The sequence below is a fragment of the Topomyia yanbarensis genome, chromosome 2 (assembly GCF_030247195.1).
Source record: "Topomyia yanbarensis strain Yona2022 chromosome 2, ASM3024719v1, whole genome shotgun sequence".
Classification (NCBI taxonomy): Eukaryota; Metazoa; Arthropoda; class Insecta; order Diptera; family Culicidae; genus Topomyia; species Topomyia yanbarensis.
This window is the reverse complement of record NC_080671.1, coordinates 305,420,445-305,492,023: the sequence shown is the minus strand read 5'-3', so window position 1 is coordinate 305,492,023 and position 71,579 is coordinate 305,420,445. Positions and strand designations below refer to the sequence as shown.

At 39.5% G+C, this 71,579-nt stretch overlaps 6 protein-coding genes across 7 annotated transcripts; 3 read left to right on the top strand and 3 right to left on the bottom strand.

Moving 5' to 3' along the window:
* Positions 1-2,281: 2,281 nt before the first annotated feature.
* Positions 2,282-5,145, top strand: LOC131683478 (maternal effect protein oskar-like). 2 transcript variants are annotated; one of them, XM_058965503.1, is made up of 4 exons: positions 2,282-2,551; positions 2,741-3,177; positions 3,264-3,360; positions 4,042-5,145. In XM_058965503.1, exons 1-4 carry the CDS (start codon positions 2,317-2,319, stop codon positions 4,518-4,520), a joined length of 1,248 nt encoding a protein of 415 aa, XP_058821486.1. In that variant the 5' UTR covers positions 2,282-2,316; the 3' UTR covers positions 4,521-5,145. The 2 variants fall into 2 exon arrangements, with proteins under 2 accessions (XP_058821486.1, XP_058821485.1); XM_058965502.1 differs by having other exon boundaries at positions 2,720-3,177.
* Positions 5,146-7,957: 2,812 nt separating this feature from the next.
* Positions 7,958-10,101, top strand: LOC131683480 (maternal effect protein oskar). Its single transcript, XM_058965504.1, has 3 exons — positions 7,958-8,133; positions 8,220-8,316; positions 8,998-10,101. Exons 1-3 carry the CDS (start codon positions 8,086-8,088, stop codon positions 9,474-9,476), a joined length of 624 nt encoding a protein of 207 aa, XP_058821487.1. The 5' UTR covers positions 7,958-8,085; the 3' UTR covers positions 9,477-10,101.
* Positions 10,102-13,598: 3,497 nt separating this feature from the next.
* On the bottom strand, positions 13,599-15,671 carry LOC131683474 (uncharacterized). The gene is made up of 5 exons (XM_058965487.1): positions 15,511-15,671; positions 15,104-15,446; positions 14,972-15,022; positions 13,834-14,917; positions 13,599-13,771 (listed from the first exon to the last, which is right to left on the bottom strand). Exons 1-5 carry the CDS (start codon positions 15,516-15,518, stop codon positions 13,692-13,694), a joined length of 1,566 nt encoding a protein of 521 aa, XP_058821470.1. The 5' UTR covers positions 15,519-15,671; the 3' UTR covers positions 13,599-13,691.
* A 1,686-nt stretch (positions 15,672-17,357) lies between these two features.
* On the top strand, positions 17,358-19,002 carry LOC131683475 (abasic site processing protein HMCES). Its single transcript, XM_058965488.1, has 2 exons — positions 17,358-17,505; positions 18,081-19,002. Exons 1-2 carry the CDS (start codon positions 17,486-17,488, stop codon positions 19,000-19,002), a joined length of 942 nt encoding a protein of 313 aa, XP_058821471.1. The 5' UTR covers positions 17,358-17,485.
* Positions 19,003-19,069: 67 nt separating this feature from the next.
* LOC131683476 (translation machinery-associated protein 16 homolog) lies at positions 19,070-19,947 on the bottom strand. Its single transcript, XM_058965489.1, has 4 exons — positions 19,815-19,947; positions 19,671-19,753; positions 19,413-19,553; positions 19,070-19,352 (listed from the first exon to the last, which is right to left on the bottom strand). The coding sequence occupies exons 1-4, from the start codon at positions 19,815-19,817 to the stop codon at positions 19,070-19,072; spliced, it is 510 nt and encodes a 169-aa protein (XP_058821472.1). The 5' UTR covers positions 19,818-19,947.
* Positions 19,948-42,804: 22,857 nt separating this feature from the next.
* On the bottom strand, positions 42,805-71,172 carry LOC131683473 (E3 ubiquitin-protein ligase KCMF1). The gene is made up of 5 exons (XM_058965486.1): positions 70,445-71,172; positions 54,454-54,878; positions 53,011-53,280; positions 44,254-44,600; positions 42,805-44,193 (listed from the first exon to the last, which is right to left on the bottom strand). The coding sequence occupies exons 1-5, from the start codon at positions 70,458-70,460 to the stop codon at positions 43,680-43,682; spliced, it is 1,572 nt and encodes a 523-aa protein (XP_058821469.1). The 5' UTR covers positions 70,461-71,172; the 3' UTR covers positions 42,805-43,679.
* Positions 71,173-71,579: the final 407 nt, after the last annotated feature.

Below are 71,579 nucleotides of genomic sequence, written 5' to 3'. Positions count from 1 at the left end.
TGATTGGCTTATTCTGCGTAGTATGAGATCGGTCCCTGACAAGGTGTGTTTACAGAAAGTGGAAGAAGCTAGAAGTTCTTGACCTCAAAAACACGATCCAGGCAGCTGACAAATAGGGTGAGAGCAATCCAATTTATTTTGTAATTGTCCAACAGCATGGTCTTGCATTGTACCTATAGTTTTGTGTTAGGTTCTTAACTGATACTGTCACCTCAGTTTGTCGCCAGTTAACTAGTACTGTTTGCATGGACTTGTAGAACGTTTGTGCACGACCCTTTTCGCTCTAAGAAGATCGCAAAGAAATCCAGGTCCTTGTAAACTGTACTAGCCGAACTATCAAAGGTAAACACTTGAGAATTGTTTTGATATACGTCTGTTTTGATTGGAAAACCGGAATCACCAGTCGTTATTCTAGTGTGAACGTCTTTTTATGGCATTCTGCGAACCTTTCTTTTAATTTTCGTTCCCCACAAAAGAATTTAGTTTACCTAATGTTTCAATTGTGGATTCTCGTTGTTTCGGAGCATGTGGTCGTATCGCTTAAATTATAGAATTGGCAACATTCGAGTGAAAGTGACGTCTAGTCCATTACATTCCTGGCAGCAACGCAAAAATGTGTTGCTAACATTAGTTTTTTGCTTTATTTTTCATTTCAGAGTTTGAGAGCGAATAAAGGCGCTTTATCCTAGGCTTATTAGCCAGGGCAAGGTGTAAATACCTCTGTCCCATCCCAAAGGACCAAAGGAGTGACATTAACCTTCTTAGCCAAGTCACTCCCAACGATTTATTATATCCTCTTTAAACTGAAACGGTCGGTACGGTTGTCCTCGTTTCTTCCTCCTTCAAGATTCAAAGCAATTCGTTAATTAAATTATTCATTGAATGAATAATTTAATTGCCGTCTAATTTTGAAACATCTTCAAACCCAACTCTGCACAGTAGGCCTGGCCGTTTCAATATTTGCGACATATGAAAATATGCTTCAAATATTAATGTTGACAAGAAAAACACTTCACAATAACTGCAGCGTTTTCCAGGATGCTTTTCAATACTGGCTGTGTAAGGGTTAAAATAGAATAGAATAGAGTAGTTTAAATTCTAGGCAGTTTCCTTTAGTTGATTAAATTATTGGAATATATATTTTGATCCTATTGACCACCAAAAACCCTTTCTGACTGAAGGTCAGATGTGCCATGCCAAGGACAGTCTTGAAAATAGTTTCATTTAAAAAGAATCTATAAAAATTGTGTTAGCATGATGCCAAAGAACTGGTAATATTTACAGGATGCCAGATCAAGAAAATAGAAGTTGAACCGTTTCTGCTCGTCTACAAATCGCTTGCTAAATGAAAAGATTTAGTGCAAATTTGAACATTTTTATGGATATTTCTCTACTCATTACGATTTAGCATTTTCTACCTTTTTATCGTGTAGTTTAGAAAATTTTACATTTTCCAGTACCGCCAAGGATTGTCATATTCGGTTAGCGCATAAATATTTTGAACTCTAGAACAAACTAATTCACATTGTTGTAACGAGAGTAAATTGTAACTTGTAAATAAATAATAAAAATCATATTCAACATCAATAATTCGTTGATGTACTGTAGCCTATGTTGTGACAAAGAACATGTTTTTAGTATTTTTAGTTTTCTGTTGTGTTAGATGTGGAATTGTTTTCATTAAACTTTTTAAAATTTAATTCACTTTCTTGTGACTATCTCAAGTAATCAGAATTAAAATATTAAGGCAATAATTTTTTAAAGCCGATGCAAAATCCTGGCTATGGGCCTGCCCCTCCTCATCCCCCTAATAGACTAGGTTGCGCGCGCCTGTATAACTAAACCTTTAATCGAAAATAACAAACACCGAAAGTTTTGATTATTAATAAATTATACTATTCCTAATTGTGAATGAATTAGGATTTATCGTGTTTTCAAAATTCATGTGCTCATTAGGTATAACACCATACACAAACCCTAATAAGCAAATCTAAATAAATATATTTAAAATACATGATGCATTTATCAATAAATAACTAAACAAAAATAAAGCTGAGAGAGACATGATCACCCCCTTAAGTTGATTAAAATATATATATTTTTACGTACCGATGGAATAATTATTTTACCCATGAGCGTGCGGTACGGTACTCACCCATAGATAAATAGAATAAGTGTACATCAAATCGAAGAACAGCATGTGGACAACTCTGATTGGTTATCAAAAATCAGTTATCGATTTTGAGCTACTCCGAACGTATAAAAGGATTGATCTCGCTATTGTTCTTTCTCACTTTCCGTTGCGAGTTTGTACTGATGATTGAACAACGCGTGCGTGTGCCTATCGAAATAGTAAAGTATCCGGTTTTCAGAATAATTTTATTGGTTCTGTGCCAATTTGCAAGTATGATCAGTGTCGGAAGTAACCAGGTCCACGATGTTAGCGCCGTTCGATCAGCAGACGTCAACATGGACGATGATGTTATTTCCGAACTAAGAAGCATAATTGTGAGTCGTAGCAAGGAAGGAGCTACGATCGAGGAAATCATAGGTAAACTATAAACTTGTGTGTTTTTCGATTGATTGCAATTATATTGTGAAGTTACCGTTATTTTCGCTTTCGGATAGTAAACTTAGTGAATACTGTAAAAGATTTGTATTTTCAAGCGTGCACTTAAAGACAGACTCAATCAGTCGAAACCCCTATTAATGTCGTCAGCTGGATTTATATTCGAAACAGATGATTACAAACATCACACCAACGAAAATCTATTGTCGATATATCGCGACCGTGAAGAGATTGCCAGATACCTGCGACAAATAAATGGCGTCTGGTCAACCTTCACTCCACCTGACGGGCCGTACCTATGGTATTGTAACACACAAAGGACACAACATCTTGCTGACATGATTAAGAAACAGAAAAATCCACGCATAAACAATAACACAAGATACGACATCCCGAGATATCAGCTTCCCAGCACACCCTACAGTACTAGCACAAAGGTCAGCGAGTCTGGACAGCGGGAGAAGTTCTTCGAGGACAATAGGCATTTCATACCTAAACGAAACGCTTGGAGCCGTGTTCAATCGCGCGCTGTTCCTTATTTGCAACCCCAAAGACGACAAATGCAGCAGGGAAAGTACACGACGCAGCGAAGATACTACTCCAATGCGGTAAGTATAGTCTTCAAACAATGGTAGACCACGTGTTGTGGTGAGCGTTTTTTTAATGAAGTTTCCTTGTAAATCATTCATTTTAGCCATACACGGGGCCCAACTTTTGCGGTTACCAAATGATCGGAGACGACTTTTTCCTTTCGCTTGCTAGATGGGAATTGGGATTTGCGTTTGACCCAGGTAAGTCAAACATCCCAAGTAGCAATTGAAGTTTTATAGCACGCTACAAGTGCAATCTAAGTTTTAAGAACGGCTTCAAGAGCACCTTAAAACTACAATTGTTACTAGGGATATTAGCCAACAAATTTAGAGTTCTAAATTGAGCATCCATGTTCAATCAGTTGGCTTTGGAGACCAAATTGTTTAAGAATGTTGATTGCATGTTTATAATCATTATAATATTAATAGTAACGAATACCCGTCCCAGCTCACAATTCAACAATTAATGTAAATATTGTTGTACAATTCACGGCGTATAACAATCTCACCTCTACTTCCCCATTTCTATCTGTTATCAATTTACCACGTTAATTTAGAATTTAAGAGACATTTTTTCAATATTTAAAATTGTTTTACAATAATATATAGAACTCGTATGTTCTTTGAGTTTTAGCCTAATAGTTTATTAGGAAATTTGATGTAATATATTTGCCCAAACCAAATTATTAAAGACTGGAGCATAGGATTTATTCCCTTTGGACTAAAAGTAAAATCTGAGATTCTAAATTCTTGACAAATTTTTGGATTTGCTGGATAAAACCACCATATTCGAATATTTAAGGGTCTCATTTTCTCATACATTCCTATGATTTTAATAATAGTGAGTTATAAATTAAAGTATGCAACTGTTTCTTCCGCCAGGACATGCCATCCAAAAAAGTGGCCTTTGCATATCCGGCTTGACGATCGCGGAAGCGGCGAACCGTGTGCTGAAGGCCACTAACATTAACGATCGGGTCATAGTTAACGTTGGCGCGGTGGATCTCTTGCACGGGTATGAATTCGTCGATATGAAAAATGATTTATTTCAATTGATGAAAAACTTGGCGCTCCGTGGTGCATCCGTGATACTGACCACGGTATCTCCGATAGCCAACTGCTCCCACATACGGGGCATAACGGATCGACTAGAACAATTCAATGACCTTATTCGCGAACAGCGGAATAGCATAGACCTGTGGCAGTGTTTTGTCAACGAGAAAAAGAACACCTTGTATGAGTGCTTCCAACCAGGACCAAGATATGTTAGTGGCAGTAATCAGCCGCACGTGCTCTGGAACAAACTCGGACGTCAACGGATTATTAAATTTCTGAAGCAACATCTCGCAGAATTTGTTTAGGATCCTAACATAATGTTCTAGCGTACTCACTTATTTTAATTTGTATTAGGTGTTGTAATTCGTAAATTGTAGTTTTTGTAATTGTGATGTTGTTTGTGTACTGTTAGACATCTTTTTCATGTAAATGTCTCAATCGTAGCTGGTATTGAGATCGACCTAGCTTAGATTTATTTCAAGGAAAATATTTTCGATACCCGGTGCATTGAAAATAGTTTCCTTGCATAAAACTCATTCGATTGATTTCTTTTTTACCGGATAAAGAAATCAACTGAATGCAGTTTTGATGAACCCATAACTGCCAACATCTTCACAAAGAATCGCAGGCGAATATCTAATTGACTTTGTTGGCTTCCAATTTACTCCACTGGGTGACCGGTTCCCACTGGATGCTAAGCAGGATGTTATGTTAAATCTATAGATTATGCTTGATCACAACACCACAACGACATCAGTAATCGTCAGAGCTCAAACAATTTATACTATTGTAGATCTACTATTTTTAAGCTGAAAAAGATTATATATTTACAAATTTGGAAATGCTCAGGATGATGCAAACGTGATATGAGTAAATGTTTTGTATTTGTTATATGTAATTTCAATAAAATTGTATGTTAAATGTCGTAAACATATTTATAATTAATTCCGAAGCAGACGTTATAATACTCTATACTGATTATATTATAATCTTCTAATCTTCTAATCCAATATTTTCTCGGTTCGCTGTGATTACGTGTGATTCATGCGATATACAATGCGATTCTCCAGATTGTTGAAATATTAACGCGATGGATTCGAACGCTTACTTTTACTGGCCTTATCGATCTTTGGTTGATTGAATACAAGAGTTGCCTACAGCAAAAAAATTCTAAAAAATTGTAACAAAAAATTCTATTGGGACGCTCCTCTAACTTGCTATACTATATCTGAGTTTTAATTGATCAATTGGAAATCTTTATCTTTTCCTCATGGAATCAATTTGCTGCGATTATTTCACCAAAACAAACGATACAAAAAGTATGCGACACACAGTTTATTCTGTCGCACAGCAACACAACCCTCTGAAGCATGAAATGTACACAAAAAGAGAATTTGATATGCGTTTTCGTTTTTACCTGGTGCTTAACTGCCGCTCTACGTATAATCGTCCCATGTGTATAGGGAATCCCATAGCACATGGGAATGGGACGTTTATACGTATAGCGACAGTACACCGGTGTAGTGCAAAAAAGAGACAGGCTGATTACACCCAATGACCCAAGTTTGAATGTGTAGCACCGACTACACCGGTGTAGTGCACTGTCAGAAACGAAAACGACATGAGATAAAGCAATGTAGCTTTATGTTTCATTTTGTGTGATTTTTGTATAGCAATGCACTTTAGGATTTTTAGAAGGGAGATAGTTGGAGCAATTAATTATTAACTAAGCGGAACATTTTACAAACATATAAAAACTACAAAAACTAGAGCGGGTGGTTCAATTTTATTATTAGAGGCGATTAATTAGGGATATTTTGAGTAGTGGTACTGCTGGGCATTTCTTAGCGAGAGAACTAGAAGATAGAGGGACACATAAGTTTTGGGAAGATATTCAAGGGGGAGGAGGGGAGGGTGAAGTCCTACATCTGCGTATCAGTGACAGGGGAGAGATGTGGACAAAGCTGATAGGGGGAGGAGAGATATTAACTTTCAGTTTCCAGTATCGGGAATCAACGGTGAGGATTACAGATTCGGACGGGTGCATCATGTATTGGGACGCTCGGCGGTCTTCCTCGAACCAGCAGTGGTTCCTTCAGATGATTTCGTAATACGGCTCAGATGCGGATCGGCAACACACCGCGTTGCGTGTGTGATGTTGTGCTGTAGGTCTCGAAATTTGTTGTGTCATTCGACAGAGATGTTTTGTGTCGTTTTGAAGTCGTATCAAACAATCGTTGGGCTATGGTAGGCGGAAGAGGGCACTTCTGAGAATAAGAAAAATAATAGGGGTAGTTAAATCTGCATAATGATGGTTTTGAGGAAGATGTTGACGAGAGACATATAGAGGAGATCGGGGCTCTCCAGTACATCTCGAACCGGGACATTGGGTTTAACTTCCTCGGGCCCGAAAGGAATCCAATAGTTAGATCTGGCAGAACAGTACTCGGCGCATGCTCAGACAATACGTTCAATATCGTGATAACCGTTACCACAGGCGCAGATACCGCGATCCCAATTCGTCGGAGATGAGCGTTCAGCGTGTAGTGGTTGGACACGAGCCGAGACATCACATGAATGAAATCCTGACCCACATCCATCCCCTTAAACCAAGGTTTCGTCGATACCTTAGGAATTATCGAATGTAGCTACCTTCCTAGTTGCCCATTGCTCCATGGAGTTTGCCAACTTTTGAGGGTTCTCTGATGAGTAATACTGAAAAATTCGTTGAAGCAAATTGGTGTTTCATATATGTCATCTTCTAAAGCGCCTGCCTTAGCTAAAGAGTTTGCTTCTTCATTATTCGTTCCCAGATTTTCACCAGAAAATATGGAATGTGCTTTCTAGATTTCATTGAACGGAGAGCTTCGATTGCGCTGAGGCTCTCCGAGACAATAAAGTAATGATCGGTGGGCAAGGTATCAGTGATCCCAAGGGTATACTGAATAGTAGCAAGTTCTGTGACGTACATTGAAGCAGGATCATTGAGTTTGAATGTGGTGATGAGGTTTTGATTGAACATACCGGAACCGTCGAGGCTTGACCCGCCTGATTTCGAGAAGTCGACTGCAACAAGATGTTTTAACATCTTGTTGCAGTCGACTTCTCGGAATTTTCTATGAAAGATGCTTGTGATCACTTGCAGATGTATGTGATCCGTGATTCCACGAATCTCGTCTTTCATGGATGTGTCGAAGAATACAGTTAAATCAGAAGCATGAGGGAGATTGACACGGTTAGGCTAATATGATAAAGAATTGATATTTTGTGTCATATAATAGAAGCACAAGGACATAAATCAGATTTGAGAATTGAGCTCGACAAGCCTCTCGAAATTTACAATTACTAACGGGTTCAAGATATCGCATCGGATGAGCAATCGATATGAGAGGTTCCAAAATCGATTTTTCAGCGGAAGGAAGCCCGCCAGCCCTTCTAAACTCATCGTATGTGTCGAGTGCATGCAACCCAAAGCAATACGCAAACAACAATATTGGATTCGCTCTAGTTTGATGAAAAGTATGTTCGAAGCGGAGCGGAAACAGAAACTCCCGTACTCCATCACCGATAATATCGTTGTTTAGTACAGCCTGGGTGGGCACCCCACCATGTTCCGGTTATTGTACGGAGAAAGTTGATCCGTTCTTGGCACTTCTGTTTCAGATACCTAATGTGACATCCCCAGGTTCCTTTAGAGTCGAGCCAGACACCGAGATATTTAAAAGCTGAAACCTGAGCAATAGTTTGACCCATTAATTGAAGCTGCGGGAGAAGTTCTTCGAGGACAATAGGCATTTCATACCTAAACGAAACGCTTGGAGCCGTGTTCAATCGCGCGCTGTTCCTTATTTGCAACCCCAAAGACGACAAATGCAGCAGGGAAAGTACACGACGCAGCGAAGATACTACTCCAATGCGGTAAGTATAGTCTTCAAACAATGGTAGACCACGTGTTGTGGTGAGCGTTTTTTTAATGAAGTTTCCTTGTAACTCATTCATTTTAGCCATACACGGGGCCCAACTTTTGCGGTTACCAAATGATCGGAGACGACTTTTTCCTTTCGCTTGCTAGATGGGAATTGGGATTTGCGTTTGACCCAGGTAAGTCAAACATCCCAAGTAGCAATTGAAGTTTTATAGCACGCTACAAGTGCAATCTAAGTTTTAAGAACGGCTTCAAGAGCACCTTAAAACTACAATTGTTACTAGGGATATTAGCCAACAAATTTAGAGTTCTAAATTGAGCATCCATGTTCAATCAGTTGGCTTTGGAGACCAAATTGTTTAAGAATGTTGATTGCATGTTTATAATCATTATAATATTAATAGTAACGAATACCCGTCCCAGCTCACAATTCAACAATTAATGTAAATATTGTTGTACAATTCACGGCGTATAACAATCTCACCTCTACTTCCCCATTTCTATCTGTTATCAATTTACCACGTTAATTTAGAATTTAAGAGACATTTTTTCAATATTTAAAATTGTTTTACAATAATATATAGAACTCGTATGTTCTTTGAGTTTTAGCCTAATAGTTTATTAGGAAATTTGATGTAATATATTTGCCCAAACCAAATTATTAAAGACTGGAGCATAGGATTTATTCCCTTTGGACTAAAAGTAAAATCTGAGATTCTAAATTCTTGACAAATTTTTGGATTTGCTGGATAAAACCACCATATTCGAATATTTAAGGGTCTCATTTTCTCATACATTCCTATGATTTTAATAATAGTGAGTTATAAATTAAAGTATGCAACTGTTTCTTCCGCCAGGACATGCCATCCAAAAAAGTGGCCTTTGCATATCCGGCTTGACGATCGCGGAAGCGGCGAACCGTGTGCTGAAGGCCACTAACATTAACGATCGGGTCATAGTTAACGTTGGCGCGGTGGATCTCTTGCACGGGTATGAATTCGTCGATATGAAAAATGATTTATTTCAATTGATGAAAAACTTGGCGCTCCGTGGTGCATCCGTGATACTGACCACGGTATCTCCGATAGCCAACTGCTCCCACATACGGGGCATAACGGATCGACTAGAACAATTCAATGACCTTATTCGCGAACAGCGGAATAGCATAGACCTGTGGCAGTGTTTTGTCAACGAGAAAAAGAACACCTTGTATGAGTGCTTCCAACCAGGACCAAGATATGTTAGTGGCAGTAATCAGCCGCACGTGCTCTGGAACAAACTCGGACGTCAACGGATTATTAAATTTCTGAAGCAACATCTCGCAGAATTTGTTTAGGATCCTAACATAATGTTCTAGCGTACTCACTTATTTTAATTTGTATTAGGTGTTGTAATTCGTAAATTGTAGTTTTTGTAATTGTGATGTTGTTTGTGTACTGTTAGACATCTTTTTCATGTAAATGTCTCAATCGTAGCTGGTATTGAGATCGACCTAGCTTAGATTTATTTCAAGGAAAATATTTTCGATACCCGGTGCATTGAAAATAGTTTCCTTGCATAAAACTCATTCGATTGATTTCTTTTTTACCGGATAAAGAAATCAACTGAATGCAGTTTTGATGAACCCATAACTGCCAACATCTTCACAAAGAATCGCAGGCGAATATCTAATTGACTTTGTTGGCTTCCAATTTACTCCACTGGGTGACCGGTTCCCACTGGATGCTAAGCAGGATGTTATGTTAAATCTATAGATTATGCTTGATCACAACACCACAACGACATCAGTAATCGTCAGAGCTCAAACAATTTATACTATTGTAGATCTACTATTTTTAAGCTGAAAAAGATTATATATTTACAAATTTGGAAATGCTCAGGATGATGCAAACGTGATATGAGTAAATGTTTTGTATTTGTTATATGTAATTTCAATAAAATTGTATGTTAAATGTCGTAAACATATTTATAATTAATTCCGAAGCAGACGTTATAATACTCTATACTGATTATATTATAATCTTCTAATCTTCTAATCCAATATTTTCTCGGTTCGCTGTGATTACGTGTGATTCATGCGATATACAATGCGATTCTCCAGATTGTTGAAATATTAACGCGATGGATTCGAACGCTTACTTTTACTGGCCTTATCGATCTTTGGTTGATTGAATACAAGAGTTGCCTACAGCAAAAAAATTCTAAAAAATTGTAACAAAAAATTCTATTGGGACGCTCCTCTAACTTGCTATACTATATCTGAGTTTTAATTGATCAATTGGAAATCTTTATCTTTTCCTCATGGAATCAATTTGCTGCGATTATTTCACCAAAACAAACGATACAAAAAGTATGCGACACACAGTTTATTCTGTCGCACAGCAACACAACCCTCTGAAGCATGAAATGTACACAAAAAGAGAATTTGATATGCGTTTTCGTTTTTACCTGGTGCTTAACTGCCGCTCTACGTATAATCGTCCCATGTGTATAGGGAATCCCATAGCACATGGGAATGGGACGTTTATACGTATAGCGACAGTACACCGGTGTAGTGCAAAAAAGAGACAGGCTGATTACACCCAATGACCCAAGTTTGAATGTGTAGCACCGACTACACCGGTGTAGTGCACTGTCAGAAACGAAAACGACATGAGATAAAGCAATGTAGCTTTATGTTTCATTTTGTGTGATTTTTGTATAGCAATGCACTTTAGGATTTTTAGAAGGGAGATAGTTGGAGCAATTAATTATTAACTAAGCGGAACATTTTACAAACATATAAAAACTACAAAAACTAGAGCGGGTGGTTCAATTTTATTATTAGAGGCGATTAATTAGGGATATTTTGAGTAGTGGTACTGCTGGGCATTTCTTAGCGAGAGAACTAGAAGATAGAGGGACACATAAGTTTTGGGAAGATATTCAAGGGGGAGGAGGGGAGGGTGAAGTCCTACATCTGCGTATCAGTGACAGGGGAGAGATGTGGACAAAGCTGACAGGGGGAGGAGAGATATTAACTTTCAGTTTCCAGTATCGGGAATCAACGGTGAGGATTACAGATTCGGACGGGTGCATCATGTATTGGGACGCTCGGCGGTCTTCCTCGAACCAGCAGTGGTTCCTTCAGATGATTTCGTAATACGGCTCAGATGCGGATCGGCAACACACCGCGTTGCGTGTGTGATGTTGTGCTGTAGGTCTCGAAATTTGTTGTGTCATTCGACAGAGATGTTTTGTGTCGTTTTGAAGTCGTATCAAACAATCGTTGGGCTATGGTAGGCGGAAGAGGGCACTTCTGAGAATAAGAAAAATAATAGGGGTAGTTAAATCTGCATAATGATGGTTTTGAGGAAGATGTTGACGAGAGACATATAGAGGAGCTCGGGGCTCTCCAGTACATCTCGAACCGGGACATTGGATTTAACTTCCTCGGGCCCGAAAGGAATCCAATAGTTAGATCTGGCAGAACAGTACTCGGCGCATACTCAGACAATACGTTCAATATCGTGATAACCGTTACCACAGGCGCAGATACCGCGATCCCAATTCGTCGGAGATGAGCGTTCAGCGTGTAGTGGTTGGACACGAGCCGAGACATCACATGAATGAAATCCTGACCCACATCCATCCCCTTAAACCAAGGTTTCGTCGATACCTTAGGAATTATCGAATGTAGCTACCTTCCTAGTTGCCCATTGCTCCATGGAGTTTGCCAACTTTTGAGGGTTCTCTGATGAGTAATACTGAAAAATTCGTTGAAGCAAATTGGTGTTTCATATATGTCATCTTCTAAAGCGCCTGCCTTAGCTAAAGAGTTTGCTTCTTCATTATTCGTTCCCAGATTTTCACCAGAAAATATGGAATGTGCTTTCTAGATTTCATTGAACGGAGAGCTTCGATTGCGCAGAGGCTCTCCGAGACAATAAAGTAATGATCGGTGGGCAAGGTATCAGTGATCCCAAGGGTATACTGAATAGTAGCAAGTTCTGTGACGTACATTGAAGCAGGATCATTGAGTTTGAATGTGGTGATGAGGTTTTGATTGAACATACCGGAACCGCCGAGGCTTGACCCGCCTGATTTCGAGAAGTCGACTGCAACAAGATGTTTTAACATCTTGTTGCAGTCGACTTCTCGGAATTTTCTATGAAAGATGCTTGTGATCACTTGCAGATGTATGTGATCCGGGATTCCACGAATCTCGTCTTTCATGGATGTGTCGAAGAATACAGTTAAATCAGAAGCATGAGGGAGATTGACACGGTTAGGCTAATATGATAAAGAATTGATATTTTGTGCCATATAATAGAAGCACAAGGACATAAATCAGATTTGAGAATTGAGCTCGACAAGCCTCTCGAAATTTACAATTACTAACGGGTTCAAGATATCGCATCGGATGAGCAATCGATATGAGAGGTTCCAAAATCGATTTTTCAGCGGAAGGAAGCCCGCCAGCCCTTCTAAACTCATCGTATGTGTCGAGTGCATGCAACCCAAAGCAATACGCAAACAACAATATTGGATTCGCTCTAGTTTGATGAAAAGTATGTTCGAAGCGGAGCGGAAACAGAAACTCCCGTACTCCATCACCGATAATATCGTTGTTTAGTACAGCCTGGGTGGGCACCCCACCATGTTCCGGTTATTGTACGGAGAAAGTTGATCCGTTCTTGGCACTTCTGTTTCAGATACCTAATGTGACATCCCCAGGTTCCTTTAGAGTCGAGCCAGACACCGAGATATTTAAAAGCTGAAACCTGAGCAATAGTTTGACCCATTAATTGAAGCTGTAGTTGCGCTGGTTCATGCTTCCTTGAAAATACGACTGCTCAGTTTTCTACGTGGAGAACTGGATACCCAGCTGGAGGGTCCAAGAAGACAAATTGCCCAAGTTATCTTGCAATGGACGCTGCAGATCGACGGCTTTGGGACCTGTAATAGAGACACACCGTCACTTGCAAACTGCCTTAGCGTGCAGGAACTTACAAGACATTCGTCAATGTCATTCACGTCAAAGTTGTAGAGAAGGGGCTGAGAAATGAGCCCTGGGGAAGACTCATGTAGCTAATTCGTGATGTCGATAAATCACCATGCGAAAAATGCATGTTTTCTTCAGACAGCAAATAAGTGGATTACTCCTCGCTGTCCACTGACGATGTTAGATGTTGTTGCTTCGTGAAGACAGCCAGTCAAGACCGATGTCAAATCGCCTTTGTTTGGTGAGGTAGCGAATTGCAATAGCCATTTGTGATACAATTCCTCACAGGTAGTAGATATCGCTCACGGGACTGTTTATTAGCAGTGCTTTACTATGGCCTCTGCTACAGTAAGCACGTTCGTACTGCCGTAAAGAATAAGGCACATCGGAGAGAACAAAACTCACTTGTTTCTCGATACAATGTTCGGTTACGAATAAATTTTTATTTTAACGAAACTTATATAATATATATAATGAAATCCTTCAAATTCACAGAATTTATATAAACAATACGAATAAATGAAATGATTTACATGTTATGCAAATTCAAATAGGAGTCTCATTCGCCTAATTCAAATCTTCAGCAGATAATACCGCTTGGTGGGTGCAAAAGTAATCAACAATATAATTTTTGATAAATCGTTGATCTGTAAGGCAAAACAATAATTAAAAAAAGAGAATAATTTGCTTTGTGGAATATATCTATCACCTGGATACTGATTCTGGTAAATTATGCCGTCTGCTATATGTTTAGCCAGCTTCTTGAACAAAAATCTATTTCCGATTAGACCATCGTTAAGTGGTTTCATTAGCGCTTGTACTACCCATCTAGCAATTCGTTGCCTGCAACTTGCTATCAGTATTTCGTTCAATTCTATCGACGGACTGTAAGGACCAAGTTCATCCTCTTCTTGTTCATATTCACCAAACAGGACGATGAATTTAGCGCGAATACGTTCATATCGCAAGTAGTTTACATCCGCGATATTGCTTAATATTTCGCGCAACTTAATCTTTTGCATGTGAAACTCACATGGCCAAATACTCTTCTTGAGATCATCTTTGCTTTGGTCCATATTTTGTAAAGTGCTTTCAGACACCGTACAATGTGTTGAATTATCGAGGGAAGAAAAGTTGAATTTCGGAGATAACTGATGAACTTCAGACTGATGTGAAGCAGTGCTGCTGTCTAATCGTTCACCAGCTTTCGACGGGTCGAATTTTTCAATTTCGTTTATTATTGCGTTGATTTGAACTTGATTTTCGCACGATTCAAAGATGTTTTCATCATCACCTGTATCAAACATAGCCTTCAGCTCACGCATAATTTGATCATCTTCAATTGCACTGTTTCCGGTTTTCGCAGTTATGGTACATTGCTTCGACGGAATCGAAACGAAGGATGTTTCATTTGAACAGGATTTTTCGTTGGAAACTTTCGGTTTTCGCTTTGATGTTCGATCCTTTCGACTTGATTTATTACGCACCGTACCTTTTTCTTTCTTCGGCAATTGCTTACGGCATTTTTTGTGCAACAGCACGGGATCAGGTATGTGCATTATTTCTTCAAAATTGCGTATTTTTTCGTCCAGCGACATGGCTGGCACATCGAGTAGAGGAAGTTCATCGTTGTGGGCAGCTGTGGGCATAGGGACTAGTTGCTGCTTTTCCAATACATCCGTTTGTACACCAACACTGCATACTTCTTTTTTAATTATTTTTGGTGTAAATTTCATATTAATTAAACAAGGATGCAAGCATGAATCTTTTGTTTCCTTGCGGATTTGAGATATCTGTAATTTACAAACGGTAATATTTCTATTCATCTTTTTTGACTAAAAACTTACCACTTTGAGTATGCAATTTCGATAAAGCGATACAATCATACATGACTTGACCTAGAATCAAAAAAGAGTCACATTATAATTGGTGGTAATACGAATATTGCGTATGCCGTTTATACAATAAGACATGCATACCGCTTTTAGCTCAATGCTTTCAGCGCAACGTTTGACCTCGTCAGGCGTAAATGTTACATTATCATACGAATCCACGGTTTTCATCCAAGCATCGTAGTTGCCGATCAATAGATTCTCGATGTAGTTCAAATATTGACAGCGTACCTTTCCCGTCAAACGATGTGCCGGTAAATCAATTGTATCGATCGTCTCTGCTAGATCGATTGGGTCATCAAAGTGTTCTTCGGTTTTTGGAATCTTGCAAGGGGCTTCGTCCATATAATCATAGTACACTTCCTTCCTGCGGTACCAGTATTCGTACGAATCGTGCTCCGGCTCAGCACAGTACTGCTTAGTGGCTCCCCTGAGAAGTTGGTAAGGATTACTTATTTTTTACAATAAACAATACTTTTAAATATCAGATTTACCTCGACATTTTTCAAAGAGTAAGTATTTCAGCACTTTGCATAACTTGCATAAGAATTCTAAAATCCTTGCACGGAAAAATGCGACCTGGATTGCTAAAAAAATCCTCCAAAGCAAAACAAAATATAAACATTCGACACAGATCATTAGCGACCAGGCCACTTTCAATATATCAATAATAGAGAGTATTGATAAAAGTATTGAACGCAGGGTGGCCAGATAGAATTTCTTATGTGATTTTCGATTGATAGACACTGGTGTAGTGGAGTCCCTGTCAAAAAAATGCGGACGAACATGGTCAGGCGATTTAAATAGTTCGACGTTTTACTCAACTCGCCTGTGCTAATTGCCCCTAGCAACAAATGCAATTTGCGAATGCGATTTAAAGGCAATTTCAATACTTAGGCAAATTTTCTGGCGGCTGAAAAATGGACTTAACTAATGGACCTTAACTTTGGCAACGCTGGAGTGGATAGACCGAATATCGACGAGAACATTTCAAATGGGCCGATAAACAAAACGTAAACAATTCCGGTTAATACTTAATTCAAATGGACGCTAACAAAGCTTTATACATACCTTGCCCTAATAAAAAAATATTATACACGAACTTTAACTTATACAGTCCAACGATTCCACATATTGTTTGGATGATACCCTGAACAGGTCGTTAGACTCTTGAATGATAAGATGTTTATTAGGGTGAATAAGCAGATTCTGAAACCTGGCTGTTGGCGAAATAATGAATTATCGAAAAGGCACATAAGCAAAATAAATTTTTTTGCTTATGTTCCCTTTCACTTCCCCTCAAAAATTAACGGTTCATATACACCAAACAACAAAACGGAAAAAATTGTTTATGGGCCCTTTTCTTAATGAAAAAGACTATACTCGAAAAGGGAACAAAAACATTGCAACACCAAGAAAGGGATCAAAATAAATGTCACATACATTTGCTGTAAACAAAAGGGCTCACCCGTACGCACTATAAGCTAACGTCTCGCCAAAAAGGGATTGTGGGAGAGGGCACAAAACCAGTGTCATGTTTCAGGTGTCAGGCCATTTGGCATAAGCCCGTTTGGCATACAGTCGATTGGCATAAAAGTCATTTGGCATAAAGTCAACTGGCATAATGGCCATTTGGCATAATGGCCAATTGGCATAACGTGCGTTTGGCATAATAGTCATTTGGCATAAGGGTGATTTGGCATGAACACGGGTAGAAAGCGAAGTGGCGTAGCCACATTAGGCGGCTGCAAGTCTTTTTTTTAATTTATTTATAGTGTCGGAAGCGCAAGAACTTGGCGGCGGCAAGTATTTTATTAATTTATTTATATTGATTTTTTTTTTTGATTTTGTGAAAAATATTCCGTCTAAAGTATTCGTTTCAGTGCAGTGATTATGCCAAATAACCATTATGCTAAATGGCCTTTATGCCAAATGACTTTTATGCCAAATGGCCATTATGCCAAATGACCGTTATGCCAAATGACTTTTATGTCTAATGACCTTATGCCAAACGACCTTATGCCAAATGACTTTATGCCAAATGGGGTATAATCGTTTCAAAAGGGACCAAAACATTTATCTGCAAAAATCGTTCAAAATATATTTTTTTAAATAAATCTGGTATATTATTCGGAAAAAATGGTTAATTTAAAACGGCATTGAGTTGTTTGGTCCTAAAATGAAGCTCCTGTTCATAAATGGGAATATAAAGTACGAGGTGATTTTTCAGACGCCATTTTCTCAACATGAGCATATTGCATATAATGCCTTATGAAATGTTGACGTCGATATGTCCAATGCATAAAATTTGCAGCAGAAGAAACGAGAGGCATATAGTAAAGTATGCTATCGATGCATAAATAAATTTCTGCGTGTAGATGCAAACAGTTTTTCTTTAACCATATCACTTTTTCAACGCATGTTGAGAGATCCTGTATCAGGATAACTTTAGCTAAAAGTAGTTGCAGAATGTGTGGGCGTACTTGCCTGTAAGTCTTGTTTTTTGTGCTACAATTTTCGATTGATTTGATTGATAACAGAAATTGTGCTTCCAGCTTATTCAGTATTTAGCATCTGTTTCTTTAACCTGATGTAAAGCTTATGATAATAGGCTGTCGTTCTAAATAAAAACAAATGCAAATTCATGGAAGCATTGCGCGCCGAAAATAATCATAATTTGCATTTCAAAAAAAGTAATTAATGTAAAATGATCGTTGCGTCTCCATTGGAAAAAAAGCAGTGAGACGATTGTCACAAAATTCTTAGTTTTTACGTTTTGATTTTGAATGAGAAAATTTCGTTTAATGCTCAATATTGCTAATTCATGCAATTCAAACCGCGCGTATTTGTTTGTGAAGCCTGTTAGCAGAAATGCTTTAAAACAGTAATTGTAAATTTATTAGCTTACGATACCCTGTTGATTACATTTGTATAGCTTATGTCAGGTCAATCAAGGAAGTAATTTATTAGTAACTAATAACTGTTATTCGCACGGTAACCTGTTGGTTTTACCATTGCTCAGGTCAACAAATATACTCAACTTATTTTTCTTATTTATTATTAGTACCCTGGAGCCTAAGGAAGTTCAGTGCTGCTGTAAATACCAGAAAACATTGCAAGCCAAATCGAAACAACCGGAATATCGCAATGAGTTTAATTGCGGTCGAAAATACCAGCCATCGCATAACATCGCTCCGACAGATTTGAGCCCGGTGCTGGTATCGGCGGCGCATTTCAACGAGGATATGGACAGCGCTGATCGAGTCATAGTGCCAATGATGTGGAGTATGGTACCGCGATGGCACAAAGGTGATTACCGAAAGCACGGTCTCACGACAAATAATTGTCGGCTAGAAAATTTGGTCAAATCGAAATTATTCAGCCCGCCGCTGAATGCTGGACAACGATGCGTAATTCTCTGCGAAGGATTCTACGAGTGGCAAACTACGAAAGCTGTCAAGGCATCCGAGCGCCGAGCTTTTTACATTCACATGCCTCAGAATGAAAAGGTGAAAATAGAAGACAAATCAACTTGGGATATGAGCAATACCGGGATAGCGTTGCTCAAAATGGCTGGACTCTTCGACGTGTGGGAAGATGAAAATGGAGATAAACTGTACAGTTATACGGTAATCACCCTTGAGTCGAACCAAAAATTTTCGGAAATCCATCATCGTATTCCTGCGATTTTGGAAACAGAAGAAGAAGTTACACAGTGGCTTGATTTTCGACGCACTGGGGTGAACCGGGCTCTTAATTTATTGAAGCCGAGTGAATCTATTCAATGGTACTCCGTCTCAAACATTGTGAACAATTCAAGAAACAAATCTGACCAGTGTAACAAGCCTGCAGGCAAAAGCATCGATAATCCGAAAACTAATTTAATGCAAAGGTGGCTACTTGCCAAAAAGCGAAATAATGAGGATTTTGATGTTCAAGGGTCTTCAAGTGACACCATAGTTAAGAAACCTAAATATGAAGCTTAACCGTTGATTTTTGATGTATTGAATTGCGCTTGTTACCCTTGTTAATTTATAATACCTTTATTAATTTTTAGTTGCTTTTAACATGTGCTTCTAAACGTTTGCGAGAAATAAAATGTAGTGGTAAATGCTGTATAGATTGTGAATTTCCATCCCATTGTTGGAAAAGACGAAACTCCTGCTCGTCACACAGATTTGGCAATTCCAAACCACCACCGTTGAAATCGTCAATTTCTTTTTTCAGTGTCATTTTGATGGTCGCCTCGCGCGATGCATGCTGGTTATTGCGCTGTTTGTTGATAGATTGGACCAACTTTATCTGCTCCAGTTCATCATCGAAACGTGAAAGGTACCTGTTGATTCAAAAAATATATCCTCTTGGGAACAATATTCTTGTGATAATAACTACGCACTGATCTATCAATACTGCAAACTCCTCCGGATGAAGTACTTCAGTTTTGCCTTCCAACCGCTCAGCAAACCATCCCAGTTTTTTTCCGACGATGTTCGCTTTCATGGCATGTCCTATTTTTTTCTTCTCTCGGTTATTGATTCTGATTGCGAAAAATGGATTGAACACAACTTTTCAGAATTGGGTAACAAAAATGCGGCATCGGACTTTTTTTTCAAAATTATTCTATTAAAAAGTAAACGAAGCAAAACATACATACTTTTTTATCTTTCGGGCCAAAGCTAATGTTTTCCGACTCTGTGGGTGTTTGCATTGTGCCAATTCTTTCAGAATATGCTTTGGCTTGAAAATTAATTACATGTTAACATGCTTAATTTTCTGTATGTATAAAATTTAATCTTACCATTGTAAAACTTTTCTAAAAATGGATTAAATAATGTAATATAATATAATCTCAGTTTTGGTTCACTGAGTCGGACAAAATGCTTCATGTGTAAATATATATAAACAAACAACCGCACGTGCTAGTGACATCTTGAATCAACTGTGTGCGCAGGGTTGCCATTATTTTTCAAAGGCAATCTGCAGCGGATGAGAATGAGTTTTGGGATATTATATATCCTCTGGATATTGTTATATTCTGGTTGCAGTTGAAAATCGAAATAGTGAACTTGCGCCTTTCGATTTTTCTCCTATTTTCAGCATGCGGAACTAAAGCGCAACTGGTGTAGATGATGCGCAAGTTGATTCTCTAACATCACGCAGAAGAATCAGGCCTTTTTGAATCAACAAAACGTTTAGTTGAATCAAAAACGTGGCGAATGACTGTTTCAAACTGAAATGGGCGTTTTTCGAAAGCATGTATTTGGTTTAGTTCAACAAATACTTCTGTTTACATTTTAAATAGAAACATTGTTGAATCAAAATAAAATTTGTTAGATCTAACTGATCCCTTTGTTAAAAACCAACAGAATCTTTGTTTAATTTCAACTAAATTTGAGTTGTTCTCTGCTTTGGTTAATACAAACGATTTGTTTTTGTTTCTTCAAACTTGTTTGCTCGGTTAAACTTATCATGATTTTGTTGTTTCAAACGAAATATTTGTTGAAACTACTGAAAAGCCAACAAATGAATTAGTTGGTAATTTCAACCAACAGTATTGATTGAATCAAGCCTGAATCTTGTTTGTCACTATATCAAACGGGAAAATTGTTATTTAAAATCAAAATTTGTTTATTTTTACTATTTTTTTTTCTGCGTGATGTATACAAGATGCGCTTTAGTTGCACACTCTGCAAATAAGTAAAAAAAACGAAAGGCGCAAGTCAATTTTTCGATTTTCAACTGCAACCAGAATAGTTGAAAACTGGAAAATGCAACCAGCGACAATCGTTTTTTCGCTAATAACGCCGATAAGTATCCTTTTAAATACAAACCATATCTATTAAATACATCCGGCCCCTAGATGGTCTACTTCTGAACCACAGTTAAGCCATTTAGCATCATTGATATATAGCGTGATCAAACTTAACAATACTCGGGCGTGTTTGAAGAAGTATTTTGTCTACGTACCCGCCCGGAAAGTAAAGATTGATGGTGTATTCTCCGAAAGGGGCCTTCATTGCGAAATATGAGGTTGGCTCCTTCCAGAACCCCTCGCTTTGGTCAACTTTTTTTAACATCAGTCTCATTTCGAGCCTTTCGTTGGATGTATTCTTCCAAACATTGTTTTTTTTTAACGGAGCTGGTCAACATGTTCGCTTTTCTGTGTCGCGGGACTTGAACTGGCTTCGTTGCAAACAATGAAGCTTTAGAGTTATCCATTGTAGAAATAAGGCACGGTGTGCAATATGCGAAGAGAATCATGAAAGATTTTGCTTCTGTGGAGAGACTCCGTATGAACTATCGACATATCCCGCATATAAATTATACGGGGAAAACCTGAAACATTCTTTAGAGGAACGCTCCGAGAAGAAATGCTAAACAGGGCTACGCCTCCGGCCACGACGAATTTCCTCGGTCCCTTGTTGACTAAAGAGCAAAATTCTGACAATTGGGTCATTAAATGAGGAAAAATAATCTTTTTTTATTACATACATCGATAAAGCTGATTTTCGTGATTGCAACAATGTTTTTTTCCAACTCAGGAAACGTAAAAATAATATAAAAATTTAAAATAAATAAATATGTTGATAGTCTGGATTTGACACTATCAGAAGCATTTGACATATCGAATTTCACGACAAATGATGCCTTGTCAGAAAAAAATTAATACATGCTTTCCCGGTTTTCCCGCAGGGTTATTTTTATTTGACATAAACACCATCCAATGCATAGTTGTTTTTTTTCATTTTGGGTGTTGTCTTGATAGGCCAGATGTAAACAACCGCTGTTTTCCTATGTATGGTTGCCAAGTTTACATAAGATTTATTTTAAAAAACAAAAAAAAATCATTTTTACGTGCTACAACGAATTTTTTTTGAATAATGTTATATTATGTATATTGGTCCTAAAATTTATCGAATGGCACGGAAAACTATATATAGCTTAATGACCCAATTCCATTAAGGGACCATCTTTTAATGTGCCTAAAAAATTTCGAAAGAGGAGAATCATTTCCTCCCCTAAGCTTCCTCGTAAAGGCCTGACAGTGTCCCTTGATGGGAGCTGTTACAAAACCGATGTAAGTTTGCCAGTCCTATTATATTCTAGGTTTTACACAACGCATTTGAATTATGCAAAACCTGGTAGGCTTCCGATGCAGATCTTTTACAACTTTAACATTAGGATTCGCCAGGGCAAAGAAAACACTATGTAGAAGCGTTTTTCGATCAAAACGTGCTATTATCTGAATCGGATTAGCCTTTGCTCGGTACTAGGTATTGAAGTTGTAGCTTGTCAAATCCGAATCAAAGGCAACAACCTTTTGCTATTTTTTCCATATGCATCGCACCTCAGCTGGTTCTAGAAGATTTCAACTCCCATGGTATGCCACCAAGAGGATGACATGACGTCATATTGGCGTAGTCAACATAAACAACTTTGTTTGTAAAAAAATTAAGAAAATTTGCAAGCTTAGCACAAATCTAATTGTGTTCACAAATAAACAGCGTGGTAGCTTGTGCCGCAATGTGCCACGATGTGCCATGGTGTTCATTAAAACAAAAGCAATGGTTGCTATGACTATTTAACTACACTTTGTTGACAGTTTTTGAGTTGTCAGATGTGTGCTTCATTGTGCCAAACATTGTGGTAACGAGTGAAATGAGCGTGTCTTACTGTGAATCGTAATCCTATATCGTGTTATCGTAGGTGATACAGTGTGTATGGCACATTGTTCTACGCGACTCACCCCTTGGAAAATTTGTCTAAATACAAACAAGGAGAACTTTAGTTTGCATCAAACTAGAGAAAGTGTGCATTATTTTCTATTGTTTACTGCTACTGCTGTTTGTTGATGACATTTCAAGCGTTTTTGACGTTGTCAATCTGACCGCCATTGATCTGTGGAAAACGATGTTTCCTATTGTCAAACTCTGTATGTAGAGAGGGACGCCAGTTGCCTGTATGCCACGGAATCTTCACGATGATAACCGATCTATCTTACTTGCCATCATACCATTACCACCATACGGTGGAAATGACACGAATGCCTACTCCACCAGCGTGGCCAAGCACGTTAGAATTATCGTTGTAATCAATCCATTGATTGAAAGAGGTACGCGTCCACTATATCCGAAACAATCGAATCAAAACAAGAAATGCCTCCTGTCCAGTGGAAGGGTATAACGATTTGACTGGCTTGATTCTCTACGCTGCGATTAAAGGTCAGACGCAACGAAAGCCCGGCGCGTACTCCACTCCGTGGTGGGCAGAGAGTGCACAGAATTGTACGCGTAAAAACCCTATAAGGACTTTCTGAACGTCGGATCGCCCGAGTTTATCCGAATATACGCGACGTTAGAAACGCACATGAAAAACTTGATGAAGCTGAAACACGCTGTTATTGGCACCGGTTCATCGACGGATTAACGAGAGAAACAATATTTCGTCTGGTGGCTAGGCTATATACGCTGTGTACTCGATTCAACCTTTGATCGAAATACACAGAACCAAGAATCCATTTTCGGCGACAGCAGCATTCCATGTAGATCCACATTCAAACGAGAGATGTTTCGCGATGAAATTATAATACTGTATATAAACCTAGATTTAAACGTAATAATTGTTCTTTAGATACATAAATTTATCTGACAGCAAAGACGCTCGCGCTAAGCATTAAAGTGCGTATATTACCGTTACGTTCATCAGATGATGAGAGCTATGCATAGCTTCTATGCTAATTATTATGACAGTAGCGGTGAGGGCGATCATAAGAGAGGCTGTGCTGCAAACATTCTCCTCACAAATCCTATGGCTTTAGATTTACCTATCACGACCATGCTCACATCGTTACAGTTCCAAGGAGGCTCTCTGTTTGATGGAGCATGGAAAGCACTTCTTGTTTTTCCTGGTAAAATGAGGAGTTCCTGAGTGCTTTCTCTGAAAATCATACCAGATTACCAGATACAAATATTAGTTTGAGTTCTTTCGCGTTGCTCCATTCCGGGTAATTTCGTAGGACAATAGAAGTTTAGGCATTCCAAAGGTACCAACAAACCTTGGTTTAAATGGGATGGAAGAAGGTCGCGAATTCCTTCGGGTGATATCACGGGTCATGCCCAATCATTGTACGTTGAATGCACATCTTAGGCGCATTGGGGTCGTGGAGAGCTGTCTCTGCGCGTATGCTGACGGTTATCGCAACGTTAATCATGTTATCTAGTCGTGCGTCTAGTATTCTAGCGCTAGATCTCCGTTAAACGAATCCTTTCGACCTCATTCCAGTCCGAGATGTGCTGCTTATCCTTGATCTCTCCTATGTGTCTCTCATATACATATTTTAAGAAGAGGGTAAGGGTTTCAGCTTAAAAAAAACACTTTTTTACGACTTTTATAGAACTTTGCGTGAAGCGAATTGATCAAAACTTTCGTACATTATAGTGTATCATTTCAATAATATTCTGTAATTTTTTTAAGCAAAAATATCGACAAACGGTGACGAAGTTTTTTGTAGAACCCTCTTATGTAAAAAATTATCTCAAAACTCAACGTAGGGGTTCGGTATTTTTTACATAGAATATGTATGCAAAGTTTGAAAGAAATCGGTTAAGTAGTTTTTGAATGGCAGGAAACACCGCAAATTATGTTTTTTTTTCCGGAGACGTTATACAAAAAAGCTTCGCTACCGTGTCGTTTGTCGATATTTTTGCATGGGAAAATTACAGAATATTATTGAAATGACACACGAAAGTTTTGCACTTTACGCAAAGTTCTAAAAAAATCGCAAAAAAGTGTTTTTTCATGCTGAAGCGCTTACCTCCGCTTAAAAACGATAGATATCCAAATTTAGTTATCCCTTCTCTTTTGGTTGTCATGCTAACAGCTACCTGGAAATCTGATCTCAAGAGTTCCTATTGGATCCAAGGAGGCCAGTTTTCGAGTGGGTTGTACTACCCTACTACACATGTATTCCGCCGGCCCTGGCAAAAACATTTTTGTCTTTGCAACTAGGGGCAGATCACTTGTGATGCATTTTTAACAGCGAAATTAAATGCATTTATTTCCATCAAAATAGAAATTCATAATGTATTTTGCGTTGCGTGCAATGTTTTTGCGTTGCGTGTAATGTTGTTTGCGTTGCGTGTAAGACGTCAAAACCCTACAGAAAAACTAGCCCTACATTTAACAAAACGTCGAACAAATTGGATCAGCGTAGGACGCTTGTTAAACAAACTTTTCTGCGAGGCAGTGCAGAGCTGATGCAAAAATGGAAATTAAATGCATTTTTTTCAATTTGATGCAAATTTGTTATACATTCTTAGAGTCATCTGCCCCTAGCAATCACTGTAAAAATCAACTTTTCAACCGAGGCCCGGAGGACCGAGTGTCATACCATTCCATTCAGTTCGTCGAGATCGTGTGTGCATTAGACTGGTTCAAATTTTGACTTTTAGCTCCACCAGGCTCTGCTGATTCCTTTTATGGCTCTTAGTATTGCCCAAATTTTGGTACCGATCGGTTGCGTCTTTTTTTTTTATCTTAAATACGTTTATTTAGGCCCAAATGCTTTAGCTTAACGAGGCCGATAATTCATTTTTTTTAAATTACATGTCACATGTTAGTGGGGGGAAGGAAAGCCGTATTTAGGGGCGGCTTGCTCCCCTCTTATGTAAGTAAAGGAAAAAGGTAGGAAGTGGGATACATATTGTGTAATTGACATCGTCATTTGCTGATTGATCATTGTGGCGGATATGCACACTTTGTTGTAGTGTTGTAGTTTCCAGCCTGTAATCGCAGGGGCGAGGGGAGGGTCGATATTTCGGATAATTATTGGCACTCTGATACTGTCATGATGTTCTCTATATTATCTGCATGTGAGGTATGTCATGATGTTCTGGGTAGACGATTATCAAGAAGGGTATGCACCGAAGACTCGTGAAGCAATGCCATATTGTAGATACAGAGATAGGTTGGTGAGATTCTACTGTGAATGAGGGGAAAATGTATTAAACTTGGACATCAATGGTTTTCAAAAAGATATAGATAAGAAAAATATAGGGGTGGTCACGGCTTGCCAGGACGTCCCGGACTGGCACATAGGGTGATCTACCTCGGGCCCGAAGGGAATCTATTAGTTGGGACCTGGCAACACAGTACTCTGCGCACAGCCAAACAACATGCTCGATGTCGTGGTAGCCGTTCTCACAAACACAATGATTACTTTCAGCAAGCCCTATACGACGGAGATGCGCGTCAAACGAGTAATGGTTGGACATGATCCTTGACATCGTACGAATAAAGTCCCGGTTCACATCCAACCCCTTAAACCAAGCATTCGTTGATACCTTCGGGATAATGGAATGTAGCCACCGTCCCAGATGCCCATTGCTCCATGAGGTTTGCCAACTATCGAGCGTCCTCTGACGAGAGATACTGAAAAATTCGTTGAAGCAAATTGGTCTTTCGTAAGTATCGCCTTCTAATGCGCCCACCTTGGCTAAAGAGTCCGCCTTCTCATTGCTCGCAATAGAACAATGTGACGGGACCCAAACCAAGGTAATCTGGTAAGATTTTTCAGATAAAGCACTCAGATATTCCCGTATTTTCCCCAGGAAATACGGTGAGTGCTTTCCAGGCTTCGCCGCACGGATGGCCTCAATGGAGCTGAGACTATCCGAAACGATGAAGTAATGGTCTGAGGGCAGGGTGTCAATGATCCCGAGAGTATACTGAATGGCAGCTAATTCTGCGACGTAAATTGAAGCAGGATCATTGAGTTTGAATGAGGCAGCAAGATTTTCGTTGAAGATACCGAAGCCTGTGGACCCGTTGAGAATTGATCCGTCAGTGTAGAACATTTTGGCGCAGTCGACTTGATGGTATTTGTTATAGAAAATATTTGGGACCACTTGTGGGCGAATATGATCCGGAATTCCACAAATCTTTTCCTTCATGGATGTATCGAAAAATACAGTGTGATCAGAAGTATCTAAGAGATGAGCACGGTTGACGTTATACGTAGATGAATTGATGTTCTGTGCCATGTAATCGAAGTACAAGGACATGAATCGGGTCTGAGAATTAAGCTCGACAAGCCTTTCGCAATTTGCAATCACCAATGGGTTCAGAATATCGCATCGAATGAGTAATCGATATGAGAGGTCCCAAAATCGATTTTTCAGAGGAAGAACGCCCGCCAGCACTTCGAGACTCATCGTATGGGCCGAGTGCATGCAACCCAAGGCAATACGCAAGCAACGATACTGGATTCGCTCCAGTTTGATGAAATGTATGTTCGCAGCGGAGCGAAAGCAGAAACATCCGTACTCCAACACTGATAATATCGTTGTTTGGTACAGCCTGATTAGGTCTCCTGGATGGGCACCCCACCATGTTCCAGTTATTGTACGGAAAAAGTTGATCCTTTGTTGGCACTTCTGTTTCAGATACCTAATGTGACATCCCCAGGTACCTTTAGAGTCGAACCATACCCCGAGATATTTGAATGTTGAAGCCTGAGCAATAGTTTGATCCATTAATTGAAGCTATAGTTGCGCTGGTTCACGCTTTCTAGAAAATACGACTAGCTCAGTTTTCTCCGTGGAGATCTCGATACCCAGCTGGAGAGCCCAAGCAGACAAATTGTCCAAGGTATCTTGCAGTGGTCCTTGCAAGTCGACGGCTTTAGGACCTGTAATAGAGACCACACCGTCATCTGCAAGCTGCCTTAGCGTGCAGGAATTGACAAGACATTCGTCAATGTCATTCACGTAAAAATTGTAGAGGAGAGGGCTTAGACATGAGCCCTGGGGAAGGCCCATGTAGCTAAATCGTGATGTCGATAAATCGCCATGCGAGAAATGCATTTGTTTTTCAGACAACAGGTTTAGCAAAAAGTTATTTAAAATTGGCGAAAGACCATGCTTGTGCAACTTCTCATAAAGAATGTTGATAGAAACTGAATCGAAAGCCCCCTTAATATCCAAGAATACTGATGCCATCTGCTCTTTGTTAGCATATGCCATTTGAATTTCTGTTGAGAGCAACGCAAGGCAATCGTTCGTCCCTTTGCCTTTGCGGAAGCCAAATTGTGTATCTGACAGTAAGCCATTTGTTTCGACCCAATTATCGAGGCGAAACAAGATCATTTTTTCGAATAACTTCCGGATACAGGACAGCATTGCAATCGGACGATACGAATTGTGGTCGGAGGCTGGTTTTCCTGGTTTTTGGATGGCGATGACCCTCACCTGTCTCCAGTCATGTGGGACAATGTTACCCTCAAGAAACCTATTAAATAAATTCAACAAGCGTCTTTTGGCAGAGTCTGGCAGATTCTTCAACAAGTTGAATTTGATTCTATCTGGCCCCGGGGCTTTATTGTTACATGATAAGAGAGCAAGTGAGAACTCCACCATCGTAAACGGTGTTTCGTTCGCGGTATTGTAAGGCGACGCGGCGCGGTAGATTTTCTGTGCCGGGGGGGAATCCGGACAAACTTTCTTGGCGAAATCGAATATCCAACGGTTTGAATATTCCACGCTCTCGTTAGTACTGTTTCGGTTTCGCATACGTCGGGCCGTGCCCCAAAGAGTGCTCATCGATGTTTCTCTTGTTAACCCGTCGACAAACCGGCGCCAGTAACTGCGTTTCTTAGCTTTCATTAAATTTTTCATTCGCTTTTCAAATATCGCGTACACTCGATAACTAGCAACTAACCCGTCGTTCCGGAAGGTTTTATACGCGGCAGCTTTCTCCGCGTACACGTTTGAGCACTCTTTGTCCCACCACGGGTTGGGAGAACGTTTTTGGGTGTTCACGTCGGGTACTCGTTTCGTCTGAGTTTGAATCGCGCTATCGAGAATCGAGTTGGACAAAAACTTATATTCTTCCTCCGGGGGAAGTACCTGTGTTGAATCGATAGTTTTGGATATCGCAACAGCGTAGCTCTTCCAATCAATGTTTCGTGTGAGGTCATAGGGAACATTGATTGGTGCCGATGGTCTTGAACCAGTGGTGATTGCAATTACAATTGGTAAGTGGTCACTACCGTGGGGATCAGATATTACCTTCCACTTGCAATCTAACCGTAGTGATGTCGAGCATAAAGATATGTCCAGTGCACTTGCTTGCGCAGGTGGTCTAGGGATCCGTGTCATTTCCCCTGTGTTCAGAATTGTCATATTGAAGTTGTCACAAAGGTCTTGAATTGTCGAAGATCGATTATCGTCGTATAGACAGCCCCACCCCGTACCGTGAGAGTTAAAGTCTCCAAGAAGCAGGAGGGGCGAGGGAAGGTGTTCAATCACGTTGGAGAATCTTCGATATCCCATCATGGCCCTAGGAGGAATGTAAATAGAAGCAATGCAAAGATCTTTGCCTTTGATTGTTGTTTGACAAGCGACAACTTCAATGCCTGGCGTCGAAGGGAGGTTGATTCGATTGAAGGAGTAGCACTTTTTGATCCCTAAAAATACCCCCCCATATGAGTCTTCTCGATCCAAGCGGATAATGTTAAAATCGTGGAAGTTGAGGTTTATATTAGAAGTTAGCCATGTTTCACATAGTGAAAATGCATCACAATGATTGTAATTTAGCAAGTGTTTTAATGAATCGATTTTGGGGATAATACTTCTGCAGTTCCACTGTAAAACAGTGATCAGATCCCTGATTCCGTCTAATAAGTTAGCCATCGAAGGATACGATCGCTGTAAGGAGGGGCCATTGTTCAGTCAACTGTTTTAAAAATGTTCTTACTGTTGGTAGAATAGCAACCAGCAAGCTTTTCATAGGATCGGTAATGTTGAAAGCTGTGAATATCCAGTCCACAATGTCAGAAAATTTAAGGAATCCCGTTTTAGGGTGAGTTTCTGACTATAAAATTGGAGCACTTGGGATTTTTGGTGCCCCGGGGAGTGCTGGGAACTCCTGGTTGTATCTCAATTTCCCAAAACCAGGAGGTATTATCTTCGGATTTGTACCAGCACTTCCAGTTGATGAATTATGTTTATTTTGTACCCTTTGTAGTGTATAAGATATTGTTGGAAGAGAAAAAACTTATCTAAAACCGAAAATTATAAGAAATATCATTCCAATATTAGAATATGTGAGTAAAAAGTATACATTCCCACCTTAATGAACCATGTATATCGGTATGAATGTGCATGCAACAGGGTAAGAACATGCAGCAGTCTCATTGATGTGTGAGTTACTCTATATATGCCTACGACAATGGCGCAGTGGCTCCCAGTGACTAGTGCTTGAGAAAAAAAGTGAAGTAAATATGTATCTGCGTTTTAAATAGCATCATGCACTTTTGGTTTGACGTTGCAAGCTAATGAAAGCAAGAGACATTTTTTGGTAGTTTTATTGAGCTTAATCGTGTGAGGTGGAAAGATGCATTTGGCGAGCGGAAAAAACGACAGAATATCAATGTATGACGATAAACAGTAAAACGGAATTGGTATTTTTGTTGACGAATGAGGAGATGAAAAAACAAATGAGAACATGTTTGTTAAAGATTTCTTGCGTTTTGACTGAATGTTGATTTGTGTTTGAAGGCACGAATCAGGGTTGAATTGTATTGTATTGTATGTATTAAATTCGTGCGAGAGGACGCGAATTATGCTTGGATTCGTGCGAGAGGACGCGAATCAGGTTTGGATTCGTGCGAGAGGACGCGAATCGGATGGAACATGATTAAATTCGTGCGAGAGGACGCGAATTATGTTTGGATTCGTGCGAGAGGACGCGAATCAGGTTTCGATTCGTGCGAGAGGACGCGAGTCGGAAGAAATATGTTTGAATTCGTGCGAGAGGACGCGAATTATGGTTGGATTCGCGCGAGAGGACGCGAATCAGGTTTCGATTGGTGCGAGAGGGCGCGAATCGGATGGAATATGTTTGAATTCGTGCGAGAGGACTCGAATTAGGTTTGGATTCGTGCGAGAGGACGCGAATCGGGTGGAACATGATTGAATTCGTACGAGAGGACGCGAATTATGTTGGGATTCGTGCGAGAGGACGCGAATCAGGTTTCGATTCGTGCGAGTGGACGCGAATCGGATGGAATATGATTGAATTCGTGCGAGAGGACGCGAATAGGTTTGGATTCGTGCGAGAGGACGCGAATCAGGTTTCGATTCGTACGAGAGGACGCGATTCGTATGGAACATGTTTGAATTCGTGTGAGAGGACGCGAAATAGGTTTAAATTCGGGCGAGAGGACACAAATCGGGTGGAACATGATTGAATTCGAACGAGAGGACGCGAATTATGTTGGGATTCGTGCGAGAGGACGCGAATCAGGTTTCGATTCGTGCGAGTGGACGCGAATCGGATGGAATATGATTGAATTCGTGCGAGAGGACGCGAGTAGGTTTGGATTCGTGCGAGAGTACGCGAATCAGGTTTCGATTCGTGCGAGAGGACGCGAATCGTGTGGAACATGTTTGAATTCGTGCGAGAGGACGCGAAATAGGTTTAAATTCGGGCGAGAGGACACAAATCGGGTAAGATAGGTTTGAATTCGAACGAAAAGACGCGAAGTATGTTTGGTTTCGTACGAGAGGACGGATAGCAGATTAAGAATTATTTGGGAGGACGCGAATTATGTTTGGGTCCACGATCCAAATCTGGTATTTGCTTTGTTCTAACCCGTATAAATAAACACCATTCCAGAAAGCTTCGGAACCATTTCCAAACTATTCACCATATTGGGAATACGATTGATATATTCCATCATTATAATTCAAATATTAAACTACCATACTCATTTTAGTTACCATTTCCAATATCTTCCGCGTATCCTATATTGAAGAGTTGCAGACTACATTGTACTTTTGTGCCACATGTTAATATTGCACTGGTGGTCTCTGTCATTCGCATATATGTTTACCGTGTTCCAAAAACCTGGGGATTAACATGATCAAAAATCCTCGTCTTACAATATCGATAAAATTGAAAAGGTGAAGGGAACCGATTTTTTCTCCAACTAACATTTTATCCATCGCTAGATCTAAAATATGCATGCCACCATAAACTGTATGGTTCTTGAATGGTATGTTGTCAAAATGTATATGGAAAAGAACATATTTTGGTATGGTGACCGTTCTTAACAACCCGTTGTTTGTATGGTCAAGAATGGAAAAACGATAATTGTTATGTTCGATATTATACCAAACAATGGTTAATCTATTGTTGAACGAACCATATTGAAAATGGTTTTCAAATGTTTGATGCAATGGTTGGCATATGGTACCCATTTATGCGGGAAGTCATGCGAGAAGGCGCGAATGAGGTCGGAAATGTGATGCATCGTGCGAGAGGAAACGAGTTGGGTTCGAATGCTCATTACCAGGTCACGATTGTTTTTTTGTTTGTGTGCACAAGGAAGATTTCATTTATCCATGATACAAGATAATGAACTATGGGATTTAAATAGCGAACACAGAGAGCTTGTGCGCGAGACGTTCATATAGAGAACAGTGCTCAATAATACAAGACTTTCATGATATATTTTGAATTTTTCGATACCATATTTACCATTAGAGTAGAGGTGAGAAAGGATGTAGTGTATAAGATATTGTTGGAAGAGAAATAACTTATCTAAAACCGAAAATTATAAGAAATATCATTCCAATATTAGAATATGTGAGTAAAAAGTATACATTCCCACCTTAATGAACCATGTATATCGGTATGAATGTGCATGCAACAGGGTAAGAACATGCAGCAGTCTCATTGATGTGTGAGTTGCTCTATATATGCCTTGTGAGAAGGAAAGGGATTGACTGGTCGACAGAAATACAAGAGTGAGTACAGCTGTGTGTGTTGCAGCGTGTCATGCAATGACCACAGAAATCGAACACACGTAAGCGAGTGTGTGGATGTATTTTGCGGCAGGCAAACCGACTGAAGAGCGAATCCGATTCAGTCTGTTGAGAACTATTGATAGGAGAAGACGCTTTGAAGCGAAAAATACTCCGGACATGGATACGACACCCTTGTTTGGGACAACCTAGGACCCTTACGAGGAAGTTCAGGTGAGTTTTGATTAGGTCTTTTCCTAGAGTTTCCAAGCGGAGCCAAAGAATGCCCCTCGCAAGGGTCGTTAGAGGCGTTATCGTCAGTTGGCAAGAGAGCGAATGGGTTTTCGGAGATAAGTGGAACAGCTCTTTTAAGCATTTCTGCGTAAGAGCGTCTGGAGCGATCTTTGGCGGATCGCTTCAGTTTATCCGCGCGAAGTTTGTACGTTGGGCATGTCAAAAGTGCATGCGGATTCTCCCCACAGTAAACACACTTCTCAGCGGGCCTACTGCAAGTATCATCCGCATGGCGTTTCCCACATTTACCGCACCGTTGCTTGTTGCTACAGTAGGTGGCCGTGTGACCTAGCTGCTTGCAATTGGAACAATTCATGACCCGCGGTACAAACAGGCGTACAGGTAGACGAGCTCCTCCCACTTCAACGTAGCTCGGAAGTGCAGATCCGGCGAAGGTTACGCGAAACGAGTCTGATGGATAGTAATTACCATCTTCGATGGACTTTGAGTGCAATTGCTTGCACTCCAAAATCTTAACTGATTGAAGGTTAGGGTCCTTAAAGCGGCCAGCCCCATCATTCATCAGATCATCGACAGTTAGACCCGCATCACTTACCACACCGTCGATCTCCACATCACGAGAAGGGATGTAGACGCGATACTCCAGCGTAAAGAGGCTATTGCTAACGATATCATTGGCCTGTTTCAAGTCAGTAACGGCTACGCGCAGTTTATCTGACTGAACCTTTTTAATCTCGGTTACGGCCGAGTAACGTTTTGTCAGCTCCCGTGCAACAGTTATGCTGTTTAACGGTTTATTTTTGGGCCGAAAGTATACCACCCAAGGACCAGCGGATCCATCCTGGTAAACCTTGACTCGGGGGGGGCTGTGAGACATTGGGGGGAAGTGGATCGACCATAACATTATCTGTCTCAGTATCAGATATATGTTCTTCTTCCCCATAATATTCGTCTTCGGAGGGTGATCCTTCTGTTTGTTCCATTTTGTTGCGGGAGCAACACGCTCGACCGCACTGTTTAACTTAAATCAAAATAAAAAATCAAAAGCAATAAAAAGAGAAAAAAATCGATAAGAAAAGTAAAAAACAAAACACTTCACCAGTTGGTTCCTGACGAGCTGGTAGGTGAATTGATCCTTCGTTTGTTTTATCCGTCACCCGCGTGACCTTCACACAATAGAGCTGATATAGCTCGTCTAAACAAAGCCGTCTTTCAGGCAAGAAAACTGTTTAGTAACTTCACTGCACCGATATCGCAGGTAATAATTATCACTCGCGGGACTGTTTATTACTAATGCTTTACTGCAGCCTCTGCCACAGCAAGCACTTTCGTACTACCGAAAAAACTAAACCACACCGGAGAGAACAAAAAGCACTTGTTTCCCGGTACAAAGTTGGGTTACGAATGATCGGTTGCGTCTACGGACCCTCCAAAATTTTCAAAGTTTATATAGAAATTAGTATGGAAAATCGGTTAAAATTGAAAATCACCCCATCAATCAATTCATTAGAACACTATATATTTCTAAAGGTATTCTTCTACTGAACACATTCGTGGTACATTGTAAGTTTGTGAAAATTCGCAGAGAAAAGTTATTACTAAAGGAGCAGCATGACTTCAAAACAAGTGGATTTTATTATTAATCATAGCAACCCTGTTTGAAGTGGATCAATTATGCATTTAGTATCATTGTGGAGCAAATAAAAAGGCGATATAATGCTTTTTTATTTTTTTTTTCGGTTATAGAGGTTTTAACCTTAAGGTCATTCGCCTCTTTGGGTTAGAAAAAGCTCTTATGAAAAATTTCTAACCCTATGTGTGGGTCAGGACTCGAACCCAGGTGCTCAGCGTACAAGGCCATCGTTTTACCAACTGCGCTACGCCCAACCCATTCGTAATGCTATGCGTTTACTTGTTGTGCAACTCCTCTTGAATTTTTTTTTTCGGTATGTTTCCTTTCATTCGACCATGTGCAATATAGCCAAAAACTGCGCACTTGCCGTGAGGAACGAGGCAACTCAATTTGGCTGGGTATTGGTTTGAACAGTTATTACCTAGGTCATTACTCAGTTTATTCCCTCGCAGTAAGGGCTTGTTCAGCTTTCGTTGTTTGTAGGGAAGGAACCTCTGTTCGAGACTTAAACTAAAGTTAATTTTCATCAAACATTATTCACATCGTGCGAGAAAGAAATTCCGATAATGATATGCATTACAATGAATTAGAAGGAAGTCGATTGCGTTTCTGAACAGTATATTCATATTTTTATTTATGTTCATCATACCGAAAAGGAAACATAAAAATCGTTACAAAACCGCATTGCAGAAAATGACGGCCAATTCAAGCTTTCCAATAGCATGACTGGTGCCAAAATCTGGTTTTCAAATTTGATATTTGTACACTGGTGTTATATCAATGTACTGGATACAAAGGTGTGGCAATGCTGTATTGCTCTCTCGCTCAATTTCTGTAACTTTATTACGTAATAAAGTTCAACTCCATATATTTTCCATATATCTGCTGTCCACGTGTTTTACAGAGATCGAGCGAGAGAGCAATAGCATTGCCACACCTTAGTATCAACCTCATTGGTGTTATATAATAGCATTACACTGAAAATAATCGACGCGATACAACCATATTCAATTAAACATAACTTTCATGTGCGTTCTCATGTTAAAAAGTAAAAGAAATGATTTCCCTTTGCTCTTGAAAAACATTTCATTTGGTGTTTCAAATTAAATTCAAACAAATTCCACGTGAATACGACATATTTATCCATTGAATGTTCATTGCCATACTATTGAGTCTAAAAGTATGAACTTTCCACATGACTTTCGCATGAAAAACATGTAGTGCATTTCTACATGTAAAACAATTGATTTCACCGATCATTCTGCCAATGAAATCAAAGTGATATTCACGTGTAATTCATTTGGAATTTTTAGTCAATGGTATTTCTTATGATGTTGATGTGTTTTTCACACCATGTTCACATGAATTTCATTTGAAAACCATATTTCCCACACTCGAATGGATTTTCAAGTGGCAACCCCAGGTGACAACCGTGTGCATTTCATGTGTTTGTGGATTGAAATAATTCAATAGATTTCCACATGATGTTAAGTTGTGTTAAGTTTTTTAAGTGTAGTACCTCAAAAATGAGTGGTTACTCTGCACAGTAATAGCACAGAGAACAGACGTCCAACTCCAGATTTAGAGTTGTGTAAAAATCAAAGACATTTTCGAATGTAGTTGGAATATTGTCACCAAGTGAACGACTGTCGTCATTTAGTTTGGTGGCTGAGTTCAACAGCGACTTGCACCCAGTAAATTTCAGCCGGAAATGAGCCAAAATTCTGGCTGGTTCTAAGTCGTATTCCGGCTCCAGCGACACAACCGATTCTAACTAGAATCGGTTGTGTTACTGGAGCCAGAATACGAATTAGAACCAGCCAACATTCCGACTGAGCTTACCTGCTCCCTAAGAACAGTTGGTTTTAAAATCGTTCAATGAAGATCGTTCGTTGGACCAACGTTGGACGATGTCCAATTAACCGTTCAACAGACGTCCATCGTTGGATCCGTGTTGATCGATTTTGAAACAATTTTTTGTGCTTTTCAGTGTGTGACATAGGCATAGATATTTCAAAATGGCCGACATTATCATACTTCTACCCAGTCAAACCATTCCGGAACCGGTTCGAAATTCTGAGTGGATTCAAGTTCCAATGCATCAGCCGATTGAGTCGGAATCGGTTGTTTCCTTTGACTTCCCTCTAAGAACGGTTGGTTTCAAAATCGTCCAATGAAGGACGTTCGTTGGACCAATTTGGACAACGTCCAAATAACCGTTCAACAAACGTCCATCGTTGGACCCGTGTTGAACGATTTTGAAACAATTTTTTGAACGTCTCAGTGGGTTGGAGTGGAATCCATACTGAATCGGTTCCGGAATAGACTTGACGGGAAGTTGGACTAAGCTGGTGTGGCGGCGCTAGTGTTTTAACGTATATTAATTCAAATGTTTACACAAGTTTTATTAATATATTTTATTCGATCATGGATGCCTACCTTTTCTGCGGCTGTAATTTTTCTGCATACATTCTCATTTCTCTTTCGACGCTGCTGTCGTTCGCTATAGTACATGACGCCCAGCACTGTACGGCAGTCTGTAAGCAAAGTAGTAACATGACAAAAAAATACTGGTCCCAGTACAGCCACCAGACGCGAGCGGTACAACTTCTCTTTCCATATTTTACACTTTTTAATATTTTTAATCTATTCAATATTTTTAATCACAAACGACGACAATGAATGCGGTTCGTTTACGCCACGACCGGCATTAACGCTTTCGTGTGCGGGCCACTCCCTTTGACTATGCAGAGAAAAGTGTACAAAGCGAGAGAACAAACTTTACTATGCCACACTCTCAGCGAGCAGTCGGAGTACAGCAGCAAAACAAAAATGTATTCTACTGCTGTACGAGAAAATGTACTCTTCTGGCAAGAGCTGTAGTGATGCGTCGCTGTAGCGGGCTGTACGGCTTGCGCAAATGTAAATATGCCGAAAAAATGTAGTTTACCGGTACCGTTGGCGTCCCTGATCGTAATCACTGCCTACTGGAGAGTTCGGTCACGTTACCTCTAGACAGAATGGTTCTTTGGACAGACTCCTAGTTGTCGTCTTCTTCTTTTGGTTCCTCAAAATTTCTTCTTCCTCTGCTGGAACTTCATTTTTTATTTCGATTATAGAGGTTTTAACCTTAAGGTCATTCGCCTCTTTCGGGTTAGTCTAGTTTAGTCTACACATACACAGCCAATATATGTAGGAATCCTGGAAAATTGAAGACGTTCGTCTACAATTTTTCTTGTCAATATCAATGTTTGTGGTACATATGGAATGTGACACAATCATTAAAGCGGCCAGGCCAACTGTGCAGCGTACAAAATAAAGATGATTCAAAATTATACCACCGACGAACCGGCATGACAGAAGCATTGGAGAAGTGTCCCATACAAAAAAACGATTGTTTTGAAATGAACACGCAGAAAAAAAGATTTGTAGGTTCAATAAAATTATGCATTAAATTCAATTAGGGTTTTCGATTGATTGACACCGGTGTAGTGGAGTGCACTGGTTTTGCACTTTCTAGCAGAAGTGTCAAAGAAACATACCCAGTTTTCTGCACTTCTGCTAGAAAGTGCAAAAACGGTGCAGTTTCAGTGCACTCCACTACACCGGTGTCAATCAATCGAAAACCCCAAATAAATTAAATTATTGGTCGGGAGACAATAAAATTATTTATTGAATTCAATAAAATTTATTTATTGTTTCAATAAAACAAAATTATCGTTCCGTTTTTCAATAATTATTTTATTGAAATTCAAAGAAAATTATTGATACTAAAAATGTATTTATTGAAAGCAAAAATTTGTTGTTGTTCTAATAAAAAAATATTTTCAAACCAATAAGTTTGTTTGTTAAAGTGATAAACAATAAATGATTGGATTCAATAACACATATTTTTGGTTTAAATATGCTAATTTTTTCTGCGTGAAGCGATCACTACTGTCAAACTACTACAGATCGCTCGCCATGTTTGAATCTGGACAGGTTTCTCGATAAGTATATTGATATTACAGAAGGTGTGCAATTCCCTCAGCTGCGTATGTAGTGGTAATATACATCAAAATAGTATTCAAAACTCATTGAAAATGCATGTATTCTTTTCCTTTTTTGCTTGTAACAGACAGTTTTGTTAAATAGTACATACATAGGATAATAAAAAGCTGGAAAAACGATCTTCAACGTGCTAAAAGAAAGTTCGTTCGTTTTAGCATACCTAGTAGAACGCTGATACATCTTGGTTTCTGCGTACTGTTGTGTTATCGACGAAGACTACCACGCGAACCATTGTACAGATGCCGCTAGTGTAAAAACGTATTTTAATTTAAACAATTAGGACAACGTTAGATTTTTGTTCCATGTGGCAGGTCGGTTCGTCGGTGAATAGACGGCAATCAAATTATTCATTTAATGAAGAATTCAATCAACGAATCATTTTGAACCTTAAATAAGGAAGAAACGTGGACAACCGTACACAACCGTTTCAATTTAGTGGGGGTTTGATAAATCGTTGGGAGTGACTTTGCTAAGAGGGTTAATGTCACTCCTTTGGTTCCTGGAATGGGACAGAGGTATTTAGCCCTGCCTTGGCTAGTGAGCCTAGGTTATGGCGCCTTTTTTCGCACGGTTTTGGATTCGAGTCGCCCTAATGTCTGCAAAACCCATATAAAATTAATGGTTTCGAGTGAACCTAGAGCGACTCTTATTCAAAAACTTAATCAGCTTCTGCTACTCGCATTCATAGAATTTAAAGAAGAAGCCGGCTTTGTCTTTTTTTGCTTTGTATATATTTAGTAATGAAGGAGGCAGCAAAAAGACGAAGGTGAATCTAGTGGGTTTCATTGTTCATTGAAATGATATGATAATTTTAGGCCCTGGTGATAATCATATAATTTCCTCTTTATGGAAAACATAATTTAACACTCGATAATTTAGCTAATTTACAAACTAATGCTCAGATATTAAACCTGGACCGATTTTGCTTGTGCTAGAAATACCGCATCAGATCAGGTGCTTTAAGAATTTGTGAACTTATCGTAATCGAGCTCTGCTTTTTGGGAGCTTGCGGTGATCGACAACGTGAAGTTAGATTAACACAAAGTAATCAATGGAGACAGACGAAGGTACATTACATGGAGATATCCAGAACACAACGCACTCTGAGATGGACACGTCGTCGCTCTCTTCGGATCCAAAACGTTCGCTATTTAACCAGACGATTAAAATGAATACACAATATAAAGAATAAAAATGTTACAGATACTTAGCAATATTAGTAGTCCATTCCGAGCCGAAAGCATAGTCAAATCGGCTGCTTCTAGCCGATCCGAACGCGGTTGTTTTCCGTCTACCATTAATAGGACAATCGAATCTCTGCAGTAATTCTACCAGGTCTTTTGTAGTATTTTTTCCAGGCTGTGTGAAATCCAATTTCTTCGTCCATAAAGCACGAACAGCAAGTAATCAATCTCCATGATGAACTTGAGTACTCAATTTTTCGCTAAAGATTCAATATCGGTAAAAAAAACGAGAATTGCGACAGCAACAAATTTTTCCACGACCGCTTGATGCAAGGCCTACTATCTCTTGTGAAAAATTTCTAACCCTACGTGCGGGGTCGGGTCTCGAACACATGTGCGCTGCGTACAAGGCAATTGATTTACCAACTACGCTACGCCCACCCCTCGGAACTTCATGAATTAACCTTTGCGACTTAGGCAGTGATAGAAGTCCTTCTTAGAAGGTCTTTTGTCAAGTTTGACACAGGTCATATTCGACTATCCTTTCATCCGCACCGGCCTGGTCCTGACAGAGTTCCCAGTTACCCAAGTAACCAATAAGCATTATATCGTAGCCTAATATCTGCTTTAGATACACATATAATGCAGTCTTATAGAGCTGTGAAGCCCTAAAAACTTATATAATGCTGGTATTATGCCAGAAAAGGCGAAATATAGTGCTATTACTGTGCAGAGATTGACAGCTCGTTTCTGCAGTACTAATGCCAAAGATAAACTCAAGATTACTAGGTCCCATACAAACCATTAACAAAAGATGGTTCAGCAACCGTGAACCGGTGAACTCAATAATAGTATGATTTTGCTGTCCCCTCGTTAATAGGCGTCGATAATTTTTAGAACGCGTCGACAAAATGCTATGGTTACGAATCAAATCAAAGTTGCAGACAATCTTGTTGTGCAAGAAACATGTAATCTATACGGACAGTAAAATATATTACAGGCTATGTTTACAACTAAAGGCCTATTTGCAGAGCATATATGGACGAAATTATTGAAGATAACTCGTCCGTTTCTAACAGTTTGTATCCTAAGCAGGTGATTATCGTAACAATTCCAACTAAGAAAATTTGCAGGTTATCATCGACTTGACTCTACCGACTTGCTGAATCTGACGTAAAATATATCAATTGTTAGTCAGCAGACTAATTCACTAATTTAGTTATCAATAGCAAAAAGTTATATTACTTCATATATCACCTAATTTTCGAACTTTGAAAACCTCGAGGTTTGTTTGTTTTTCTGCCGAAAATTTTCTTGTTATGTTCGTAATAATTCATTGTCATAGATACGACGCAAAGATCGACGTTGTTTCCTTTTCGCAAGGCTTCGCTTCAGTTCATTATTGAACTGTCACTCTGACGGTGAACCGGGCGCATCGAGGGGTCGCATTTGGATGGTACATGGGAAACATCGGACCACTCTATCTTGAGTTTATCTTTGCTAATGCTATTATATAGCACCAGCGCACAAATGTCAAATTTTAAAGCCTTTTATTAGCACTACTAATGCTATAAAAAAGCTTCAGCTGGTTGTCATTGTTCGCCATGATTTTAAAACCATTTCTTATATTTCCTTTCGGTATGATGAGCAAAAAGGAAAAAAAAATAAAATAAAATGTTCTGTTTAAAACCGTAATTGACTTTCTTCTAATGCATTGTAATGAATATCCATAATGGTTTTTCGTTCTGATATGATATGAATGTATTACGAAAATTACCTTTAGTAAGTCTCCAACTGAGGTACCTTACCTCGTCCTTCACGGTAAGTGCGCTGCGTTTGCTCCCTGGACTATATTGCATACGTTCGATTGAATTGAAATATGCCGAATATAATCTTCAAGAAGAGTTGCATAACAAATAAACCCACAGCATTAAAATAGCATTATATCGGCTTTTTATTTGCTCTATAATGGCATTAAATGCACTTGTAAAGCTTACATGCTTTAAAGATCCTTGAAGCATGTACGCGTTATATCAGCTTTATATACGCATATAGAGCAAGCGATAATGCTATATGTCGGTTGTGCAGTTATGCATTATTGATGCTAATATAGAGCTTTATTGCATTGTTAATGCTGTAATGGAGTTTGAATGCAACATTAGTGCAAATGTATAGCTAATATAGTGCAATGGCTTAATGCTTATGGTTACTTGGGTAGGTATGTGATACAATTAGAAATATAGACAACTGAAACTGCATATTATTGTTTTATTCATTTTTAACATTGAATTTTACTTTGTAATTATCGACCATTCTTATTAAAATTTAAATTTCTATACAAGCACTAGGTAAATATACTTTTGCTCATTAATCCTTGTTATAATATTTATGATCGTCGTGATAGAACCAATTACAAAATAAATAAATAAGAGCAAACAAGGAAAAATGCTGAATGAATCGTAGTCATAACCGGGGATCACTCCGCGATGAATGACCTAGATGTTTGGTAAACAAAAGTAGTACGATTTCTTTTTTTCGATATGCCAAACAATCCTTAAGGAACAGAAACATTCGATAAGCGTAATAAAATTAGCGCAAATTTTGAGGAATTGTGTGGTAAATTGTTAGAGCTGATGTAATATGAAAATGTTACCCCTCCTAAATTGAATATTTTTTTATAATATCCGGATGTTTCACAGCTTAAAGGTGTATGTATGTGTATGTGTGAGTTTCCTACGATAATTGACAACAAAGGGAAGTAACAGAATTGGAAACAAACCAACCTTACCATTCAATTGTCTGTAAAGAGTTGAATGATTTTTTCGCAAACTTCTAATTGAATTGATCATTTCGTGTGTATTTGCCTGTTTGCTATCGCATATTCTAAATCTTATACTCGCTTTCATCCTACTCATATTGTTTTGAATTAAAAATTAACTTCTAATTTATTCTTTATTTCAATGACTCGATTTCGTCAAACGGTTGCTCTTTTGATGCACAATAGTTTTGTTTTATTCGAAAGGAGGAGGAAGGTTACTAATGTGTGCAAAACAATGTTTATCGCCATATCACCGTGACGTGTTAGTTTCTTTTATTGAACAAATGTCGGAACAGTCTTGAACGAACCCTACGCATTTTGATGAAAGACAAAGTATGTTACAATGGGAAGATGTTCTCCAAAAGCTCGCATTGCCATGGAAATATTTTGAGAAAAGACGCTTATATGACAGACCTTTCCATTTGGCTGCATAGTAGAAAGGCAGTTTAGTAAACTGATCTCTGAACTTTTGAAATACGTTACATAGCGACGTTGGATGACTCCAATTTAGCTAGGGTTATATCATTGTATGTATTTTTCATTCCGTCAAACAGTGCTTGAATACTCGTTAGCGTCTCGTTCAACATTGACATATGTACGTCCATTATCGAATAAGTAGGATTTCGATCGCAGGTGTTTTTTGTTATGTTCATAAATATTATTTAGCAATAGGTTGTTTTCTGGTTGAATATTGTGTTTATTTTTTTTCTGATTCCAGTAATAATAATGCTAGATGTTATATATTTTGCAATTATATTCTGCATCTATGTGTATTAATAATTCACCTCCTTTCGTAGTGCTCGTTAAACTCTCTTCTTCTATCTTTCCACCGTTTAATGAATTGTTCATACCGTTTTTGATGATATTAATCTTGTGTATTTTAACTCTTGTTATTTTAAATGTTTTCTATACAACACTACCTAGGATCGGGAACATGTTTTGATGACATCGAGTTCGGCGTGTTGGTTGACGAGTTTGCCTGCTTTAGCTCGCGTGCCTTAGCGGCGTTCGCCGCCTGTTGCTGCTGACGCGCCCGTCTTTCGATACAACCTCCGCCACCACCTCCTCCGCCAGTACCTGATAAAGATTTGGACGAGGATTTCCCCTTACCTGAATGCTGCTGACTCGCGCCGCCACGTGGAAGAACCTGTGGGCTATGCAAACTTTGCAATTCATCCGCAACACTGCTATCACTTTCCACCTGTTTTAGACTATCACAATTGCCTTCGTCCTTGTTGGCTGCACCATCCTGCTCCTCAGCATCACCAGTGGACTTTTTCACATTCTTATTAACGCTACTGTTGTTGTTGCCTCCTCCAACGCCCAAATTCAATGAATTCAAATCATCCGTCACATCATCGTCAGTATGTTTACAAAATGACTGTATATTGGCGATGGTAGATAACATTAAAGCTTGAACAAATTGTGATCTGTAATACAGAAACCAATGAGAAGAATGTTTACACAAATTAGTAATCATAGCGATATACCTATCGGCTCTGTCACGCTCTAATTGTGCTAGCTCGGCATCATCCAGACTTGGTACCATAAAACGTGCCATCAAGAACTGAATCTGCTGTTGGGAGAATGGTGCGGTTGTCGAAACATTGCCAAGGAAGTTGCACGCTCCGATACCGGATGATACCATTGGCAGCGATGAAGACGAAGCAATCGGTGCATCGCGGGAGCCGGTCGCATTGAGTGTGATAATCGAACTGGATTGTTGCGATGTACTGGCACTACCTGTCGCATTACTACCACCGGTTGCATTTGTCGCCGAGGTCACAACTGGTTGCTGCTGACGTCGTGGTAATCGTTCCAGCTGCTGTCGGGCAGCCTTGAAATATCACAGAAAGAAAAGGAAATTGTTATGCAAGGCTAGAAAATCTGTCCTTGATTAGTTGTATAGATTTTCCTCAACCGGAATCATACCTTTTCAAACATTGCAATTAACATTTGGTAAAGATACGTATTTTCGGTGGGTTTTTGTAAAAAGTACAGTCAATTATAGTAGTACTCTCCATTAATACTGGCCTCTTACCAGTTTGGTTTGTGATTATAGTTTGTTTAGAAAGCATAACAACCGCAAACTTCCGCATCACTACGATTCTCTTTATTTTGTGGTTAAGTATATTGCCGTGATCCCCATAACAGTACCATTTGCTATGGGTTTCCTATGCAGGTGGGACTGTTGTGCGTATCACGGCAGTATATGAGTCATTCCACGCGAAGTGGTCATTAAATTTCGAGAAAATGTTCGTCTAGGGCCAATATATAAAAACCCGAATTTTTATGTCAATTGAACCACCCCTCGAATCATGGGAGTACCCCCCGTTTTGACAAACTCTTGATTTTCTTTTGATCATCTGGTTCTATTTACTCTAGAATCAAACCGCTAGATGGCTTTTGAAGAAAATTATTCCAGGAGTCTAGAAAAATATGAATTTTTGGCGGCAGTGCTACCAACTATGCGTTAAATTCAGTTAAATATTAAAATTAAATTTTTCTCACAATACATATCTGCCGTGATACGCATAAGTCCCACCTGCATAGGAAACCCATAGCAAATGGGACTGTTATGCGGATCACGGCAGATATAAGGATAAAAAAGGATTTTTATATAAAAAATGCGAGTTTTTCCCTTCAAAACGGTGTATCTCAGGATCCGCTCAAGTTATATTGAGATAATAAGTGTTTCTTATGTAAAAATATCTGAGGAATACGTTGGCCTCAGAATTTTCAAACTTAAAATATATGTACTGGAAAGAAAATAATTTTTAATATTTAACTGAAAAAATCGCATAGTTAGCAGCACTGCCACTAAAAATACATATTTTTTCTCCTTGAATAATTTTCTTCAAAAGCCATCCAACGGTTTGATTCTAGAGTCAATAGAACCGGAGATATGATCAAAAGAAAATCAAGGGTTTTGGCAATTCATCAAAACGGGGGGTGCTCCCATGACCCGAGGTGTGCACAATGGTCCCAAAAGAGCAAAAAAGGGGTTTTTTTTAGATTGCGTCAAAACGGTTGACTTTAGCAATATGGTGTCTTTGAGAGTTTCTTGGAGTAGAGCTCCCCTTCTTTCTGTCTTATCGGATTGATGATTAATCCTCCTAAAAGTGTGTTACGAAATTTATTTTCTTCAATAATTCAGATAGACAAATACTTACTTCAGCACTTCTTGTAGAGAAACTCATTACAAACATTTTACCTGAAGACTTCAACTCTCTATCTTTTAAGGTTTTTGAGATATGGGACATTATTTGCGAAAGGCCCCTTAAAAACAGTTTTTTCATCATAAGTTTTCTTCTAGATTTTTTCCATGATATAAATGTTCTAGAACATTGTTTGGACTATTAAACTGCATTACTTTGCCGAAGACGGAAACTTGCTATCGCTAGTATGTGTGGAGATATTACCATTTTTTGATTGAAAATAGCTCTTTTTCCAATGCCGATAACTTTTAAACGGGCAAACCACTTTGTAAACAAATTAAAGTGCAAGAGAAGCACAATAAATGCTGGAAAAATCAGATCTCCCCAAGGCGGCCCTCTATGGAAATACTAGAGCCTAAAATATTTCCTCTAGAAGTCGCCCATTGCCTTCTAAAACGATATTCCGTTTTGTGGTTTTTGTAGGAAATTTAAACAAGAAACAAAGTCCCAAAGATTACGAAACGATCTAACGCTTGTGGACAAAGTTATAAGACAGAAACCGATTAATGCTCTTAATGCTGCTAATGAATTTTGAGGGATAAATTGAGTCTTCTTTTGTACATAATATGAGAAACTATGCTATGAGAATTAAAATTTTCATCAATCGTCAGAGCATCAGTCGGTTTTCGCCTAATAACTTTTTTCACAATCCTCAGATCGTTTTTGCAGTCTTCGAGACTTTGTTTCATTGATAAGTTTTCATTAAAATCTTGCTCCGATTTATTTTAGGAGGTAATGGGCGACTCACGGAAGAATTAAAAAGTCGATTTTTCCATGCGAAATCCCACGTAAACTAAACCGTGGATATAGTTCCACTGGTCGAGCTTAGAGTATGCATAATTATTCTAGGTCCAAGTGGAACCTAGAAAGTTGCTTGGAGCAAAATTTTATTTTATTTTTCATATTACCGTATCCCACTCTAATATACATTTATGCATCACAATACCGTTTGTTAAAGGATTGTGTCCATCCATTTTGAACCCATTAATAATACTAAAAATAATATTTTTTTTAATTTTGAACCCATTAATAATACTAACACACGAATTAGAAAATATGGATAGAAAACTCGGACTTTCTATTGTCGCCAAATTACGACTGCTGAAGCACTTAAACACGATCGATAATTTACAGGGTGTTTGGTTCATAGTTAAAAATCTCTCGAGGGGTGATATAGAAGGCACCGATGGTTGATTGGTAAGCGTGACCGCCACACATTCCCGTTGGTCTGGGTTCAATCCCAGCCGAGGTCGTTGAGATATTTCTGAGGTGAAAAATCTGTGGTCACGTCTTCCTTGGGAAGGGAAGCAGAGGGTGGGTAAGAAAACCAACCGGTACGTATATTCACTGGTATGGTTCCTAAAATCTCAACACGTGTAAACGAGTGATGCACATCGTATTCGGTTTGGATTTCGTTCACACGGTAAACGAAAGAAAAACCTCCACCAAGTCTCAGTTTCTAAAACCAAACCGAGCCACTCAGCACCGTTTACATGTGTGTACGAATTTCAACTTGTGTTGATGTATTCTCAACAGCGGTTTCGGTTTGGCTTTAGGAAAACCGAGCCTGGTTGAACGTTATTGAATACCAGTAGTATTGAATATAGCTCGCCATTTCAGATTTTAAATGACGGCAGGTATCAATTTGCGATCTTTTGACATATTTCTTATATTTAAAATGTCCATGACGCGTGATTCTAGATGACAGAATATCTTGAATATACCGTCATCTTAAATTTTGATCCGATATCATAGGTATAAAAATAGCGGAGGCTATTAAATTTCCTTTTACTTTCGATTTTTGGGCTGTTTCCCATACCAAACATACTCATATTGCAAACTTCCTGATGATAAATCATTATGAAAATGTCGAAATATTGAGTTAAGTAACGCCATTTATGACCACGAACATAATTTATTTGAACAGAAATATGTCTGAAGATATTTTTTCAATTACCGAAAAAATACCTTATATTATACCCAAAAGAAATTTGTTTAGAATTCTTAATAAACATACTAACAGCACTAGCATAGCCGATAAACATCAACCCGAATATACAACCGCAACACAACTGAAGTTTGGTTTCGTTATTCTCGTGTTTCCTTCCCATACTCGTGCACCGGTAAACGAAAATCAAAACCAAACCGCGGTGCTGTGTAAACATAACTCGGTTTGGTTTTCGTGTCTCGTATAAACACAACCAGCGATGAGACCGCACACAATGTAAAGGAAACATAAACACTTGTGGAAATTTGGTTTACCGTACCGGTACTCAACCGGTATTTTCCCACCTAGTGAAGCCGTTGGTCCCCGATTTATGAGTTGATGGATCGATATCTAGTCCAGATAAGTGGAGTCTTTTCTCTGGCGTCGCTCCAGAAGAAGTAGAATCCAACTTCTATAATTACCAGCCCCCTGGCAACCCTATAACATCATATGGAGTTTGACAGCGACCTACATGTATGGGGCATTATAGCTATAAAGCCCCAAACAAAGAATTATGTTCGCCACTATACACGATATTCAAGCATTCTACATGACGTTTTGCATCTTGTGGGATGATTTAATACCATCTTATTTAGAATATCAACATTTAGCAAATAATTACAGCTTTTAAGCATTCGATTCAAAATCAATGTTTTGATTTTCATGGCAGTGATGCTGGCTGTACAGAGACGTCGTCCTTGACAGGGGGCTGATAATTACTAACAAATATTCTCCTCTCGTGATACTTGTGGAGCGCGCAGTAGTATATAACAGCCTCTAGAGGAATTCCACGAAGTACTGTCCAAAAATATTTAAAATCGTGAACAACTATCTTAGAGTCCTATGCAACTTTACACGTTTCTTCGGCATGGAAGACTAAACATTTTCCACTATCAGTAATGGCGATTTCGCTTGAACCTGAAACTGAGTCAGGTTCTAACCCCAACTGCTGTCAGTTCATACATTTTGACAGCAGTTGGGGTTAGGAATTGACTCAGTTTCGCCTCAAACGAAAACCACATAAGATTATTTTGACTCAGGAGTAATTTTTTAAAAGGGCGTAAACATTTGTACGTGCATTAATTTAAAAAAAATGTTCGATTACTGAATTTTATACAGCAAAACTTTCTGAGAACGAGTTTCAGGGAATAAATATTTATGTTCAAAAAAATATACACTGAAAAAAATGTGTCATTTTTCACAAAAATTTGTGTTAAAAATTTTAATTGCAAAAAACTCATTTTTTCTAATTTTTAATATTTTGTCAACAAAAACATAAAGAGAAAAGAAACATTTTGAATGTGATTGTATGATGGAGAACTTATCGGTAAAAAAGTTTGTTTAACAATAACTTTATACATGTTTTTAAATTTCATACTAAATGACATACAAAACTGAAATTTTATTACAGAATATAATTTTAAGTATCATTCTAAATCAAATTTCATTTAACAAAAATCTTCCAAAATTCGATAGTTTTCGAAATATTTGGAATTTTGTTCCAACAAAAACAGTTAATTCGTGTGATTATACCCTTTTTAAAAGTTATTCGCGTAAAAAGAGAAGTTACAGGAAATGTACCTTTCGAAAAACCTATTGTTGTCGATGGAGAAACGCAAATGGCTTTTAAAAAGGTCGTAATAAAACAAAAGAATTGTTTTGCCAAAACAAAATTAAAAATATCTCGAGAACCACTACATTTCAGAAATTTTTTGTTGTGAGCATTTTGATGTAAAATGGCGTTCAGAATCATATTCAAAAAGAAAATTGTATTTTTGACTGCAAATTGTATATATTATAAAAATATGTTAAAAGTTGTTAGGAAAACATTTTTATTGGAAGCTTCTCCATGATCCAAATACACTGAAAAAGTTTTACATACACAGACATACGACTAGCACATAACAATTGTATACTAGAACTAAAAACTACAACTATTTATTTTTTACATTTTAACGACATTCAATTAGCTAGAGATTACTGGGTAGGGAAAGTTATGAAAATTAGAGCCATAGTACTCAAGTGAGAGTCGGTTGTCACGGTAAAGATGGACACGTCTATCATTACCAGGACACATGTTAGTGAAATCGGGTGATTCGTAGTTATACTGCCTAAGCTCGACCCTCATTAACAGAAGACAAAGATTAAGCCCGCATGATATTAAGCCTGTTCTAATGAGCCTGCCATTTCTAGTTTTCCGATCTATTTACTTCACATCCTTGCTCTCACTTGAGTACTATGGCTCTAATTTTCATAAATTTCCCTACCCAGTAATCTCTAGCTAATTGAATGTCGTTAAAATGTAAAAAAAAAGAAAATGTGACTAACATAGTCGAAAGAAAAAAGGAAAAAAACAATTGTTTAATTTAATTAGTCTGTGCATGATGATGAAGTCGACCGATAAATGGACACACAATGACCCCACAGTGAGCTCTGTCCATCAACAATGCCATTAAACTGTGGAACAATGTCTGCAAACACGGCCCACTGCAAAAGTATATCCACTTTAACCCGCCAGGCTGCCACGCCAGCGCGCACAGGCTGAGCGTTAGTTAGGGCCGGTGCAGAGTATGAAAAAACACAAACATAAAAGAGGCCCACAGACCCTCTCGGTCTTCTTGATGCACCCCTATCGAGGCGTAATGCAATAAAGTTATTGCCTGCCAGAGGAACTTTAGCACTGATGCACGCAATATGCTTAATGACGTTTGCAATATCGGTTAATTTCCCTTTATTGGAATTGTAACAATAATAAATGGTCTTATAAGCATAAAATTACCTTCCGTTGAATTTGATTTTGTATTATGTTTGAGTGAATGCGGCATTCGGGTTAATAACATTCGGGCAAGTGGTCTATACAGGTTTAAGGCAGTTGGGTAAATGGTTCATTCGACTAAATAGCTTTCGGGCGAACGTCATTCGGGTAGACGAGAGAGAAGACGATTATGTTCACATGGTAGGGTAGACGAGCCCTCATTCATCTCATTAGTCAGGATGTCACACTATTTCGTTGATAACTCGACTTAGAGTAACTGGATTGCGCTTAAATAGGTATCATCTTTGCTTCGTTCCTAAGAAGCAGTACAGTTAAAAATGTTGCCTGAAAAATGTAAAATGCTCGCACTTGAGCGAGGCGAAAAGTCGAGTACCCTTATTCATCCTACCGTTTGAGCTAATGCGTTGAATAGAGGTAGCAGGCACTGCTCTAACTAATGTGTTCAAATGGGTGGGATGAATTGAGGAGCTAAGATGAATTAGGGCGCAGTAACCCTATATGAACATAACCTAATGAGTCGAATAATGACCATCTATCCTATAATTTATTTTATATTTCGTGCTAATGCATTAGTTTGATTTCAAATATTTTTGTTGGCATATTGGCTAACCCTAACAAAACAGTGATCACAGTACTAGAATACGACTGTTGAAGAAACTAAAAGGATAAATTATGGTAGGCCTAACTTCACTACATAAATCGTTTCAAAATGAGCAATTACCGTAATATAAATAAATAGTACAGCAATGAGAAAGCAAATGAATACTCCCTCAATAACGATGGTCCATAGTGTTGAGTTGACTGTAGCAGTTGTGTACATTTAACGAAGAGAACAATGGTTAAAGCTGTTCGTGGTGATGTTTTCAATGTCTCCTCGTTAGAACTGATTGCATTCAGCTGGCAAAGGAGACATCTTTTTATACACTTTTCAAAACAATGATCACGAACTTGTTGACTTGTTGGTGGACACGTATCTCATTGTTGCTTTTCCACTACTTTCAGTCCTGGCAATCGCTGACCTTGATGACTCGAAATGAATCTTCTTGCTTTTCACCGTGCGGCTCATATAATTGGTCTTAATCCCGCCAAATTTAATTTTTTTGCGAAGTTTATTTTTTAACTTTAATTTGCATGTATACAAAAAAGTTCGTGCTCCTCGCGAATAAATTGAACAGAAGATGTTTTCGATACCAATGTTTGCTTGCGTGGTAAGGCGAATGTTATTCCGCCTGGTATCACCGTAGCAGCATCACTGCTAGCTTGCTATTCACTTGGCAAACCGATCCAAATACGCCCATCTAAATGGTAGAACAATTTTCTCGCGCTTGCTCAAGCAACGTAAAACTTGCAATTTTCCGAATGGCACACGAAATACGCTGTTGGATAATTTTAGTTTGTGATTTTTAAAATTAAATTTCGTTTCACTTTGGTTATTTTGGTGACAAAAAAAATCCTTGTCAGCGTTGGACGCGGAGAAGCACAGCACACGTTTACTGCGATTTTATTTACATCTTTGACTTCCAAGTTTTAGGGTGCTTACAAAATGTATGTGTTTGAATGTTTCTTGAATACCTACAAACTAATCTTAAGGCATTTCTGTTTTTACATGGGAACACCGATGTAGTGTAAAAGAGATAGACTTATTACACACAAGTTAGAATGTGTGCAACAGAGACTACACCGATGTAATCCAAAAAGGAAAATGCTGTTAGTTTTGGGCGTTTGATGATATTTATGGTCTATGAAGCTCACCTAATAAAACACAGAGCAAATCAAAGGTGTACTATTCCTTTCTCATGCGAATTATTTATTTGGGTGATGCTGATAAGTTTGAGTAAGGGCAATTGTTACACAGGCTGTGGTGTTAGTGCAAAACAATGTTCAAACGAATAAAATTCCGTTACTTATATAAACGAAAAACAGTTACTCTTACTGGTTGAATGATTGTCTTGACATTCAACTTTCCGTGACAAAAATCTTTCTAAAATCTGCGAAACTTTCGGAGTCATTTATTAAATGTGTTTCATTTACTGGAAGTTTGATGCATTGGTGAAATTAACACAATTCAGAAAACGGTCAATAGTATAAAGGGGAAAATTTTATGGACAAACTATATTGCCCGTGAGAATTATTACAGCTACTGTACTGCCTATAGCCGCAAGTTTACGATTATTCAATTATTAATTCAACTTCTTGAGGGATAAAACGCTAAAAATTGTATCGAGGAAATAATACTACTCTAGAACTGTTTGTGTAAAATACTTACATTCACTTGCTGTCGTTCCAACTGAATTTGTATCTGCAACTGCTGTAGCTGTGATGGCTGTGGAGCGCCTCCGCGGCGGACACTGGACAGCTGTTGCAGTAGTTCTGCGATAGGATCGACCGATTCCCGACCAGAGGGCGATAGTGTTGATAAACCACCGCCCGATGAACTGAAGTGCATGTTGGAACGTCTTGAGCGCGGTCCACCAAGTGTTCGGCCAGAATGTGGCATCCTTCGCACACCTCCATGCCGAATAGCGGAAGGTTCATCGTATAGGATTGGTTAAGGAAAGCATTGTCATTTTTAAAACGTTTTTTACTGAAACAGTCACCTGGAGAAATGAAAATTTATAATAAAACTCATATTCATAGTATAAACTACCGCATTTGATCGACGAAACTAAGGAATGTTATATGAATACTTATTTATGAAGTTTCCAAGAAATCACGGAAGCCATGTAACACTCGTTAAGTGTTTTACATGAACGTTTTTTTATTCTATACTTGTAAATAACTTAAACAATCTTGTGGAGTGCATTAAGATGCTTCAAGGCTTTTCTTCATTCATTCAAAAGTATCGCTGACCTGTTCGGTGCTACAGTGATCTTTTCGAGGAACCTAGTGTAGGTTGTACTGCCAATAATCGCAAGTAAGTCTTATGTTGATATTTTCTGGGACCGCCAGCACAAAATAACTAGCTACGTTGTTATTTTTCACCCGATTTTTGTTTTTTAGCGGTTCTGGGAAGAAAAAAAATACTTTTCCAATGGTATGCTAAATTATGCCGTTTTGTAAGAAGTACTGTTCGACTTCGAAAAAATCGTTATTTTTTCATTCTTAGTGTGCAAAATATGCAAATAGCTTAAAAAATTTCGAAAGGCGCGACCTTATCCTAGCAATGATTTGAAATAACATTCAATTCCGCGTTCAACGATAAGTTCCTCAAAAAATAGTTGGAAAATACGGGGCGATCTATTTTTTTTTTTTTTTATTGAGCGAACACTTTAAAAGTAACCGCTGTGATGCTGTGCAATCATAGTAGTGCAAAGCAATACCTAATTAGGGAAAAATTAAATAATTCTGTAATTTTCCATCGATTTTGATGATTAAAAGAATTTAACTGTTCTTTCGAATTGTCGTCAAGAATGTGTTTTTGAAAAACTGCTTAACCTTTTGCATATTTTTGGTGAAAAATAAGGAGCCATTTTTATATTATTGTCCAGAATCGCACAATATATCATACAAAATAGCAAATTATAGCATATCGTTGGAGAGGTCTATTTTTCTTCTTTCCGAAATCGAAATTTGGCTGAAAAATGACAGCGTAGCTTTTTTTGTAGTACCGTGTAGTTGAATAAAAAGCTCGTGATCATTATCTTTAAGCTCCTCTTTTAGTGTAACCTAACATGACTGCAAGCTGTTATATGACTTTTGAAAAGGATATCAGAAACGAGATCAGATCTCGCGATCCACTTCGGTGCTCGAGGCTTAAATGTCCAGCAAAATCGTCCGTCACCAAATTGGGATCACCACCAGGTAGAGCAGCGCACACGGGACAAACGACTTCCAGGCCCGTGTCGGTGTGCTCAGCACTAACATGCTCGAGAAGGGCAGAATCGCTGAGACCCATTCGTTTGCAGTACGGACAGGTGAACGATTGTGGTTGATCGGGAGTTAGAACTTCACCACCATAGTATAACTCAAAGTCGGACCTCGTAAGAATACACTGCATCGGATGATCTGCCGAATGTCGCGTGCTAGTTGCCCCTTCTTCATAACAGTTGGCGCACAAATCGTAATCGTAGCAGATCAGACATTTGTAGCGACGTCCACGGAAGTTACTTTTTAGACACGAATCGCAGCTGACACCTGAAAGAGGGGAGAAAGAATCATACATTGTAATGGGCATGTCCAATTCTTTTAACAATATTGCTCCGATTGCTTCAGTTAGAGATGTAGTAAGTCACATCAGACAAGCTTGAGTATTTCTTTCAGACTGAAGATGTATTTATTCAATCCTTCACTATTTATGGGCCTTTGAATTTGCCATTTTTTATCTACAGGAAAATATACATAATTTTAGTCTGCGCAAAAAGTAAGGTCATTCGGCATAACCTTGAGCCGTGCTACTACTGAAGGTCCAAAATTTATTAATTTATTCTACTTTACAAATTAATAGCATTTATACTTAATGTGGCAGGCCACATCGCTTCCACTCGCGTGTTGTCCGACATCGCTGTCGCTTCGTCGGAGTTAAACTCATTCATAGCCCCTATGTTTCAGTAATCCGGGCAAACGAGTGGATCACAAGTTTGCTTGCGAGGGTCCGCCGCTTCCGACAGCGGGTCGGCGGCCACATCGCACGGTGGTCCAGTCCTGCGGTAAAGCTGTATTAACTGGATTCGCCCCAAGTGCTTAAGCAGTGTTACAATCGATATGTAAATTTATTCAACAAAAAAATGTTTAAAAAACTTGGCGATATCCAGAAATGATATAGTTAACTATCGTCTGAATCGAACGGAATATAATTTTGAAAAGCTGCTCATGATATAAAGAAGGTAATAGGGATAATTTTAATTATTGAAACGCTGTATAGAAAGCTAAAACTCACTGCCGATCATAATAATGATAACCAAAACAAACCATACGACTTCAAAAATAAAACTCAAAAGAACTGCTCATCTAAAAGAAGGCGAAAACAGTTATAAACTGCAATCGCTCAAAATATAATCAATATCAGGTTATAGGAAACATGACATTATTATACTGACAATAAAAGCACAAGAGTGCCATGTGAATTTTTGTCGAAAATGATTTATCTGTTGGATGTTATTCTGTATCACCATTGAATCACAATACACAAATAAGATTACCAGGTTTGTTAAAAAAAACGAAAAAGCTACCAAAACATGGTTGTCCCATCCATAAGGCTCAATGGACATGCAAATCTTGAACAGCGTTTTTCTCGGATTACTGTTTTTCAATATGGGACTCTTATGCTTACATTTTATTTTATTTTATTTTTTTTTATTTTCGTGACTTTAAATTTTTTTCATTCGTCACGTCTTATGCTTACATGGGCAGTATAGCTTAGTGCAACTTTAAGCTTATGAGTCATTCGCCAATTTACCCTCCGAAAGTTGCGCAAATTGCTCGCTGAAAGAGCAGCCGCGGCTGCTCTAAGACGATTTCGCTAATCTTCAGAGCAGCGTGCACTCAGTGCACTAGCGCGACTGCCAGAAGGTTAACTACACATTCGTCTGTTATGTCAAATGACCTTCAGTAAGACAACTTAGCTAAATTATGACTAATAACTGTTTTCGAAAAGCTAAAAATAATTATTTCAACTGTCCGTTATGTTCAATAACCTGCAAAATGATCACTTCTAAACATTTTCTTTTTTCATTTTCATTTTACAGCGTTTGGTGGGCAATGAGAGCGAAAGTCAGTCCAAGGCCGATGATAGGAGGGATAATGGCTGAATGAATGGTCCATGCAAACCACAAAAACGCCATGGGAGAGGATCAGGGTGTGGGTTGGAGCAGGGTTAAGAAATTGATGTATGCTCGACAAATAACTGCACTGCAGAATGTGATGAAAGGGTAAATTGAACAGTACTACCGTTGGCTGTTCAGAAATAAAAATATAAAAATATCTCCATAAGTTTTGATATCAAATATTTGTGTTTTGTAACTAGATATGTGATGTTAATAGTTGCTGAAAAGTTCACTTTAGCACAGTGGTGTTATCAAATTTGCGAGATCGCGATGGGCTCAAGCGTTTGTATGTACACGTGGTTGTGGCGTGTGCCAGCACGTATGTGATTTTGCGTGTGTAAGTTCATGTTTAAAAGAGTGGTTCATGTATAAAAGAGTCCCAAACCATTTGTGCTAAAGCGTTCACTTAATTATCGGTGTGTTTCAGTGTTGGCGAAATCGCGGGTTTAGGTATGTGTTGATGATTGCAATTGTACGTTGTCGTTTGTAGTTAGAATCGTGTTATCGCGAAGCCACGAGCGTTTGTACATTTGGAATGAGGCCTTTCTCGGCAAGTATAATAAAAATTGTAACGATACAACGGTTGAACCGATTCACGCTTCTAGCTCATCGTACGAATCTCGCCGCAAGCTGCTACCACCCCGTTCCTGCTCTCCGCATTCCGTCATCGGGTTCCAACGCATACTGGGACGCACCGCAGTTGGCACTATGGAAGCCCTCGATCCCCCCGCCACAGTCGAGCACTTGCAGCCAGCGATGATCAGTCGTCCCGGTCCTGTGTGTGGGATGGGTGAAAGGGTCTTCCAATCTGCCGCAAATGGCAAGTATACATCTGTTCCGAACACTTCAAGCGCTGATGTATTCTTCGCTTCCAGTTTTTTGCCTTTTGCTCCGACATCTTGTTATCAGATGCCAACCATTTCTCTCGACGACGACGATAGTCGTATTTTGGGGCGCGACGCAGTTGATTTGGGATGCCTCGAATCCCTCACCACAGTCGACCAGGCGACCGTGAACCGTTCCGATACTGTTCGTGAGATTGACGAAAGGATCTTCCTACACGGCAACATGGCTTCGCTCTCTGCTGTACCTGATCCGTCCTCCAACAACATCGAGGTTTACTACCAGAATGTTGGTGGCCTAAATTCATCAACGGACAGCTATTTGCTCGCGACCACGGGTTGCTGTTACGACGTTATCGCTTTGACCGAGACGTGGCTCGACAACCGTACTCTGTCTCGCCAGGTCTTTGGTTCAACATTCGATGTCTACCGCTGTGACCGCAATGCCCTCAACAGCCACAAGACATCAGGCGGTGGTGTGCTTATCGCCGTTCGGCGTGGTATAAAAGCCCGAGTGATCAACGATGACCGGTGGGCGAGCTCCGAGCAAGTGTGGAAGTTTGACTGATAACTTGCCGATCGCAATCTGTTCCTGTGTGTTGTGTATTTTCCACCTGACAGAATTCGTGATTCCAGCCTGATCGATGTACATCTTTCCTCCGTTTTTTTTATCGCCTCGATCGCCGCCCCGTCTGATGATATCGTTATACTGGGCGACTTCAACTTACCTGGCTTGACGTGGTGCCAAGCAAGTAATGGTTTTCTACGATTGGATATCGAAAACTCTGCGCTTATTAACAATGCCAGTTGTATTTTGGACAACTACAGCAACGCAACTCTTCGGCAAATTAATGATGTCACCAACGAGAATGGACGTACATTGGACCTCTGCTTTGTAAGTGCCCGGGACTGCGCTCCGTACTGCTGCACTGCACCGACTCCTTTAGTCAAGCAGGTGCGTCATCATCCCCCACTACATCTTGTATTCGCTGGTAACTTAGGAGTGAATTTTGAAGACGTCTCAAGCTCTATCGTCTACGATTTTAAAAACGCTGACTACGACAGCATCGTTAGCACGCTGTTGGATATAAACTGGGACGAAAATATTAACAATGACGACGCGAACGAAGCAGCGATGACGTTTTCTAGTATTCTAACTACCTTATCGACCGCCATGTACCAAAACGAACAATTAGTACCGATGAACACCCTCCCTGGCAATCAACCGTCCTAAGACGTTTAAAATCTGCCAAACGAGCTGCATTTAAAAAATTCTCGAAGCATAAGACACTTGCATTACGAAATCACTACTTTCAACTCAACCACGAATACAAACAACAAAGCAGACGCGCCTTTTTTAGACACCAGCGAAACGTCGAGCGTCAACTGAAATCCAAGCCCAAGTCGTTCTGGAAGTATGTTAACGAGCAGCGAAAGGAATCCGGTTTGCCATCTTGTATGTCATTTAATGGAGTTTTAGGCACCGACACTAAGGAAATTTGCCAACTGTTCTCCGACAAATTTTCAAGCGTTTTTTCCAACGAGCGCTTGCCACCACAACAAGTCGCTGCCGCCGCTAATTTAACTCCTTCTCTAGGACGAACCATCAACCGAATTTGCGTCGATAATGCTGCCATTCTTGCAGCAAATGCCAAACTGAAAGCATCTTGTTCCCCAGGTCCAGATGGTGTTCCCTCGATTTTTGTCAAAAAGTGCATCAGCGGGCTTCTTGAACCACTTCGGCGAGTCTTCGAGCTATCACTCACTACTGGTACATTCCCTTCCTGCTGGAAAGCAGCGCACATGTTTCCAGTTCATAAAAAAGGAAACAAATCGAACATTGACAATTATCGGGGAATCTCGTGTTTAAGTGCTGTATCAAGATCTTAGATCTTATTTTCTTTCACTGTAAACACTACATTGCAGATGACCAACACGGTTTCATGCCTAAACGATCGACAACGACAAACCTGCTCTCGTTCACAACATATGTAATGGATGGATTCGCTGACGGATTGCAAACCGATGCTATTTATATGGATCTATCTGCGGCCTTCGACAAAATCAACCATGATATCGAAATAGCGAAGCTGGACAAACTCGGCATTCATGGACAACTTCTGCGCTGGTTTCGTTCCTACCTTGATGGAAGGCAACTCCAAATCAGCATTAAGGACTGTCTATCTGCACCATTCTTCGCTACATCCGGCATACCACAAGGAAGCCATCTCGGTCCAGTAATATTCCTCCTCTACTTTAATGACGTCAATTTCACATTGCAAGGACCCCGCCTTTCTTTCGCCGACGACATGAAATTTTTTCAACAAATACGGGATAAAACCGATGCCGAGCTTCTTCAGAGGGATATGGACAGCTTTAGCACGTGGTGTGATCAAAACAGAATGGTTTTAAACCCGAGCAAATGCTCAATCGTTACGTTCACGCGGAAACGCCAACCGACTCAGTTTAACTACCATTTCTTCGGCTCGAGCATTCCAAGACACTCTCACATCAAAGATCTCGGAGTCATCATGGATTCGGCATTAGCATTCAAACCACATACGTCATACATCGTGGATAAGGCATCACGACAGCTTGGGTTCATCTTCCGAATAGCGAAAAACTTCAGGGACGTATATTGTCTTAAATCGCTTTACTGCGCGTTGGTCCGCTCAACGTTAGAATATTGTTCAACTGTTTGGAATCCGTACTACCAGAATGGGATTGACAGAATCGAGGCTGTCCAACGCAGGTTCATACGCTTCGCCCTTCGTCATCTCCCATGGCGAAACAGATTTCAGCTGCCGAGCTATGAAAACCGTTGCCAGCTTATACACCTCGATACACTCAGCATTCGGAGGGACTGCTCTCGAGCCCTGTTCGTCTCGGACTTACTCTCTGCTAGAGTGGATTGCCCTACAATCCTCGGACGTCTGGATCTTCAAGCCCGCGTTCGAGCTCTACGTAATAACTCTCTTCTGCGAGTTCCGTTCAGGAGAACCAACTTTGGTGCCAGAGCGCTGTAACCGGACTCCAACGAATTTTTAACAGTGTGGCGACGGCTTTTGACTTCAACCGGACGCGGAATGCTATAAAAGCGAAAATGTTGTCAATTTTAAAATGTAATTAGTTTAAGCAACCACCATTGGGGCCAAGGGGCTTGTTGGTGAAGGTAATAAACATAAACATAAATTGTGAGTGTGAGAGAATATACAATTGATTGTATTGGTTGGTGGTAGTTTGCATATAACCTAAGATATAGTAATAAAAAGAAAAATAACGTGCCAGATAAAAAATATGCAAGGAGATTAAGTAGAAGCGTATAAATTACTCGATAATATTTTGGTAAACATGAGTTGGGGTAACGTAAACTAAAAGCAGTACATCAAAGCTACTTGAACTCGTTTAAAAACCTGCAAATGATATTTATTTACCATTAACGACATTTGTATTATTTTAAAATTTTATCTGGCTATGCTGATCGGGAATGGATGATTCACGTGCATCGCTAAATTAATCGTAGTCTAGTCTAGTTTAGTCTACACATACACAGCCAATGCATGTAGGGTTCCTGGAAAATCGCAGACATTCGCCTACAATTTTTCTTGTCAATATTAATGTTTGTGATTCATATACTATGTGACACAAACATTAACGCGGCCAGGCCAACTGTACAGCGTACAAAATGAAGATGATTCAAAATAATACGGCAATCAAATTATTCATTTAATGAAGAATTTGATCAACGAATCATTTTGAACCTTGAAAAAGGAAGAAATGTAGACAACCGTTTCAATTTGATAGGGGTTTGATAAATCGTTGGGAGTGACTTGGCTAAGAGGGTTAATGTCCCTCCTTTGGTCCTAAGTTCCTGGGATGGGGCAGAGGTTATTAGACCTGCCCTACCTATAGAGCCAAGGTTATAGAGCATTTACTCGCTCTCTGGAATAATGATAAAGAAAATTGTCGAAATCGGATGATTAGTAATATAAAAAAAATATACTCTTAGAAACTCTCAAGCAGCTCCGAGAATAAATTAATCGCAGATTAATTTATTCAATACGATCTTTCCGCATGAATCGAATCGATTGCACTAATTGAACGCCGGTAAAAAGTGACCAACGAATCCTAGGACGGGTTACCCACAAATCTATCATATACGACAGCTCTGCATCCATTCTCTGACCCAACTGTCACAAACACTCAGACGAGAACACATACACAGATATACATACGACTAGCACATCCCAAACAAATTCTCATGGGTTCAGACCCCATACAAACCCCTAAAAAGACCATGGCTGTGGTCCGTGCCACGTTTCACAACCATCAAACCACCACAACATGGTCTCAATAACCACTACATGCACCAAAATATTGATTTTATATATGATTTACTGGACCATGCTGATGGTGTTTTCATGGGTTGATTCTTTCGAAACACTATCAAAACACTATGTAGTATGGGGGTAGTATGGACTTTGCTTTTGGTTGGGATAACAATTGAACACAAATACTAAAAACTACAATTATTACAACAAAACTACTAATACGCTTCCAAATTTAAATTTTTTAATTAACCTGTGCACGATGGCCAAATCTACATACAATGACCCGGCTGCGAGTCGTTCTCACAGACACTGCCATTAAGCTGTTGGACAATGTTTGCAAACGTAACCTGCAGAAAAAGTCAATCCACGGCGGCCAGTCAGTCGACCACGCCAATATGCATAGGCTGTTGGCTGACCGTTAGTTTGGGCTGTTGCGGAGCATGAAAAAAAAACAAAATACAAAAAAGTCCGATAAGCCCTCTTGGTCTCCTCGATGCACCACTATCGAGGCGTAATGCAATAACCATCTTAAAGCAATTGTATATGGAAGGTTCTTTGTTTGTGTGCATGTTACTGAAGGAATATCAGGAAAGAGACTACATTTGCGTGCGTTAAGTGCAGAAGCACAGGATCCAAAGATCTCATGTCTCAAAAACTTTTCAGTTGAAAACAACAAGGCAGACGGATTCCAAATCTTCACTTCAGCTTCAAAATTGCGAGAAGCTAAGGAGCTGGATACGAAGTTTGCCGCAAGGCAAGCCGTACCAGTAGAACTGACTGATTTCAATGGTAATTCTGAGAATTGGCCATTGTTTTAGTAAATGGTTAAGGGGGGGTAAGGGTTTCAGTAAGGACAATAAATACTTTTTTGCGATTTTTTTACAAATTCGGGTGAAGCGAATTAATCAAAACTTTTGTGCATTATAATGCATCATTTCAATAACATTCTGTGATTTTTTCATGCAAAAATATCGACGAGCGACTCGGTGACGAAGCTTTTTGTAGAACATCTCTGAAAAAAAGGTTTTGCGGTGTTAACTGCCATTCAAAAACTACTCAACCGATTCTTTTCAAATTTTGCATGCACATTGTATGTAAAAAATACCAAACCCCTACGTTGAGTTTTCGTGAAATTTTTTCTATTAAGGGGGTATTTTACTCATAAAATGGCGGAACTTCACCATAGCTATATCGTAAAAAAAAGGTCTTGGATCATCATAAAACATCCCAGAAGACTTCATTGTTGTACGCGTTACCGTTTTCGCGTAAATAATTTTTTGTACGTTTTTGACAAAGAAACCACTGTTGTGTATTCCCGAATGAGGAGACTGTGCTACGTTTAAGATCAGTACTAAGCCTTGGAAGCAATACTCTGTTGATAGCTACATCCTTCTAGCGTGTCATGTCAACGCTAATGATGTTGTTCGGAAAACCAAATGTCCAGATTCACGCGATAGCGCTTAAAATCAGATCGCTACTAAAACCACATCGGGAGGCTGGAAACACTAATAAACTTTGGCTTGTCGATGGAAAGCCTTTGCGCCACGATTGAAGCATGTGAAGTAGAAGTTACCATCGTTTTTCAAGCTAGATTGGGCTAAAAATTCTAGGCAATTGCAATCGCTGAAATCATCGAACTTCAGTATCTGTTTATATTGAATAGCTTAGTATCGAAGACTGCATATCAAGAAGACTGGCAACTCTGTCCAGAATCTGGAGACAGTAACGGCAACGCCACTAGCGGATAAAGGTGGTACTTCCCATAGTGCTGCACACACACATATATACTTTTACATTAAGCTTCCATCTTTCCTACAATAGAGGGGCTGTAACCTCTGTCGCTTCTCGTTTGTATGGGGGAAGGGAAGAGATATCAGTCGCCTTAATATGTAGTCTTCGTAAAGATGCTAAATTACTTTTACTTTACTGCCCCTGCCAAACGACTGTCTCGTTTTGGTAAAAATCAGAGTCGATATCTTAATTTCCACTCCGGTATCCAATCGTCTTCTGATGCTAACTAAGATGCTAGAAGTAGCGCAGTTAAGAACCGATATCTTTGTGTAAAAAAATCCTTCGACGACAAAATGGAATATGCCATCAGTAGAAGGAATGCGGGACGAATGGATGTAGGTACATTCATCATCTGCTACTGTATAACCGCAGTCCGAAGACGGTGCACAGTACGACACATTTGTGACACAGTAATCGCAAATTGAAAGGAGCTGTTACTTGCATCAAATAATCCAAAGAAATTCTTTTTTGGATAGTAGCGGTTACGCAATACACTGTAGTGTCATTTCAAAAAAACGCGGTTAGTGTTTTATACTGAAAACGGCGCTACGGCAAAATTGAATTTTTTTTCGACAGTAGTCCTACTGGAGCCTAGTGTCTCGGAAGAGCTCACCATCAGAATCACTCTCTACAATTACAGACGACACGGGAAATGTCACCCACTAAAAACATGATTAAGACCAATGAATTGCAGCGGGCCATGATTCTGAATGTGACATTCATTGTACGGTTCAGATATGTGTGGGCGCAGGAACTTCACGACCGCGAAGAGTTCGAGCGTTTATACGTTAAGTTGCTCGATCGCGTGGGCTATGGTGTGTCGTGTGTGCTTGCGTTTAGGTAACATTTTGTGATTTTATAATCGTGTGGACATTCGCATATTCGCGTGTATTCTTGAATGATCGCGCGCGGACCGTGAATCTGATACTTAATTTTTAGTGTATGGTTAAGATGCTAGAACCAATTTCCGGACGTAACCAATACATGATAGAGCGTTTGTAGATTCCCGTTTAAGACCGCGTTTAAAGTTTATTAGCTTAGTTGATCGCCCGTGAGTTGCCCGTGATTGTCCCAATATGCCTGGTGAAATTGCGAATTGAACCTTTTGTATGGTACTTGGGAGTAGCACATCATACTCAACGTGCAACCTAGAGACTATGGTTATAGTACACGGTAAAAAATTGTCACGCCTAATTCAAATGATTTTGCACTTAAATTAGTTTATCATGTATCACTAACAATTGAAGTGATTTAACATTGATTTTCTAAGGATTCATAACTCGTATCAAAATGACCTGTACTAATCTATTGAATTTGAGTGGTTTAATTCCAATTGCCAAAAGTGCCGAAACACTAAAGTCTTTAATCGGAAATAGGAGCAAAATGAAAAAGTTTCATTTCCAAAGTAATGTAGAACGTGAGTATTATATATTGTACTTGGAGTTTATTTACTGAGCAATTATTTGTTCTCAGGTAACATATTTATAATGGGATATATCGTAAGAAATGCGTATATAGTTGAATGCAAGATCTATCAGAAGCAATGTGCAACACATTTCAAATGGAAGTGCTTTGCTGTTGATTTCGTAGTGCTTTGATCTATTCCAATAGATCGACACATCGCTTTGAAATGATGGGTAAGTAGTGCGAAACCAACTGCAAATCGCTTTACATCCACGTGAGTATTTTGTACCGTGTATGATCAGTAATGCAGATGGCCACGTCCATGCAGGTCAATATTGGCATGAGAAGGAATGTTAGTTCAACAATTGGGGCTATTATGACCGATGAATTCTCCACATCGTGTGTCGCAGGATAGAAGTGGTGTTAGCAGGTAGGGAAATGAATCAGGATATATCTAGAGAAAATTTAGAATAGGACGTAAGTAACATTGAGATTCTCTTTGGGGTCTTTCTCTTCTGTTCATTACTCGGTCGTTTCAACATTCAGCACCCAACTCTTTGCATAATATTCTAGTAAAAACCATCGGCTTTCGATATGTACTGAGAAATTTGGGCAAAGTGTTATAGTGACGTCGTAATAATTGAAAGAGAAGGTAAACAAAGAGAGACTCGTAATGTTACTTGCGTCCTATTCTAAATTTTCTCCAGATATCTTGGTAGATATTGTGATTTAGCTAAGTACTCACGCGCTTTGTCTTTTCATTTTAGATCGAAGTTTTCAGGGGCGCGACCTCCAGTAGAAATATGAATATCGTTCGAATAGGTATTTTAATAATTATTCTTCCGCGGGGCGTTACATACATAGGATAAAGCTGCGAGGAATATAAGAAATATCTAGCCATCTATAGACAATATTATCTTAGCAATATGTACAAAAGTTGCTTGAGATCAATTTCCGAAAACTCTAAACAAGCCATTTGAGCTCCGAACAGCCGGCCATCGGGAATATTGCTTCTTATTAACACTTCAATGATCATTTCCAAAGTTTGTAGTGCAAAGTAAGCGTACAAAAGGTATAAAAGATATCCCAAATAAAGGTGAAGAAATTCACTACGAAATGTTAATGACAAGTTGGCATCTCCACTCTCCCTATCAGACACGTTTCAATTGCTGGTTGCTTGGAAATTCCTTCCGTTGTAAGAAAAAAACTAAAGCGATTTGTCTCTGCGGCACACGAAACGACATATGGCCATCAAGCACGCTAGTCGTCCGGTTATGAACGATCTCAAGTTGTGCGGCTCTCGTGACGTACCTCTTCTCCGATCGACGACCAACGTTTATGGTATATGGTACAGTTTCACACAAATCTGTACACGCATACGCTATTCTCCGAATTATACCTTTCCATTGGGAAAACCACTGAGAATGAACGATTTGCTCCGTTATTCTGATGTGGAAAAAAGCAACATGTCCGCAATTCTTGGTCCTTCGGCATCATTTTACCTTGCTCTAGCCAATTCTCTTTCGAAAAATACAGTAAAACCTGTTCTCGACGCCATAGCCCATAGACAATAGTCATCGAATCACTCCAGAAGTACCGCTGCTTTACTTCAAAGGTCAACATTTCGAAAATAGAACTTGCAAGTTTTGCTCCCAACACTGCTGCTTGCAGCTCCAGAAAGGAATCGAAAGATGCTTCAATGGTGCGATCTTGGATCGTACGATCGCTATCGAACACATCGATCCGCCAACTATTTCAATCCGAAGATACGCTGCAAACCCGTATGCGCCTTTGCTGGCATCGACGAATATGTGAAGTTCAACGCTACTGAGGTCCGACTAACGTCCGTCATGGAAGTAGTACCGGGAAATGCCGACATTTTCAACCTCCGGAAGCCTTGCACTCCACTGATTCCTCTCCAGCAAAATGTTGGTCCAAATGACATCCACTGCGCCAGTTTCTGGATTGAATGTTTCACATAAAAGGTAAAAACAAACAATTTGGTGACAGCCCCTTGCCTGACGTATACAGCGCAAGATCGTCTGTTTGATGGAAAACGAGAACTCGTCGCTGGTGCGACTACAGACAATGCCTTGTATTCGCTCAATGCCCGTTTCCTTGTCCCCACTGAAACATACACATTGATCTGTTTGCTACTTCCCCATGACCTGAAGGAACTCTTCGGAGTTCGACAACTAGTTTCGCAATTGGAATGCGCCTTTGGAATGAACAAAGCGAACTTCTTTCGCTCGTCCTACCGCTACCGTCGACGACGTAATGGTCTTTTACAAGATCTTCCGTCGCCTCCGAAAACTGCCTTACAAACTCCTTCGCGTTCAAATCTATGCGGAGCATGACGAGCTGGCAGAGGTGAAGGTCGATACGTCCGTCACATAGACCTGTGGAGTCGCTTCGGGAGTATTCCGGAACAAGAATCTTAGTACGCGCTTATCCGCCTCCCGAATCCTCAGCTGATGATACATTTCTATTATATCTGCACCGAACCCGATAAGTCACTCACGGGATCTACAGACCACTGCCGAAAGCGCGGTTAGCATAATCGAACCTTTCAGCAGCTTCGAGTTCAACGGTACTCCTTTCACTTCTGCTATGGCGCCTCAAACGATTTTTTTCTTCCTGGGATTGCATACGATGTTCAAAGTAACGTACCAAACCTTACTACAGTCTAACGCGTTCAATGCTGCCAACAAAGCTTTGTGTGCGTATCCCTTCCCCAAATACTTTGCAATCATACCACGAACTTTTTCGCATAGTTCGGGGTTCCTACTTAGACGCTTCTACAAACACTGCAACCGTTTCATTGCTATAGGGAAGCTGTAGGTAGAGCGTGGGTCTTCCTCCTTCCACAGCAGACCCGTTTCGAAATGATCTCCTATCCCCACAGTTGTACCCCTTAAGATCTCGTTGGCTCTTCTGTCTTCTTCCGATTCAGGAAGCAAGGCTACGGAGATCCCAAACTCCTTCGTCGTATAGTGGCTCTTACGAATGTTACAGAGCTCTTAATTCGACACGGCACTGCATTCATAGTGTCCTAGTGATGGTCGGCCCGTCGACAGTCCAACCATAACCGCTATCGGTTCTTCTGGTCGACATATTCGTGATTCGATCGGTGCATACAAGTGTATATTCTCAAGCCAAATCAAAATCATGCGAGCAGCTTACTGGAATTCGGCTACTGGTACATCTTTAAACTTTTCACCATGTGTGCGCCTTTCAGCGGAAAACGTTGCGCCAATTCTCGCGCCGAGATGAAAAGGTTTGCTCTTTGAAAGTCCTCCTCGAAACGTAAAACCCTATTTGTCCAGATCACGCGAAGCGGTTGAGTCACACCCTGAGCTCCCAGAATGCTCATAAGCGATTTCTTCACCAGTGTTTACGGTGATCCTTCATCCAAGAACGCGACAGGCATCATGCGGAAGATGGCGAAGACCTCGGTTGTACGGCGTGCAAGTTACAGTTTCAACTGATAACAGAAACCACTGAATGGAGTAACGGGTGGTGTCGCTCTTTTCACGAGTCGGCATTACAACAGAAGTTTATATTGCATCAAGCGTTTCCGTGTTCGTTCAGGCACACCTGTATCTCTCCATAGCGGATTAAAGGAGTGACACCCCGCTGGTTTCACTGGTTAATACAGGAGAAAATTTAGATTAGACCGTAAGTAACAATGAGATATTCTCTTTGGGGTCTTTCTCTTCCGTTCATTACTCGGTCGTTTCAATATTCAGTACTTTCGAAGCTAATGCAGCTCTTACCGTCCATTTTTTGTCGTTTTTGACTGAGAAACTAGACACTAACCCAGGTTAGTTGCTTCAAACGATTTTAGTAAAACTTAGTTGGGTTCTCGCAAAACAGCGGTGGTGTTAGCGAACTCGAAATATATTTCAGGTTGGAACCCAACCCGGTTTTCAGTTCAGTGGCGCATAACCTAGGTTCGAAACAGGCTTCAAACAATCGGTTTGATAGCAGTCAGGTCCGAAACTGAGTTAGTTTCAGCTTCAAGCAAATTTAAATCGACAAAATGATACGCCCCTTTGGTGATTGATTACTTTTTCGGTCCCACCTATCACCATTGAAGTATCGCCCTTACGTTTTTTTACAATAACTAACGTTTTACACCACCCATTTTGTCCGGGTTTTTTTCAATAGCGATCATTGTTACTATTTACAGTTAGCATCAGCTTGATAATCCTAAAAAAAATACGAAAAAACAGTTTCGCCTCTAAACTGGTAGCAAAAAAAAGTATCGCCCTGATTGTTTGCTTGGAGTGTGGAGGGCGAAACTTTAAATAAACAAACAGAAATACAATTTCGCCCGTTGTATTTTTTGCTGTAGTTTAAGAAAGCAATATCGTAGAATCCAAATTTTTAGGTTTATTTGTTGCGTTTTGAAGCCCTCATTCGCATGTATCAAAAAGCCCTATGTTTACATTTGTAAGTATCGCCCTTTTCACAAAAAAGCGTTGAATTTTATCCGGAGTACTTCCAGTTTCTCCTGGTTCTGGAACAGACCTATAGAATTGTGAAATACTGAAAACACAGATCTCAGACCAAATCCAACTCAAAAATGAATGTTGAGTAGGATGTGTCCAAAATCAATAAAAATCGGTAGTTTTCGGTAGGGATAAGAAAATATCGGTAGTTTTCCCTTGGTCATCTGTGAATCGGTAGGGAAGACCAAAATCGGTAGGACTGACCACCCTGGAGACAAGAATGTGCAATGTCAAAAAAAATTACAAGACTACTTCAATACGTCAATCTTATTTAAATTCTATGGCATCAATATTTTCAATATCCCCTCAAACCATCAATATATTGAATAGTTGGTTTATTGACATTAAATTTGTTGGGCCCGCTTTAGATGCAGGTCATGTTTCTAAATCACGTATATAGTTAAGATGCCAGAAACCTACACAAGTTTACTGAACAATTGAATTTTGAATTGACCTGTCGGATTTCCAAAACTCAATCAATATCGAATTATTGGGATTTTTATCCCAAATTTGGATAGGTGTGCATACAGCGAGTAACTAGCGCAATATTTAATAAGGTTGCGTTATTTGTTCATCTATCTTTAAATGATCCTCGATGGCTTAAAACTGGCCAAATAAGATACTGAGTAAACTGCTCCGGCAAAATTACCACTGTTTCTGTAACAAAAGCAACCTCGGGCTGCCGTACTTCCTTAGTGTTTTGTTTGTATTTTTTGTTCTGCGATCAAACAGTGTATTGACTTCGTTTTACGTTATTCTAAATTTAGCTCACAAAGAACTGATTCCGAGCCATCACCTAGACTGTGGCCAGTGTATGAAATCGGAAAGTGTCATTGGCAATCAAGCTGGCGAGAAGCACTTATTTTATTTCCGATTCCGTTTTGTTCCCGGAAAAAGGAATCAAAGTTAAACGAAACATTGCTAGCAAGATGTCGCTATCTGCAACGACTTGGAATACCCCAAATGATGCAATAGGAATAAACAGGATTACTAGTACGTTTTGCAATAAACCACAAAAAATTGACAAAAAATAATATCTAAGACCTCTTTCTTTACCTTCATGGCGACTCATTATTTTTCACTTCGAGGCCGCGGATACAAATACAAGCACGGTTGCACCACACGCACGTACACTTTGGCCGTGTTCGAGATACGGACGGGGCACTGTCGTTGCTTCTTACCGCCGTATGTTACTCTTATTCTTTTCCACTATGTCCTCTACAGCGTATCCAGAAAGCGCTTCCGTCTGCTTGATCCTTCGAGCTTTGAAGAACCAACAATTTTCCTTGAACTCGAAAATTTGCTTTTTTTAATATTTCAATACGCCCACTAGTGCGGTCGACCACGGCACTAATTTTCACTAATATTCGATGCTCGACTATTCACGATGGGTTATTTTCTCGCTACTTTTCCGACAAATCGAAGAAAACGGAAAACGAACGTCGATGAGTGAGAAAAGAATCACGACCCTTTCTCACACACACAGCTCATCAGCGACTCGACTATGGCAATCACATAATCGCGTTTGCAATTTTTCCTCCTTGTCACGACTGGCCCAGAAAGTGCAAAATTAAGCCTTCAAGTTGCGCTTTAGAAATTAAACACCAATAACAGTATTCACGAGCTCAAAGTGTTCTATTAATTGCAAATACAAACGCGTATCGAGCACGAAACTAGTGAAAAGAACTGAAAAATTACAAACTTGGACGACGAAAAGACATTCCACAGATCAGTCCGCGATGGTGTTCTCTGTTCGCTGTGAAAACCTCGAAAAGCACGATGAAAATGGTGCGAAACACTCACACAGCCAAGCTGTTTTCGCCTTCGCAGGAACAGGGAAATTTGTGACGTTTTTTTGACAGCTGCTTGCAGGGTTGCTCATTTTCCATTGGCGATGCGGCCGAAGGGAAATGTTAATTACACTGTAATTCTGTGCTGCGAAGCTCAGCGTAAAAACTAACGTGAAAGATGCTGCGCATTCGAGGGATTGCCCTTCCTATGATCATTCTCAGGGATAGACCGTTCCAACATCAAATTATGGTCTTGTCAAACTGCAAATGACGTGAAAATCCAAGATGGTACCAGATAAGGTATAGGCATACGTAAAGCGAGAGTTTTGGTTTTACGATTGGCAAGATCGACATAGCGTAAATCGACATAGATTTTTCATTAGGGCTTAAATCGCAAATGT

Bases quoted from the DNA above. Each gene is read 5' to 3' on its own strand.
- LOC131683478 (XM_058965502.1), top strand. From the start codon at position 2,317: ATGATTGAACAACGCGTGCGTGTGCCTATCGAAATAGTAAAGTATCCG. The intron at 3,178-3,263 runs GTAAGTATAGTC...CATTCATTTTAG, and splicing joins GAAGATACTACTCCAATGCG to CCATACACGGGGCCCAACTT. The intron at 3,361-4,041 runs GTAAGTCAAACA...TTCTTCCGCCAG, and splicing joins GGGATTTGCGTTTGACCCAG to GACATGCCATCCAAAAAAGT.
- LOC131683480 (XM_058965504.1), top strand. From the start codon at position 8,086: ATGCAGCAGGGAAAGTACACGACGCAGCGAAGATACTACTCCAATGCG. The intron at 8,134-8,219 runs GTAAGTATAGTC...CATTCATTTTAG, and splicing joins GAAGATACTACTCCAATGCG to CCATACACGGGGCCCAACTT. The intron at 8,317-8,997 runs GTAAGTCAAACA...TTCTTCCGCCAG, and splicing joins GGGATTTGCGTTTGACCCAG to GACATGCCATCCAAAAAAGT.
- LOC131683474 (XM_058965487.1), bottom strand. The intron at 15,023-15,103 runs GTATGCATGTCT...TTTTGATTCTAG, and splicing joins AAAGCATTGAGCTAAAAGCG to GTCAAGTCATGTATGATTGT. The intron at 14,918-14,971 runs GTAAGTTTTTAG...TGTAAATTACAG, and splicing joins GAAATTGCATACTCAAAGTG to ATATCTCAAATCCGCAAGGA.
- LOC131683475 (XM_058965488.1), top strand. From the start codon at position 17,486: ATGTGTGGGCGTACTTGCCT. The intron at 17,506-18,080 runs GTAAGTCTTGTT...ATTTATTATTAG, and splicing joins ATGTGTGGGCGTACTTGCCT to TACCCTGGAGCCTAAGGAAG.
- LOC131683476 (XM_058965489.1), bottom strand. The intron at 19,554-19,670 runs GTATGTATGTTT...TTTCGCAATCAG, and splicing joins TTGGCCCGAAAGATAAAAAA to AATCAATAACCGAGAGAAGA. The intron at 19,353-19,412 runs GTGCGTAGTTAT...TTGAATCAACAG, and splicing joins TTTGCAGTATTGATAGATCA to GTACCTTTCACGTTTCGATG.
- LOC131683473 (XM_058965486.1), bottom strand. The intron at 53,281-54,453 runs ATATCCTTTTCA...CCAATCCTATAC, and splicing joins GAGATCTGATCTCGTTTCTG to GATGAACCTTCCGCTATTCG. The intron at 44,194-44,253 runs GTATATCGCTAT...TCTGTATTACAG, and splicing joins GAGCGTGACAGAGCCGATAG to ATCACAATTTGTTCAAGCTT.